The sequence below is a fragment of the Trachemys scripta genome, chromosome 3, assembly GCF_013100865.1.
Source record: "Trachemys scripta elegans isolate TJP31775 chromosome 3, CAS_Tse_1.0, whole genome shotgun sequence".
NCBI lineage: Eukaryota > Metazoa > Chordata > Testudines > Emydidae > Trachemys > Trachemys scripta.
The window spans coordinates 49,590,108-49,662,196 of NC_048300.1; the positions used below are offsets into that span (position 1 = coordinate 49,590,108).

General features: G+C 40.6%; 2 protein-coding genes across 6 annotated transcripts in view; one reads left to right on the top strand and one right to left on the bottom strand.

The window, feature by feature from the left end:
• The window catches only part of CNIH4 (cornichon family AMPA receptor auxiliary protein 4), a gene marked incomplete at its 5' end in the record, with an annotated part of 11,821 nt that extends 8,987 nt beyond the window's left edge, over positions 1–2,834 (top strand). The window contains 2 exon segments of the mRNA XM_034764670.1: positions 1,121–1,261; positions 2,623–2,834. Coding sequence (XP_034620561.1) covers positions 1,121–1,261; positions 2,623–2,650 — 169 coding nt within the window.
• A 6,999-nt stretch (positions 2,835–9,833) lies between these two features.
• On the bottom strand, positions 9,834–54,958 carry WDR26 (WD repeat domain 26). Of its 5 annotated transcripts, none has more exons than XM_034764672.1 (15): positions 54,120–54,957; positions 52,137–52,236; positions 51,968–52,024; positions 42,779–42,915; positions 41,256–41,353; positions 40,129–40,285; positions 38,193–38,312; positions 34,583–34,721; positions 26,341–26,481; positions 22,695–22,814; positions 21,407–21,552; positions 20,990–21,068; positions 20,244–20,373; positions 16,790–16,975; positions 9,834–15,166 (listed from the first exon to the last, which is right to left on the bottom strand). In XM_034764672.1, exons 1-15 carry the CDS (start codon positions 54,482–54,484, stop codon positions 15,141–15,143), a joined length of 2,001 nt encoding a protein of 666 aa, XP_034620563.1. In that variant the 5' UTR covers positions 54,485–54,957; the 3' UTR covers positions 9,834–15,140. The 5 variants fall into 5 exon arrangements, 4 of the variants coding, with proteins under 4 accessions (XP_034620563.1, XP_034620562.1, XP_034620564.1 ...); XM_034764671.1 differs by having other exon boundaries at positions 38,193–38,315; XM_034764673.1 differs by having other exon boundaries at positions 38,193–38,249; positions 54,120–54,956.
• Positions 54,959–72,089: the final 17,131 nt, after the last annotated feature.

Sequence of the window (72,089 nt, forward strand, 5' to 3'; positions counted from 1 at the left end):
GTTCTGAGTGGTAGCATGAACCCAGCTGCTGCATTAGCATTGCAGAAAATGAAGCTGGAATCCATTTTTTTTTTTTTTTTTTAATAAAAAATTTAGTGTATTCCCCTTCAACCCTTTAGACAAATATAGGTGACTTTGTCTTTGAACATTCTGGCATAGCTGGTCGGATGTAATCCATTACCTGTTGCACTGTATCTTTAGAATAGGTGGGACTTTGTCATTATATACACCAAAGCGCTAAATTCTGGGCTCAAATGCTTGTTATTCACTTGCAAAACATCAAATGGCACCTTGTAAGAATCAAGTAGGAGTGTAACAGTCCTTGCTCCAGCATTGTTCTCACTTGCTTCACCTCTGGAACACTGCTACCCTTTTCCTCAGAGAGAATGGATTAAATTATGATTATCTGAGTTTTAGGTTATGTAACAAAGGAATACAAAACCTAGAATTTCTCATCTCATAATAAAAATGAGATCAACAGCACTTCTTCTCATTCCTGCCTGCTCTCTGATTTGGTCTGTTACATAAAGTGTTTTCTTTATTTCTAGACATTTCTATGGCACTACAGTATCAGAGCCTTCAAAATATTAGTAAATGTGTTCCTCACACACTTCTGAGAAGAAGGGAAGTATTATCCTCATTTTACAGATGGGGGAACTGAATTACATAGAGATTGTGTCTTGCCCATGGTCACACAGGATGTTTGTGGCAGATGTGGGACTAGAACCCAGACTTCCTACAGTCCACTAATAGTGCCTTAGCCAGGAGAAGACAGTTCCTCTGTTGACTAGTTGTATCTGGCAGTGGAAGATGCTAATTCTGCTCAGAATCCTAACAAAACCACTAGCATGTTAGATTTCAGCCTCTTCACATTAACGCATCTCACTTTCATTGGGAACTTTCTCCATAAATCTTGGTACCTACATGCAGTAAGAGAACTGGTATAGAATCAGTTATTACCACTGAAACTTTAATATGTGAATGTAGGGGTGTGTGTACTGAATTAGAAAATGACTCTTAAAATGGGGAGCAATGTCTTTGTTTTCCCTCTTTGACCGCTTCAGTAAGATTTGTTTGAATACTGAGACTAAAATTAATTTTTTGTTTTTAAATCTTTCAGGTTCATTATGGTGCCAAGCGGGAACCTGGGGGTGTTTGACCCCACAGAGATCCATAATCGGGGGCAATTGAAATCACACATGAAGGAAGCCATGATTAAGCTAGGCTTTCACCTGCTTTGTTTCTTCATGTACCTTTACAGGTTAGTCTTAAATCTTGTGCAGCATAGGAACAAAGGAATTGTCATACTAGCATTTCATATCCTCTTTATTCTGCCAGTGTAATTGCATATCTGTCCTCCTTCTGCAGCCTATTTAAGCTCTTTGCTCAAGTAATAACTTGTGGCAGTCAGTTCCAGGTTGAACATGCACTCTCAAAATATTGCCCTTAATCATTTTTTAATTTGTTTCCTTTAAATGTAACTGGATATTCCCTTGTTCAGAAATTGAGTGGGCCTGACTAACTTCTAAACTAGGATGATGGTTTAGTTTGGGGGAATCAGCACTTCATGCACCAGCTAACTGTGATGTCACATTCTAGATTATGCAGGGAAGAAGGGATTCAAGACTTCATACTTCTAATGTCAGGGGGTGGGAAAGCTGCACTCTTTTGAAAACAAATGCACACAAACTGTAGCTGACTTAATCCATCATAAGTGAGCAGCAAAGGGTACAAACAATTAATTTGATTTGTAGTTCAAATTTAAAGGAAAGTAAATAATGGCAGAATGAGGGCAAAGGGAATGGTGTTTCACTTCCCTGTTACTGATAGAACTTTTAGATTTTTAAAATTTGTTTTAAAAATCTGACTATTTTAGTCCTATCCAGCCTGTCTACTCTGGGCCTATCACTTCAGCTTGGCTGCAGCTGCACTGGGTAGTTTCATATCTGTCTAGTAAAAGTTTCTCTCTCGTATCTGGTTATAATGAAACCTATTTTTCCTCCCATTGAAACATTTCTATTTAACCAAGTTTTATAGAAAACTTTTCAAAACATAAATTTGAGGCCTAAACTTTTTGAGCATCCCTTTTAAATTATGCTATCCTGCACACAGTGAGAAAGATTGGGAGTAACTACAGGGCATGTGTGGTTTTTTTAAGCCTTGTTCCAGGTACATACGTTAATGTATATTTTTTTGCCCAGATTTCCAAGATATGTAAGGGTTAAGTATCTTAGTATAAAATCTATTGCAAGCAGCATGCAGGGTGCTAAGTGGATTTAACACACAGAATAAAAAGTGATGGTTAATACCTATCCCGTAAGGGAGCTACTTGGGGACCAAATTTGTTTTAATAGACATTCTCATGCAAACCTTCCCATAGGGTTGGCCAAGCTACAACTCAGTGAGTTCTGTGACGTGGCCACCTGCTCATTTCAAGATGGATCATTGCATGCTAAGATTTACAATCTCTGCAAATCTTGCCTTCATAATAAAGGTGAAGGTGGTTGTGATCTCTGTTCTGCTTAAGCAAATGAGGTGCATCCATCTGATTAAAACTGTAGGTGCTCTGAGATTTGCATATGCTTCAGTAATACACCAATCTCCTCTTTTGTCTTGCCACAGTATGATCTTGGCTTTGATAAATGACTGAAGTTGAAAAGGAACTGGTTAGTTGCCAAATTTTGAACCATCCGAATCACTCCAGTGAACAGTTGTGGAGCCAGAGACACTTTCGAACATACCTGGACCGGTGTCATCATGCAGTATATTTTTTCCTCTTTGAACAAGAAATATTTTTGCTGTATTTTTAACATAAAATATTTTAAAAACCATGACATTGAGTTTTTGTAGCAATTGATTAAGTGTGGTATGAAATGAACAAAAACTGTCTATTAGATCTTGTTAGATTTAATTTTTATATGGAACTGATCTTGTAGCACAGCGCCTTGCACTCTAAAGAAAAGATAACAGGAAAAGACAGCCTGGTTTAGCAGGTCTCTGCTCAGATCTATACCAGTGGAAGGTCCAGATGCAAATTTAAGTGCAGGTTTAATACATCTGCTCATTCATAAAGGCCTTTTGTAAGTGCCTCTGGCTGTCGGGTTGTTTGAAGATCTATTTTGGAGTCCTGTAGTGGAGTGCGCACTCAATAGGCTGGAGCTCCAGAGAAGCTTGTACCACATGGATCTTTTATCTGCTTGGAGCTATTCCATGAAACAGCATTATGATGAAAGGAAAAAAACAACCACCACCACCTAGCACTACTTCCATTATCTCATTTTCTGTATGGGATAAGGCAAAAGCGATCCTGGTCTATGCTCTAGTGTAAACTTATCTGTATCAACATAAAAGAAATAAGAGTTATGATTCTTTCCTCTTACACTCTTGCTACACAATACATTGATCTACAGATGGAGATTCACTCGGGAGTAATCAACACATTGCAGCAAAGGACAGGGAGACTGGCAGAAGCTACAGTAAAGCTAAAAAAACAAGGAGTCTGGTGGCACCTTAAAGACTAACAGATTTATTTGGGCATAAGCTTTTGTGGGTAAAAACCTCACTTCTGCATCCGAAGAAGTGAGGTTTTTACCCACGAAAGCTTATGCCCAAGTAAATCTGTTAGTCTTTAAGGTGCCACCAGACTCCTTGGTGTTTTTTGTGGATACAGACTAACATAGCTACCCCCTGATACTTGACAGTAAAGCTAAACGACCTCTCAATCTATTTATCCAAGACCTTGCTGTTCCCATTTTCAAGACAGATGAATCAAAAATAAACACACATGGAAGAATAGTGCTCTGTATCAACAACTTTTGTCAGTTACCTCTGTGATGGCCAGCTGTAACTTTCTTTTCAACTGCTCTCCCCATGCCACATTCACATCATTCATTGTTAGGGATTCTTATTTTCAGGTCAGTGTGTTACTCTTTTTGATGATACAGGCCACTTTTCTAGATCAGTCAGTCTTAGTATTTTAAAAACTAAGTCTTAACAAGACTCACAGGAAGGGCTGAGAGATGCTGTCCAAAAGAGCAATTGTATCCCTTTGATTTTATATGCAAAATTAGTTGAAATTAAACTGTTAAAATAATTGCTGCAGATTCTTATTCTTTGAGGCCAGCACTAAAGACCTTTAGATAGTTGGTGAAATCAAGCTTCAGCATCTTGCCTTTAACTTTCTTGCTAAGCCTTGGCCTTAGATTTGAGGACATTAAACGTGCCATGTTTGGACACCAGTTGTTCCAAAATCAAAACCAATTATGCTTAGCAGACAAAATAGTTTGTATTGCTACCATGTTTACTCAAGTGCCAACAATATGCTCAGCTCTGCACAAGCTCTAAAATAGAGATGGTACCGGCCTTAAAGAGCGTTAACTATCAATAGATCCTGCATAGAGAGGAGGTGCTAGGAAGCCCAGAAAACAGGGGACAGTAAGGTTTTGTTTTTTAATATAAGTGAGTCCTAGTGGTAATCCTGGAAGGAATGGGTAGTGGGGCACCAGTAACAATACTATCTCTCTACTGCTGCCTAGCTTACAACCCGTACTGCAGCATCAGATACTTTGTACACTCACTTGGAGATACAATTTAGTGTTAAGAATGCTGCCATGAGCTACAGTAGCAGTAAAGAAGCTAAGCAGGATGCCCAGCATGCTCTATGCATTGTCAGATCCAGTCTGCAATGCCATCTGCTGTCATGCAAATGTGCACCTAACTAAGGAAAGGATGGGTTGTCAATACCTGTAGAAAAATAGAATGCAGAAAGCTTAACACTGCCACCAGTTCCTGAATTAGTACAAATAGTTCTAACCTCTCCCAGCACTTGTGCCTGGTGATTACCTGCCTGAAAAGCCATGGCTTCTAATTGGCAGACAAAAGGCCAGCTAACATGCTCTTCTGTAACTTTACACCTTCTTACCCACTGTTCATCAGTACAGTCATTGCTGCTCACTAACTTTAGAAGTCTCATGCAGCAGCAGCACTGGTGACCTCTGCTGTTTCACATTAAAGATTCCAGCAGTAGTGTTGTTCACGGCAGAAAGACTAAAATAGTTGTTCAGGGGAATAGAGGTTGAAGGAAAAAAAAAAAAACCCATCTCTCTAAAATGGCATAGTAAAAGCAGCCTCCTGTCCAATGTAGCTTTTTGTTAAAGGAGGCAGGGTCACATTTTCTATTTTATAGTTGAAAAGGGTTACAAACATAGATGAGACAGAGGGGTTCTGTGCAGTTGGAGTGTATTGTGACATAGCCTTGCTCCTAGGAATGTGCTGGAGATGGAAGGCTCCCTCCAGGGCTAGACCAGTGAGTCTACATACTAACATTCATACTTCAACAATCTAGGTAACTAAATCAGGAGCCAAACAGTAGTTTGGGAGCAGAAACAATGCAAAGGGCATCTTTTAAGGTATGCTCTTCCCTGCCCCCAAGAGCTAAGCTGAAAAGAACAAGTGTTTTGAAATTTTATCTGCAGCTCAACTGAAACCCTGTTTTAAAAGATTGGATAAGTAGAGGAAGATGATACAAAGCAAAGTGGAAATGGTAGTGTTAATACCACTATCATCTAATGCTTTTTGTCCACAGGTCTCAAAAGTGCTTTACTAAGCTGTATAAGTACTATCCCTATTTTACAGATGGGAAATGGGAGGTATAGAGAGCATAAGTGAGAGCTGATTACTACTCAGGTTTCTGACTCCATGCTCTAACTACAGGCTCCCTCTGCCTCCTGGATACACAGATTTTTGGGGTGTGGGGGGAGGGTCAAGTGCTCAATGTGGGTTGCATTCAGGACAAAAGTAACTTTATCACCTCTTCTCATGAAGTTCTCTTGGTGCATTCCACTGGCTTCAGGGAACCAAGTAGTATCCATTCACATAAGTTTACATTGCAACATTTGGTGTTTGAGATGTCTCAAAATGATGTATGCTGAGACAACTTAAGTACCCAGGCAGTAACAAGTGTAACATTTGAAATTCATAGCCCATTTCTGTGCTAAATGGATGCTCCCTACTGTATTGTCCTACCTTTCTTCCCATATTTCCCTGAAACAATGACATGTGGGAGACTTCAGAAGCTCACCTCTTCCCCAGTCCCTTTAACTGCCACCATATCCAAGGTGTTTTCTCAATATGACAGTCAACTGTCCAAAGCCATTGTGTTGGAGCTCTTAAAATAACTGCACGATGGTGGAGGGTCCAAATGGTGGTAGAACATGTTGACAGCTGGTCTACAGCAGCACTCTGACTACCGCTAGTACTGACTGATTTGCTTGAACTTGCCAGTAGGCAAATAAAGAGTTGTACTTGAGGGCTACAGGGGGAAGGTGTGGTGCTTACAAAGGAAAGTTTGCTGTAGTCGGACATATGCCTTAATGTATAGTTTTTAAACCATGTATATCAGTTAAATGCCCCTTATAAAGTCATTTAACATAATTCCAGGCAGGAAGCAAGGCAAGGGACAGCCAAGGTGAGGACTAAGAGTGAGAAACCTAACTACATTGCCATCTGGAAAGTTCTGCTAGAAGACTAAAGCTGCCTTCTTTTAAAAAATAAATCCAAATCCCCCATCTTCTAATCATTATGTACACAGTGTCACCACTTATGGAAAGCTGGATCTTGAAAAGGAAGTCATGTCCCCCCAGCAAGGTGAGCAGGGGCTATGTCTACACTACAGCTGGGAGATGCACGCTCATGTGGCTTGAGCTAATGCACTACAAATAGTAGCACAGACACGGGGGCTTGGGCTCTCAAGCTGTAGGCTGAAAGTACCCACAGTAGATCATATTCAGGACTGTAGTAACTTTAATATGGCATCCTCTCAGTAAAGTCCTCATGGCATATTCTGCTATTTTCAGGGAACCAAGCGCTCTCCGTTACTGTGGGTTTGAGAGCCTGAGCTGCAACATCCATGCTATTTTTAGTGCAGTAGTTTGATCTCTGCTAGCATGAGTCTGCAAATAGGAGTGAGCCTCCAGGGGGCGGGAGAAGGGGAGAAGAGAAGAAACAATAGAAACATACCCTTAATTATTTCAGCCCCATGGCCATTCAGTCCTAGAAAAGCCATCTTGAAAAGACAAATACTGAGTGGTTTTCCAGATAGCTGCTGCACTTCTCCCTCACAGACTCACTACTCATAGCAGTGACTGTTGCTCCATATATTCAAATCAGGCTGAAGTAAGTAAATGGTGACAGAGCAACTATGAACATTTCTTCATATTTACAGACTGCTTAAAATTTAGGGGTTTTGCACTTGCTATTTAGCAATACAGATTTCAGACCTTGCTATGAAACTAATGGCTGGTTTAATGCCACGACATCCAGTAGGCTCAGGGTGATTAAAAGGGGCAAGTGCAGAAAGAAAGGAAAAGTCTTGCCTTCTGTCACCTGATAGCTACTAAGTTATTAAATGGTATTTCTATTATGAAATGACACTAGTCTCAATGTATAATTACCCTGCAGAGGCTAAGAAAATTTCAGATAGTGCTACCACATTGAGACAGTAAGAAAAATAATGAGAACCTATCTTAATACATACATAATAGAAACAATTCAAATGGTCTGCTGACTTTTAGGTGGCGATGGTCAGAATTCACTTTGTGAAAAGTAGACAGAGGAGACCCAATTCAGCCTAAGCTTTGATGCTGGTACATGTAAACTAAGAAAGTTCCCTTCCTGATGGCTGTAGAGATCTATTGTTATTGGTAACATCTACCACTGAATGGAAAAACCACTCAAAAGCCATCTGTTCTTCTACAACCACCCCCTGCCCCACAGCAGTACCTTAGTAGGACTTTCCCTCTAATCGCTCCCATGATAAGCAGCTGTTTGGCCAGCTCCCCTACAAGCACTTTAATACGCGATAAATCGATCCTGGAAGTGCTCGCCGTCGACGCCAGTACTCCAGCTCGGCGAGAGGAGTACACGGCCTCAACGGGGGAGCCTCCCTGCCGCGTCTGGACCCGCAGCAAGTTCAGACTAAGGTACTTCGAATTCAGCTACGTTATTAACATAGCTGAATTTGCATACCTTAGTCCAAAGTGCGGGGTTAGTGGGGACTAGGCCTTACTATACAAGTCAGTAGAATGACTCAGATTTTAGAGTTTAGAATTTAGAATCTATCACTAGAATTTACCAGGTGGGAGAAAGATGTATTCTGGATGATCAATAGGAGGGAGTCTACTACTTTGTGAACAAAAGTGTTTCAGCATCACTTTACAAGAGAGGGCTTTAGTGCTTTACAGAAAGCCCTTAAAAGCTTGCTAATAGTATATCTTGGGCTTTAACTTTTTCATGCTGCTTCACAAAGCTTGCTTCTCCAGCCCAAAACAAAGGCCAGCTAGCTTGCTTGCGCTCCAGAAAACTCCAGTTTGCTAAGGCCTCTGTCAGAAGCTTTCCTGTCATTTAAAAAGCACAGCACTGTGATTTTCAGCATGATTGCTATAGGCATATTAAATATTTGGCAAAACTCCTATCCAATCCATGGAGGCAGAGGTGTTTGCTAGGCAGAATAAGGCTATGGTATTTTTTTTTCTCCTCTAAGCAAGCTCATCAGAAGGATTAAAGCCTAATCTTAATAAGGGCCTCCAATTACACTACTCTTACACCCGGTGACTAGTACTCTACTCCAAAAGTAGTTCTATACTACTATAGTAATACACAGGGGGAATAAGGCTACTCCAATTTGCTCCTAAAATAAGTCCCACATACAATAGTGGTAGCATCTAATTAACACTAGCTACCAAAAGGAGATTGTCTTTTCAACACTGGTTCAGTTTTATACTACCACAACGATTAGTGCCTAGGAGCTATTGCGCTAAGCACTGTGTAAACACAAAGAGGTCCCAGCACCCTAAAAAGTTTACAATTTAAAGTATATAACAAGAGGCAACAGGTAGAGACAGTCAGGAAGAACACAAGGAAACACTGTGACAATATTAGTCAGTCTGATAGCCAGTGAATTCAGGACAGCAGCTGCCTCTGTCAAGATTGTTGTAGGTGTTATGGCAAAGAAGAGTTAAGAAAGAACTGAAAGGACAAGGATGTGGCTTTGCAGAGGATTACAAAGCATTTCCTCCAAATTTGTAAGGAGCCCCATAGCAGAAAGCATGGAAGATGCTTATTTGAAAATTTAACCTTTAGATGGTGGAGACTGCTATCAACATCATGGTATCAGGTAAGAGAACAGATATCAGGGGAAGTGAACGCATGCGGTTTATGTTTGATGCAATAAAAGGGAAAGCTAGTAGTAGGAATCTCCTTTAAGTCAACACTGTAGTTTCAGTGCTAGCCTCAAGCAGGACCTGGCTTAAGATGGTTGGAAATACCTCCCCAAAGAAGTAGTTTAATACCACTGCACAGCATTACCTGGAGGTCCAATGTAGCAGCACCCTACTGTACTAGGTGCTGTATAAAAATAAGAATCCCTACCCTATAGCATTTACTATCTATATAATTGCCCTCTCATATGAATGGGAAGGATTAGTCAGTCAGTGCTTATACTGTGTTTTGAAAGCACACACATTCATCGAACGTAGATGAGCACAGACTAAGATGCTAGAAAGTAAAGTGTTGTAAGTGTCAAGTATTATAAAGCAAAGTAGTGTAAGTTAAACCTGAACAAGCAAAGGCTAGGTGTCTACACATGGATATTTTGAACCAAGTTAGAAAGGTGAAGCTTCATTTAAGTTAGACTCAAATACATATTTGGGAAAATATTCACTAAAAATGCTCAAATATAGAAAGTTCTATTTTAATTGTCAAATCTGGAGGTGAAATGGACAGCCAATTGACAGCCATGTAACTGAAGGTTAGAAGGCTAAGAACTATTCAGTCCAGTTATTCATTCTGTTTATTGAACTGAAGAAAGGGAATACAAACATTTCTGTTAAGTGCTGTGCACTGACATGGAAAAAGTGTACTTTTTTTTTTAAAAACCCTAATAAAAACAAAATCAGAAGTTATGTAGTTCCAATTGAACAATTTTCTTTTTAAAGATATGTTTAAAATACTACACATTTATAAAATAAAAAAAGTTAACAAAGGGTGTTCTGTAAATAATTAGTAAAACAAGTGAAAATAAATATGAGACCCAACATTCTTATATTTTAATGTAATAATATAGCAAAGAAATTTAAACTACTTAATATAATCCAAGAGGACAGTAACAAAAATCCGGAAAGTTTAAGAACGCAATCCTTTGAAACATTTAATATCAGTCCATAGCAAATAGTCATTACATACCAAAAGCTCTAAGTGTTAACTAGTTCCACCACAACTCCATATAAATCTTGACAATTTAGAAATCTTGAGATCAACAGTAAAGTTCTTTTCTTGATCTCTACAGCTTGGTTTGTAAGTACATACATGCTTTGATGATCCATTTTATCCCATACATTTTCAAGGAGCCAATAACTTTTTTCCATCTGTGCCTAAAAATGTTAAAGATTCAAATCTAGCACATTACCCTAACAATGAAAAATGTTTAAGTGAAAGATGGGGCACACTGAATTTCAAATTTATAAAAATATACTGATATTAACTGATGCCTGTAGTCAGAGGACACTTCACATACACACAACGTGACAAAGTATGCAATAAAACATGACCAGTACCTAGAACACTTGGTTCCATGTCTATGTAATACACACATACACACACACACACACACACACACACACCCCTCTCTCTCTCATATATACCAAATAGGAGAATGTTCACACTTAGTTGTTTTACTGAACCCAACTGCTTAGCAGACAGGAAATGGGTTTATAGTTTGTGTTTCAGCAACAAGAGGCAGCTACGGCAGCAATTCAACACTGCACAATTCAATGAAGTCCACCCTGTTTTAAAAAGAAAAGTGTACAAGAGTTAATGAAGTTTTGCCAATTGTCTTTAAAATTAGCAGTTCTTCCTAAATCAAGTATGTTAGCTGAAAATGGACACGAATCAATGTGTATTTTTTAAAGCCATATATAGGATTGATGCTCCTCTTTTTAGCAATTGTTTCAAATAAATTAAATTGAGACAACTTACTGTTTTAGGGATATGAACAAGAGTCTACTGAAAGTCTGTCCTCTCTCCTCTCTGGTCGGTCCTCACATTATCAGCCAACAAACCTGGCTGTAAACTAGACTTGTATGTTGATTTCCCCCACCTTTATGCATATAGTCTACTCAACATGGACTGACTGTATCAGCTCTACTTTCCAGGAAGCAATATCCTAATAAAGAAACCTTCAAACTTCTGTTTGGATTGGGAGCATTATTTATTGGTGCAGCGAGATGCCACTAGACACAAATACTGCCAATAGTGAATTGATTGCATTAAACGTTACCTGCTTGAAACCAGGATGACAAGTTATTGGCAAGAGTTGGTTAGTATTCCAGCTTGCATCTTTGCACAAGTTTTAAAATTATTAGGGTTACTTCTTTTACATTTGAAGAACTTGTACTAAGAGTGAGGGAATTGGACATAAAGTTAAGTTTTTCAGAAGAGAGATTTGTAACAGCAGCTTATTTCCCCCTTTTGTGTTCCATCTCCTCTCTCAAAAAACTACTTACCTGAACAGCGCAGGTACATTCAGATAAATGGTTAAGCATAGGAAAGATTTACATTGCTGATAATCTGTAGCTATTGTGACCATTTTAATCAACAGCTACCAAAAAAAAAAAAAAAGGCAAAAAACCCCAAGATTACAGTATGTTCCCTAAGAAGTTTAGCATCAGTTGCTAGAAATAACTGATAGTTGGGGATAAATATGACTCTTATTTGCTCCAATCCTTAGATCCCAGCCTAAGAACATTTTTAAGCACATGGAAATTAACACATTGCAGATGAGTCTACTGCATTTGCTTTTTCCATAGCCAAAGTCTTATTTTTGGTCTATGGGCAAAAAGTATTGGTACTTTTCAAACCACACATTATGACTATGTGGTAGCACGTTAAAAATAGTTTAGGCTGCTCTTTTTAGTCTAGAGCCTAGAACAGTAGCCAGTCTTCATTCACTGCCCATAGGCCTACAGGTAATCTTGCTGTCAGACTAAGTACCATAAAGTTTTGTTTTGCCACAGTTTCACCTTGCTATCAGTTTCTGCATACCACGTGTAAGATGCAGGCACAATGTATATAGCAAACTTGGTAAGACAGACTTCTAGAAATGAATCACACCGCCTAGCTGGTGCAGAAGCCTTCCCATTTATATTGCATAGTTGAGTTACATAACTAAATTTAAGTGGCAATCTCAAAATGTGCTTCTCACTAACCCCATTCCGAAGTGTTCACCATCTATACATTAGGAGTAGACTCTAAAGTCCAGAAGCTCTTGAATTTGGAATTTGCAGGGGTGCAATACATATTTTGGCAAGAGAGAATTAAAGTTTAATATTCTTTGTCACATATCTCAATGAAAGAAGGTACTGACTCAAGTGTGCTCTAATGTAGGCTTGTACTAGATATGGAGTCCCTGCTAATAGTTTTAGCTATAGGCGCTATGCTTAAAATCCTGTGAAGTGACTAAGCACAAATCAATCTTCTGGATTTATATTAGGGGCTTGATCCTGCATTCCTTACACACACAAAGTTCCCAGTGAAGTCAGTGTTATTTTTGGGTGAACAAACAGTGACAGAATGGGCTCCACGTCATCTAAAAGTATAAAGGGTAAAAAACCAAACCAAACCAAACCACAACAAAAACCCCTTCAGTTACAGCATTACATGCTCTTAGTGGAGAAGAGATTTTTATTCAGGTTTAAAGGAGAATGTAATGCTCTAACAATGGTTAAAATGCCAAATTAATAGAATATACGTGAAGCCTTGAAAGTTGTAAATAGCAGCACAGTTGGTGTTAGCAATTGTACGCTACTTTGAAGATGTAAAGCACTGTACAAAATTTAGATATTCAACTTTTATTTAAACCAAAATGGTTAGCCTGCCAAGACTTGAGCTCAGTGTTCTTTGGTTCTCCTGCAACCTGAACTATCACTGACACCACAGAACCAAGACTATCATCTTCATGCTGTGACATGCCATTAACGGTGGCAGAAGAAACAGAATGTTGATCTCCAGAATTAACAGGTCAAGAGAAGAGAACTAATTTTCCATTTTTTGGTTTAAAGTTTGTTTGTAATCCAAGTCTACCCAGATATTGATTTCTAATATTAAATAGTATTTTATATGTTTAAAAAGCATTTCAGTTGAATTGTAAAGTAAAGTAATTTTAGGAAGCTGAATACAAATGAACTAGATTGAAGGTAGTGACATTCAGTTCTTATTTCAGATGGAAAAATATTGAAATATAGGATGAGGTCAAATTAAGGGTTGGTCTCAGCAAAAATTGTGTATACATTTTTAAGTGTTTAAGATAACATGCAAGTGAGTCAAAGAACCTAATGGCCATAATCTGTTAGAATCTCTCTTGTATTATATGCCTTGGGAGCATCCATTTGGGGCCTGCCCTGCCCTTTAAAAAAGGTCCTATTGCTGTGTTATTTCCTCCATTCCCATTACCCAACCACGAGTCTGTTTTTTCTTCCCATGGACAATGGCAAAGTTATCCCTTCACCCAACCAAGGAGGACACTAGAGTACTTACTTAGTCCCTGCAGGAGACTCATCCACCCTTTTGTTCACATCTTTCATGATGGCCTGCCTTTTTCCCCTGTTTCCTCTTTACTTCATGGCAGCCCTGATACTACCTTCATCATCCAGTTGAGAAGAGGGAAACCTACCACCATTCCATAATCAACTGCCAAGTAGTGCAGAAGCACACTAGAGATACCAGGCCACCTGTTTATTTTGAGAAGCATACAGTACTCAAATTGTCTTTTTAATAGGAAATTAAGGAACCATTCCTAAAAATGTCAGGCTATTCACAGCACCAGCACAGAACAAGGTCCAGCAGACACATTTAAACCTGTAAACTTCAAAATATCTCAAAAAACAAAAATCTATGCATCTTTGTTAGTCAAATACTAAGGAAAATTCTGCAGTTGTATTTAAGTTAGGGGAAAAATTATACAAATCGTCAATATGTATTGTAATTTGGATGATAAAGGTACTTTTACAATTACAAAGCAAAACAGCATTATCCTTGTTTCAGATCCTTCCTAAGCTTTTATCAGAATTGTTGCACAAGTTAAGATAAACTTGTTGCACGTATTTATGTAATCTAAAAACTGACCTTTGTCCTGTTTAATAAACTACTAGTTTCATGGTGCATTTTGACAGCTCTCACTTCTAAATAATTCTGTTTCTTCATTAAGATGGGAAATGAGGTTTCTTTTAAAAGAATACTTTACGTAGCCTGTGTAAAACTCCTTCCAGCCACTTCTTTTGACCATGTCTTGCATGACACTCTAAAAGAGCATCAGTTATACTGCATTTCATGACACTGTTTTTAAGCTGGTTTAAATTCCAAATGTATACAAATGAAGTCACTTTAATCCTATAAATAATTTATTTTTTAAAAAAATTGTGCTGTTAACCCCTTTACAGGGCAACGAGCTATGTGAAAAGTACAAAACTTTTTGTCAAGTGTGATATTGAGAGTGCTTTTGACATAGTTCACTGGTTTATCGTCTGGATTTATAGATACTGCGCAACGGGCAAGGCTAGAGTCCATGAACCAAGCTGCAAAGATCTCAAGCTAAATAAGGCGGAGAGAGATTTAGAGAAACAAGAGAAGGAAATACTTTCCTATCCAATGTATACTCTTCAGACTAAAGCACTCTTTCTATCAAGCCTTCTAAACTGTTAAATAAAGTTTTCCAAACAAGCATTTAAACTTCATTACACAGAAGAGCAACAAGAACGGTAGCCCGCCAGACAAAAAGGCAGGGGGAAAAAATATATATACGGAGTTCAATGGTTAGCCTGAATGTAGCACAGTTCTTCACAACCGATGGGGGGGAGGGGGGATAATTCGACACGGCGTCCAACAACGTTCTGACGACGTGCTTCATCTCAACTGGTTACTATGAAGCAAGGTGGTAAATGTTTGGCCCCGATCGGGCTTCAGAAATGGTTCTTTTTTCATGACGAGCATGTCTGTCCAGCTATCAATCATGTTGTTTGCACCAAATCCCAAGCCATTTAAAATACGACTAATTTTAAGTTAAAGAGAAGTCGTCTGCTCCAAATTCGCCATCAACTATCCATGCTACTGCATTCCTCTGAGCAAAAACAAGATGAAATGTAAAAGAAAGATTAAACTTGGATAAGGAATTTTTCAAGATGTAACAACCTCCACTACAAGATATATAAATATAACTTACTTATATACATGTAACACACACACAAATTTAACATGCTTCAGAGTAATTGTGTGCTATGGATTTTATCCTCCTCACTGAAGGGGAGCTACTCTTTTCCATTCTATTAATGTATGTAACCAATAATCTTTTCACTTTAACAAAAAAAAAAAAAAGGAGCTCTCTCTGACTTCCAAATATCCTCTCTCCCCTTTCAGGACATTAATACACAGTATTTGAAGAAGTTTTTTTTGTTATTCCACACACACTATTTAAAAACTTCGTGACACACTGAAAATAAGCAATGGAGTGGACACTGATTAGAATTGACATGATTTTTTTTCCCCCTAGTGGATCTCTTACTTACAATTTTTAGATACAGATCTATACTGGGAAAGGGTCACTACGGAGACAGCCCTGTTGGACTTCAAAAGTTCACAGAGAACATTAAGTGAAAACAATTACAAAAACTGTTTGCTTATTTTAAGATCCCTGAAATATCAGAACACTAATCCAACTATGCCACCTAGGTTATACACAGAGCACTATATACAAGAAATCCACATTGTTTTTACTTTAAGTTTACCCCTCTGCCCCACTTTTCCTGTTATTCATGTTAGACAAGCCTTTGTTTTCTTTTGGGAGGCAAATCTTAAATTTTAGATTAGCGTACAGTGGTGGAAATGGGAAGGGAAAGGAACGAGGAGAACGGGAGCTGGAAAGTATTTTGGGTTCGTCAGGACTGGTAACAGAATATATAGTATTTTACATCTAAGTATAGGGCTGATTTAGTTTAAGCCATTACCACCAGACAGCTGTTCAGTGGCAGGTGTTCACACAAGAGCTACCATCAGCAGCAACCTTGTTAGCAATCTCAGTAGAAGGGCTAGAGACTGAATAGACATGGAAACAAATACCCTCATTGTAATACAGGGAATTTCCTCAATAGAGTTGAGATAGCAGTGGGGCAAAACCTTGCAATTCTACTGCCTGTGCTGTACCAGTTCTCTGGGTAAATGTCTAGTCACCAGGGCTATCTAGTACCTTTCAGGGGCATTACGTTCATTTAAGGCTAAATACCCTCATTCTGTTTCCAGAGTGAGGTTAGTATTTGTTATTTAATATTTGCATAGTTAGTATTTATATAATGTTTTATATATTCAAAGTATTAGAGAAAAATTGTTATTCTACATGCAGTGAACACAGGCAATGTTAAGGCATCTTGAGGTATCTAGGGACATTATAATCCACTCTAGCTCCATGTTGGGTGTTTAAAATGGTTCCTGGATGCCTCCAATAGCATCACTTTCCAACTGTATATGTTTGGAGGAATAAGTAGACAGATTATTTTGCGGTCTGACAATTGAGGCCTTTTTCAGGAAACGTAATTTCGTTTGAGGCTTAAGAGTTGTTTACTATATTATTTATATTCTTATTGCATGTTTTAATTATGGTCAAGAAATCCAAAGCAATTGGATGGATTATTTCAATTACATGAGCTTTCCATTACAGTTTCTTTTTAAATATACATGGAAGTTGCTTTACCTTCAATATCCTGGTTGTCTACGAAAGGTGCTGGTCCCCATATTCTAACAGTGCCATCATCGGAGGCGCTGGCCATCATGGATGGAATCTGCGGGTTCCAGCTCACACAGTTAACTGTACGCGTGTGCCCTGTCAGCTCCGCAATTGGCAGTTCACTACGTTTGTGCCAAATATACACTTTGTGATCTAAATAAAACATCGATTTGAAGCAGCAGCATGAGAAATATTGAATTAAAATGTCTTTACATAAATCTCCTAATTTTTCATATTAAAATTACACTCTTCCAGATACCTAAAAACACAGTATTGCAAAATAAAAAAATTTAAGTGTTGCAAATTCTAAAATTTAACCCCCCTAACGTGCCGCAACACTAGGTTTCACTCTAAAGAGGGGATCTGATCTGATCAAGAGTATGGGCAAAACTCAGACATGTCTTATTAAGACTTACAACTCTAGCGAGCGAATTATCTGAGGGAAAGCATTTGAGATGGCACTGAATCTTATAATTGTCAGCCAATGCATGGCCAGAAACACAAGTCAACCTCCTCCTAGGTTAAGGATATGCTGTTGCAAGCGGATTCAAGGAAAATACTGGTCATCACTGAACAAATGTCTTGATACAATATTTAGAGGACAATACATATGTATTACACAGACCCTGTGTTAAGATCCAGTATTTAGGAGTAATAAATAAGGCCGCATTTAGAATAGTTAAAGCGTAAGTCTTGGTACTGAGGCCTCCAAAAATTCTAACTAACTTTCTCAATGACCTAATGGGGTCATGCACCTTTATAGTTTTGCTCTGCTTCTGTTTCCCCATGTGTAAAGTGGAAACAATTACTGACCCACCTTACAGGGTAAGGATTAATTAAATGTTTGTTTGGCATTTTGAAGTTGTAAAGACCTACATACTACATAGATTTCAAATAGTATTCTAAAAAACCTCCTTTTCTGAACAGTAGGCAACTCCTGTTTATCATGAAATATATTTAAAAAATAGTAACTGGTCAAATAATCCATTGCAAATCTCTCAAAATAAAGAAAAACACACTGCTTCATAATGAACTGCATTTTATTTAAGACTAACTAGTTAAAATATTATTTTCTCCTAATGTAGATTAACAGCTTCTGACAAACCTGTAAATTGACTGGTTACTAAAGGCTGCATCGGGTTCTCTCAAATGGAGCTACGTAGACTGAACTACAACAAACTATGTAATCACATGTATGTACACTACTAGACTAGCTTTTCAGAATTAAAGCTTTGAAGAACAGACTAAGACAACACTTTACACAATCCAATGTGATTCTGAAGGTTAAAACAAACAAACAAACCAAACATGACCTTACCCTGTCCCTTACAAAAGGGGCTCAACTCTCAGACCTACCTGCTAGAATAGGACCTGGGAATCATTTGGTAAAGAAATTGCTTTCTGCTTAATCAGCTCATTTGAATAAAACCCCACCACATTATGGTATTTGCATGAAATACACCTTTTGTGTTTACATTTTTCAATCCCCTGATTTCAGATGATAGTGATAAGTATCCATTCTGGTGTCAAACCAAACTAAACCAGTGCTCTGTCTATTCTGGGCCATAAGGCCAGCATCTGCTGTCTGGAGAATCAAAAAGTGTAAACACAAGCCAGTATTTTGGTGCTTGACAGTCGATGTGTGTGTAAAAGGAAAAGGACACACGAGCTAGATTAAAGCAGAAGTCAATTTTACTTTCAAAAGAGATTTCTTATTTTCTTCCTATAAGTGCAGGTGGTAGAAAAAAGCCTACCTAGCTGACAACATACCTTTAAATTTAAGAGGTTATGACATTCTAATCTGCTACTTTTTTTGTACATAGAGACTTTCACAGCAGCCACATTTGCAACAATTCAGTGCAAAGAGGCAACAGCCTCTGGCAGTCCGAATCTAAATAAGGTGCCATCAGCTTCAACTACAGCTGGGTAGTTTTTAGACACTGAAAATAAAAAAAATAAAAAAGCTGTTCTTAAGATGATGACCTGGATAAATTCATTACCACATTAAATGTCACACACATAGTAGGTCATAAGTGAAGTGTCAATTTAAAAAAAGGACAACTGGTGTACTGTAGCATGTACACTCCCCCACACAAAGCATCAGTATGGCTCAAGCACACAAGCCCTGAACTTTCTGGCACACAAGTACTAAACCCCACACCAGGGCTCTGGCTCAAAGCTGATGAGGATGACACTGCATTAGAGGTGCTACCTTTCAGCTGGTATCTTCCTCTAGATAATGGCAGAGGAGAAACTTGGTTTAAAATTTAAAGACCTTTCTGCACTTTCCAAAAGAGTAAGAAAGTGTGTCCTAGGCTACGTCTTCACTTGGGGGGGGGGGGGTCGTCGATTTAAGATACGCAAATTCAGCTACGCAAACAGCGTAGCTGAATTCGATGTATCCGAGCCGACTTACCCCGCTGTGAGGATGGCGGCAAATCGACCTCCGCGGCTCCCCTGTCAATGGCGCTTACTCCTACCTGCACTGGTGGAGTACAAGCATCAATTCAGGGATCGATTGTCGCATCCCAACAAGACGCGATAATTCGATCCCCGAGAGATCGATTTCTACCTGCTGATTCAGGAGGGTAGTGAAGACGTAGCCCTAGTCAACACTTCCTCTTTCCAAAGAGACTCCACTGTGAGCTACTGAGTACAAACAGTGGTTACTCAGTTTACCTTCGTGCACTACAAATACTGGGCCTGAGCAGGCCTCAGCACCCTAAGTCCCAGTGATTGCAATGGGAGTTGAAGGAGCTAAGCCCCTCACATGCCTGAACTAGTTCACTCGAAAGCAGTTTGGGACAGGCTCAGTAAACTAAATTCTATTCTCACCATAGACTATTTACAATTATGAAAAACACAACTCTTAAGTCACAAAAAAACAACCCATGCTAGAGTTGCCATGTCATCAACTACTGGATCTGAGACTTTGTTTTTCCTCCCATTATAATTAATTCCACTTGAGTTGAGATGACTATTCTCCTGGGATTAAAATTATCTGACCACACCTGCCTTTGAAAAAACTACTAATCAAATGAACATAAGTTACTCACTACAGAACTATTTTGGCCAAAAGCACAACTGCTAATGTCATGCCTCTCAAAAAAACTCACATACCTACACATAGTTAAAGCTTACTCAGTGCTATAAACCCATTATAGGAGAGAGGGATGGAAGAGATTTAGAGCATATAGGCGATCCTTTCTACTAGAGCAGGACTGTTCTTTACAATATATAACTTCAGGAGCACTGAGACACACCTTTGTTTACTCCTGTGGACCATAACTTCCTTTTATAGATTATAATGCTATTACCAGCAACTAACAATTAAAAATACATTGCATCATCCCCTTTTATACACACTGTGTGCTTGAAATGTATATCAACTAACATCTGAAGTCTTTAAAGCCGATGTTACCTTCACTGCCACTAGCGATGAAGTCTTCGTTATGGCCTCCAAAACACGAGTGAATTGTGTAAAACCCTTGTGTAACACCTTGATACTTTCTCACTAAAACTCTGTCTTGCAAGTCCCATAAGTGAACTCCCTGGGGGGGCAAAGAGCATGCCGGAGGTTATTTTTATTGTAAGACAATATCCAGCACCTACACTTGAAGTATTCCACTCTTATCATTTGTTTATTTTTGGCACGTCAACCATCTTAGACAATAAAACTAGACTATAATGCGAAATTGAATGGATCTCATGCACTAGAACAATGGCTTAAACTCTTGTCCTGTCTCCTATTCTAGCACCAATTCTCTACTTTGTGGTTTCCAAAATACTTAAATCCATAAAGAAAAGTTATGTGGAACACCAATACTCCAGGGATGATAACTGTAGAATATTGCTGCAACGTTGGGAAGCCAAACACATAAAATGAAGTGTTTATATCTAGCAGCAGATATTTTGTAATTTACAGTCAAAATATTTCTCTTCATACTACTTTTGTGAAGCCTTTTTTAAAAAATGACATCTTCCCTTTTGGAGAATCCTACATTTGTTTATTTGTGTATCTGTACATACTGTGAACTTCATATGTTATGTGGAATACTGCTTTGTCTACTGTTTAATATCATTACAGATCCCAAATTCCCTCAGATTTTCTAAAAAAATAAAATTAGTAAGAAAAAGTTTTACTTGTATTTTTATCTATCAACTTACCTGAGTTGCTACATTTAACAAAGCTAATCTGCCATTTTTTGAAATAGTAAATGACATAATAGGATGATCTTCTTGTACTCTGAAATCACAAGAAAGACACCATAATGTTAGGAGCACTACTATTTGGACATTAAAAAAAAACAAAAAACAAAACCCACCACCAAGAAAACACAAAAGTTTTCAGTTGCAATACTTCCACTCATACTTATAACTAAGTGGGCCATTAGTACTGTATTTGAAAGGGGATTACAACCAGAACTGAATCATCTGGTTCTATTTCAGTATTTGCTGGGTCCACAGAGAAACTATACGATGTAGCTAGATAGTCTGTGTAATGTATCAGAATTACAGTTTTCTTAACAGGGGAATCAGACTAGATTTATGAGAGTTAAGAATTTGTAAGAAAAAGGTAGTTACATGTTCCTGTCTGTAAGGTCCTCAAAGTTATAACCCCGAATTCGCTGGTGCGTGTCCGATGCCAGAACAGTCTTCCCGTCGCTCAAACACCAGAGGCATTGCACTCTCACCCCTTCCCAGGAGTCAAGGAGATTACCATCTAGATCCTGTTTAGGAAGGCAATATAACCAAGGTGTTCTTTTAAATTAGATTTCTAAGGAATTTTGATGAGAGCTTTTAGTTGTAAAAACTAAAAGAATGAAGCAAGAGAGAAGATTTCTCTTGTCCCGTATCAGATAAAATGTTGGTGCTCATGAGAATTAGTGTATTGTTTAGATCCCCTTCCATCTCCACCCTCAAACCAACACAGAAACAGGAGAATCCCTTGTTTGACATGGTTGAAATCTAAACTCCTGGCTCAAGTCAGCCAGTTATTTGAAGACCTCAACTCTTCCAGCACCATCGCAGTACTCCCAACACAATGATCGAGACGGCAAGAAACCAGACCCCCAAATGGATGGTCCACAACATATCCATAGGACTGATTCCTCCCTCCCTTTTTAAATGTAAATAGTTAAAAAATGATAGCTTTGCATGCTAGAAATTTAAATAGTCAAGATGAACTCTATGGAGAGCTAGTTTCCTTGGCCTAAAGTGTTCACTAGTCAATGATTCCTGTGAACCAAAGTCAGAGAATGCTAAAGAAGTTGTTCATCAACTAAACTGACTCAGCATACTGATGTTTGTTTCAGTAATACACCTGCTTTGGTACCAAAGAATGAAAAAGCCCTGTCAGGGCGTTAGTATACATGCTACTCTACCTCCAAAAGTAGGAGGGCCAAAAGATTCCATGGGCAACTAAGTTTATAACGAGTTAAATTATTTTTCATTACATGTACTCTAGTGACTACCTCAACATATAGAGAAAATAGACCCATTAACCATGTTACACCTGTTTTTACTAGAGCGGTCAAGCCATAAAAAAAATAAATCGTGATTAATCAGTTTTAATTGCACTATTAAACAATAATAGAATACCATTTATTTAAATATTTTAAAATATTTTCTATCTATTCAAATATAGGCTCAGGGTGTCAGCCCCCACTCCACAGAACATGGGGCCACCTCCTCACCCAGAGATATGCAATGAACATGTTAAAAAAAGGTACTAATTTTGTCTTCAGTTAATCGCAGGCATTAACTGCGATTAATTGACAGCCCTAGTTTTTACTCTTAGGTGCATTCTGCCGTTTTCAGCTGCAATGAAGCAAGTGTTCTGAGGGGACATGAACACACAAGTAGAACTTACACACTGATAGAACTGTCCACGCTGCCCTCCTGTTACAAAGCGTTTCCCATCTGGATTCCAAGCCACGCTGGTTAAACTGTCTTCATGAGATTGACTCATCTTTGTCCTCAGCTCCCCAGTCTGGAGAGGAAACAAAGAAAATCAACCACAAAATCCAGTGTTCCCCACCCCTACAGACACATAATTAACAGATGTGCATGAAAACTTAACCTAGTGTTTATAATTATGGACATTTCACTGCATTAATTGAATACAAAGGTAAAAAAAGTTGCACACTATGAAAGCCTTCTAGGGAGCAATGAGGAGGTGGAGCTGGGGTCATTCTAATTTTCTTTCATCATGGGAAACTGTCAGCCATGTTCTCACTTGAGCAGTTGCAATGAGCTCAGTCTCAGAACTTTTTTGCTTCCACTTCAAATCTGAAGCCAGGACAGGCAGTGGGTGTATTTAATGGATTTGGAGGGAAGAAGAAAGGAAAGAAGAGATGTGAAGGAAGGAGAAAGTGAAAGATCAATGAAGGAAGGGAAAAGATAAATGACAGGCACAGAAAAAGAAAAAAAAAAGGACCGAAGAAAAGAGGAAACCAAAAGAATGCAGAGACAGTACTTTAAAAAAAAAAAAAAAAAAAAAAAATACTACAAAGCAGAGTACCAAAAATCTTAAGAACAGAAGAATGGCGATAGTGGGTCAAACCAGTGGTTTATCTAGGCCGGTATCCTGTCTTCCAACAGCAGCCAGGGCCAGATGCTTCAGAGGGAATGAACAGAACAGGGCAATTATTAAGTGATCCATCTCGTTGTCCACTCCCAGCTTCTGGCAGTCAGAGGTGTAGGGACACTCAGAACGTGGGGTTGGATCCCTGACCACCTGGGCTAATAACCATTGATGGACCTATCCAGCATTAACTTCTCTAATTTTTTTTTTTTTTAAACCCAGTTACACTTTTGGCCTTCAACATCCCCTGGCAACTAGTTCCACAGGTTGACCGTGCATAGTGCAAAGAAGTACTTCCTTATATTAGTTTTAAACCCGCTGCCTATTAATTTAACAGAGCGATCCTGGGTTCTTGTGTTATGTGAAGGGGTAAACACATCCTTATTCACTTTCTCCACATTATTCGTTATTTTATAGACCTCTATCATAGACTCACTTTAGTCTCTTTTCAAAGTTGAACAGTCCCAGTCATTTTAGTATCTTGTTGTGTGGAAGCTGTTCTATACCCCTAATCATTTTTGTTGCCCTTCTCTGTATCTTTTCCAATTTTTTTTTTTTTTTTTTTTTCCCCCCCCTTTTGGAGAGGGGGAGACCAGAACTGCAAATAGTATTCAAGGTGTGGGTGTACCATGAATTTATATATTGGCATTATGTTATTTACGGTCTTATTATTTATCCCTTTCCTAATGGTTCCTAAGATTCGATTAAGTTGACTACCGCTGCACATTGAGCGGATGTTATCGGAGAACTATCCACAGTGACTCCAAGATCTTTTTCTTTAATGGTAACAGCTAATTTTGACCCCATCATTTTATATGTATCCATGAGAGGCTCATCTCTTTTCCCATGACTGCTTACTTTGCTTAAGAGTCTTTGGTGTGGGATCTTGTCAAAGGCTTTTTGAAAGTACTCTATATTCACTAGATCACCCTTGTCCACACATTTGTTGACCACCTCAAAGAATTTTTAAAGATTTGTGAGGCATGATTTCTCTTTACAAAAGCTGTGTTGACTCATGCCCAACACATCATGTTAATTGCCGTTTCTGATAATTCTGTTCTTTATTATAGTTTCAACCACCTTATCTGGTACTGAAGTTAGGCTTACTGGCCTGTAGTTGCCAGGATCACCTCTTAAAAATTGGCGTTACATTAGCTATCCTCCAGTCATTTGGTACAGAGGCTGATTTAAGGGACAAGTTACGTACCACAATTAATAGTTCTGCAATTTCATATTTTAGTTCCTTCAGAACTCTTGGGTAAATACCATCTGATCCTGCTGATTCTAATTTATCAACCTGTTCCAAAAATCTCCTCTGACTCCTTAATCTGTGACAATTCCTCAGATTTGTCACCTAAAAATAATGGGTATGGGGTGGGATTCTCTCTCACATCTTCTGCTGTGAAAACCTATGCAAAGAGTTCATTTAGCTTCTCTGCTATGGCCATGTCTTCCTTACAATAGCTTATAGTTAACCATTCTCTGGATATTGTACCTTAAACTCTCCATGCTAGAATTGACTTTTGTCCATGGATTGTAAAGTAGGAGTGTCATACTCATTTGAAAGGGCCAAATGCCATGTTTCATTATAGTCCGATATATAAATTCATAGGGATATAAATTCTGAACTTCATACTCCCTTCAATCCTCATTGATCTCCCACTCGTATCACCGGGAGGTTTGACCAGAGTGAGCTTTTATGTAGGGACGCTGCTCCTACTACTTCTGCCTTTTGTTTCTCTAAGGCTAAGCCTCTCTTCTGTTCTTCCCTATGTACTTCCTTCCCTGGAACAACTCCCTATTATCTCAAGGGCTTCACTCCCATCTCCTAAAATGATCAGCAATGGAATATGTAACCTTGATACTGAAAGATCTTTGTTGGCCTTAAGAGTCGACATTCCAACAGAGATTAATAAGGAACAGAGTTTAGCCTAAAACAGTGATTCAGAAGTGCCTGCAAACTCAGACAATGAGGATTACTGGTTTACACTGTTAACTTTTCAAATGTGATCTCTGCAGCCACAGGTGCTAAAAACCTTTTTATTTTAAATGACACCTTAGATTCTTCACAATCTGAACGTGTCCAGATTCAGTCTGTATGGGCTACATGCGTCTTCTAAAGCCAAAAAGTATATTACTGTCTCACACTGAACAAAGAGACAGGACCAAATGCTCTTAGATCACACCTACAAGCGTTTCAGCACTCTGTGGATGGGTCAGACTCCACCATACTGGCCACTTGGATCACAAAATTAAAGAACACACAGTATTTGGGTTCCTAGCTACTTCCTCACCTTGTAGATAAGCCCCATAAATGTCACTTGAACATTATAAAGATGAGTTGTAATGTTTCTAAAAACCATGGCACTAAAGGAATTCACTCCTTATAAATCCTCAAAGGAGTCATCTTGAAGTGAAAAGAAGAACAGGAGTACTTGTGGCACCTTAGAGACTAACAAATTTATTAATCTCTAAGGTGCCACAAGTACTCCTGTTCTTCTTTTTGCGGATACAGACTAACACGGCTGCTACTCTGAAACCTGTCATCTTGAAGTGAATCATCCAGACTTTTCAAAAAACAGTAATTTCTCTCTGGCATGGATGATCACTTGGAATGGAAACATTACAGCCACCTCTTTGTATTCCAGAGTTGAAAGGACAGAAGATCCATGAAGAGTAGACTCACTGACAAATTAGTTTCAGTTCTGTTCACATCTAGTATACAAATTTTAAATTCTACCTAGATTTGGGAAAGATTTGGGTCTATTAGCAACCTTTTTAATAAAAATGAAAAACTGCAATGTTTCCATGTTCACCTATATAGAAACAAGTTTACTGAAGTGATTTCATCCTTACTGAGCAGTTCCAATGCATAATAAAGCCAACTGCTAGAGTTAAACATGACATTTTATATTAATATAGGATTGCTTACTTGTACATTCCAGAGCCAAAGCTCAGAGCAGTCATCTGGGCCACAGGCAACAAGATAGTTGTCATCTGGACTCCAAGCAATGTAAGAAACACCATATGCATGGCCTTCTAATGTTTTAAGCAATTTTAGCTGGTGCGTATCCTAAGTAAAACAAATACATATATGGTAAAAAGACTAGTCAATATTTGGCATAAATTTGAGCTGTCAAGACAACCTGAACCTAATTTTATAGTCCCGAGTTTTGATAGGATTTTTACCCAATTCAGGCCTTTTTGATTTGGCCATTATCTTTTAAAACAAAACATTCTCTTTAGAGAATCTTAATCTCTATTTGTAAGTGAGCAGTTACTACCCTATAGAGTAGATCCATATACACACAAAAAAGCCTTTCCAAAATTCCCAACATACAGAGAGAAGTACTAGTAGGTATTCTGAGAATGTTATATCCTTTTGTTTTGTTGTGGAACTCATTGACAGTACTGTGCAAAAACAATACTACAATATGGCCCATACTTTAGATTATGCAGGATACCTAGCAATTCTGCAGTATTTAATCTTCAAAGCACTGTAGGAACTTTACACAGTGGAACCAGTCTTTACACCCTTGTGAAGTAGATCAGTATTGTTAACCAAGTTTTACAAGATGATTAAATAAAACCGAAGTTAGGTGATGTGCCTTGGGTCAGGCAGTGAACATGACAGAATTAGGATTAGAATTTCAGAGTTCCTGGCTTCTAGTGCCATAGTCCGCTACTACACTTCCGACTGCTAGTTTAAAAATAAAATATTCAATTGACCGTAATAAGAATATTTTCCTCCAGTTATTTGTAGTTTTAGGAATGCAAAAGCCTCTCTTATTAAAGTGATACAAAATCTTACAGGACTATCAGCCAGTTAGGAAGAAGTGCCTTTGTTTTATTGTTTTTAGTAATTAATATTGACAGTTTAGATTAATGCATGAGGCATTCCTTTCGCCTACTGAATCACTTTAAAATGGTAGTAGATTGTAAAATGCAAGATAGTGCTTAGAAATTTAAATGGCAGGACAGCTCATTAGAGTGAAGTCATAAGGTATTTATCAACTATCTGAAATATTAAGGTGTTTATGCTGTTAAACACCTTATCAGTTGCTGGCTTGAACCAAACCCTAAAATCTTCCAGTTGAGTATAGGCCCAACTGTAGTCACACTGGTGTCAAGCCTCATGAATCTGTCCCCAGTCATATTAAAGATACAGTGTATAGTGATCACAGATTAACAACTGGTCAATCAGGGGAGTATTTATTAGGTATTTTTACTCTCCATTATTTGAAAACATTTCCTACTTGCCCACTATCCTTTGTGGCTTTTGTCTTTTCCCATACTGAAAAGTCTCTTCAGGGATTTAAAAAAATAAAAAAAAAATAAATTAACTCCACTAAATCACCCCTGGCAAGTGAAGAGTGCAGAGTTAGCCTTCTGAACTTTAATCAATGCAGTACTAAGCCTGCACACAGATCCAGTTCCTTTTGTCACTGTTCATTGCTCCTAGCCAAAGCTGAGGAAATGTGATTAGTTTAGTCATTTTCACTGCTCCAGATCGGAACTTTAGGGGCAGAAGAGACCATCCTTGCCGTTTTCACATTTTCCCAAGCACTCAGAATGAAAGCAAGACTATTCTTGTCATTTTTCCTGCTGCCCATAAGGGTCCAAACTGCAGCAGTGAAAATGACTAGACTCATTAATTACCTACCCCTTGGGAAAACAAGGAAGAGTGCAAAGACAGGCACTGGAGGTATTTATGGAACCCGAAAAAAGGCTAGAAAAAGGAGATAGATTAGGGTTATTTATTTGTGCTTACCTGAAAATTTCCTCTCTTAAATAGCAAGCTCCATAGATCCTGAATGGAGAATGCTTACTGCATGAGGCAGACAGATCTCAGACACTGGCAGCAGCCTAAATTCCTTCCTCTGAAGTTGCTCTCCAGTTTAGGTTATCGCCACAGTTAAGATTTTTAGATTATTTAATTTAAAACGTACGCCTACTTCAGAAAATGAGTTTACACAGTTTTTTAAAGTTAAGCATATAAACTCCTTCACATAACCCTTAGTTTGCCCCGATGGGCTAGGTGTACAGGCCTTGCTACTTGACACAAAAAGAGAAAAGCAGCAGCGTTCAGAGATGAGTTTTCCTATTCTTTGATGAAACAAGGTTCACAAATCCTATAACAGAATTTTTGAGCAGTGTAAGATCTTTTATAAAGGGAATGAAGACTTTGAAATACACACAAAAATTTGTCTGCAGTGAAGCGCGCAGCACTCCCTCCTAAGTCTGTACCCACTGAAGTTTAAGAACTATTTTGTAGAATGTAGTCAATGCATTGGTTAACAGACATATGGTCATTGAATGGCTTTTTGCGTAAGGGCATTAAAACAAGGTTATAATTTCCACAGAAATGCCTGGTCAACAAGGCTGTTCTAAGAAATTGCTGGACGTCCAGGTGCACGGAGGTGTTTTTGTTGTTTGGGCAGTTTCTTAACCAAAGGATGCAAAATAATGCAGAAACTTTAGCATCATGATTCCCAAAGCTAAGCCTTCTTGGAGAATTTCTACTACTTGTGGAATTGTAATACCCATCTCCGTTCCAGTCTCTTTGCCAAATTGGAAGGTATTTGAAGCGGACATTCAGGGAAAGATATCCTCAGAGTAACTATGATGGTCAGAACAACCCACAACCAAAAAATCCCCCCAGTTAATTTCTTTTAAATGCCAGGCAACCAGAATCAAGAAGAAGATTAGATCATGGTGAAGCACTGCTACAATACAGTCCTTTTGCAGTGTAGAAAGAGGACAGGTCTCTTCTATCATGCTGTTATTTTACAATAATTCCCCCTTACTCAATAAGAATGTGGCCTCTCATTTTTCACCTCCAGATGGACCTGACTACAGTGAGAACAGTAGGAATGGTTAGAACCGCATGCGGGTTTTCAGTTGAATACCATCTCCATGGCAGCAACCTTCAAGTATCTTCTCCTGGACAAGAACAGGACTTTGCTGTGGCTCCTAGATGTGAAGAAACTCATGATTGGTAGTCCAAAAAGTTGTCACACTCAAACACAGGGTGAAGGCTCCATTCCTGAAATCAGGTCTCAGCTTAATATAGAAGGGACTGGCAAAGTAAGATTTTTCATAGACAAGAGGAGTCTATTGCCCCATAAGAACAAGAGATTTGTTTCCCTCTGAAGGGCTGATAATGAATTGCCAAGAACCAGATCCCAGCTGCATTAGAAACCACATCTCCATCTACAAACTGCCAAGAGATCTGCACTCCTCTGGGATAACGCAGATAACAAAATAGCCGAGTACCACTATCTAAAGTTGAGCTGAGGGGATTCAGCTCAAGTGGAACAAGCTTTCACTAAAGATTAGACTAATAAATTAAACTGAAGTTGGTTAGACTCTCTCTTCAAGACCTCTTTTGAGGTTTTCCTGCTATAACCAGATGGACTTCAACAATTGCATCACTATCAAAACACCCTGCCACACCCTTTGCAATGTCTCAGAAAAAACTTACACCTAGGATGGCAGGGGTGAGTTACATGCGTCTTGGTACTTTTCTTTTTAGCCATCAGGGCCTTGAATCTTACCTTCAACTCCTCTGGCTTCTTTCTGTGATGGTAAGGAGAGGAAATGGAGTACGGCTTGTTGCATCCATTTTTTGCACATCCTCTTGGTAAGGGGACAGACGTCTCCCCTTTTGCTTGGGGCCCTTTGGACTCCTTGGGATAAATATTATATATCTAGGAACTCTGGAATTCATTTTGAGAACTAGTGAGAGTTCTCCAACAATCCCTCCCTCTGTTTTATTTTAGCCTTATTCAAGGCAGCTCTTTTTCACTTGAGATCTTGGAGAGAATTCAATGGTCCCCTGACAGAGAGAGGCAGTACCCCCCGTGAAAGAAGCTGAGGGGTACTTGGGCTGGCACAGGCAGGAAGGTTTCATGAGATCACTTGTCTGGAAGTACCTCCCGGGCTCTCTGAGTATAGATTGCCCTGTCCTTACCTTCAGGAGACGGAGGAACAACATAGGTACTCCTTATGTCCATGGCAGAAGACTCTCCAATTTATTATAGCCAAGTTAGGTTTTTCTATTATTTACTTATTATCAATAGGTTTTAAAATCAACTTAAGTCAACTACTCAGAGTGACAGATACTACCCAACATGAAGATCTGGCTATGGTTCAGGATTTTAAGTTTGCCTTTTGGTCTTCTGTTTTGAAGACTGCCCATGTTTTTGAACCATATTTGAATGGAGTTGTCAAATCCTCATTTATGTAAGGCAAATACTCAGTTAAGATTCCAAACCATGGAAACTGCTGTCTTTAAAGGCTGCTATGGAAAAGTTCCTTCACATCTTCGTTTTTGCCCATGCAAATATGGAGCGTTGGAAGACCTACGTCCTCTTATGGATTGTAGAATTTCCCAGCTTTTGAGTGTGTGTTAGATTTTGCCTTTTGAGATGGTAATAAAGGCTTTTTTACACAAAAGAGGTAATGTTTTTAGTATTTTCTCAATCACCAGTAATAATAAAATCAGTGGCAGTTTTTGCCCTTTACACATTATGTTGAACAAGAGAGATAATAAGTTCTGACTGACATTTTAATACATTATATGGATGTCGCAGTTTTAAACTGAATTTGTTTTTCCTTTTCATATTTGCAAAAGACATACGTCATATGTGATTTAATAAAATTGAATTGACTCAATCCATACCCTGGAGGTGAGCAGTCTCCAACCTTGGAGGATCTGCGATAAGACCTGATGGATAGGTGAGCTGGATTCTTGAGTGGAGATGGGCCCAACCGAAAAATCCTTCAAAGCACACAGAAGAGGGATAGATGAATGGTTGAGGGCAGGTCCTAAGGCCCCCCCTCACTGTTTTCACCTTGCTGTTCCCCATTTGCACCAAACACCACCATCTCTCTGTGGCCACATTGGCCCTCAGTGACTGAGGACGGTTTCTGACAGCATCTTAGAGCCTTCAGCCTGTCTGCCTTTGCCAGCTAGGGGAGGGCATGCCAGTCATCTGCCATTTCTCCTGCACCTCCTTCTGTGTTCACTGGGAGAGGGACGCCTAGACAATCCCTTTGCAGAAGAGGCTGCAAGCACCAAATCCTTCTCTGTCACAGAAAAGACAGAAATCTGTCCATGCACTCACTCGATGACGGGGATAAGAGCAAGAAAAGCAAAGTTCTCCTTTCTTCATATTTCACTGCCATACCACTCGCTGTCCTGTTGCTGCAAGGGAAAATGTGCTGCTGCAGTACCTCAGGCAGGAAAGATTCCCCCATATAGACAGTTATTTGCTCCCGATGCCCTCCAAAATCTTAGGTCTTTTAGCTCTGAAATCCAGTTGCTCCAGATTTTAAAAGTTTGCAATAGACAAGCAGAATTCTCTGTTATTAATCTAAACTTTGCAAGAAGAGGTCTGTTTTTCACCTGACTGTAGTTGTGGAGTCAGAAACTGGTGGACTAGTTAGGAGGTGGAGACTATGTTACTGCCAGAGACCGAAAGGTCTGTTTCTACCAAAATGCTGAAAGTCCAATGGAGGATCGATCTATGGCCCTTGACTTGTTGAAGAATAGCAGTCAACCTTTCTTCCATGAGACAGAACTCACCCCACTCCAGCTGCAAGGAGGCTCTGAGGAAAGGGAAAGATCTAATCTTCCTTCCAACAAGGAAATTACAGTGGAGGTATTACAACAGCTATAAGTTTAACACACACCTCAAGGCCCTGCCCCTGCAGCTCCATTCCCCAAGCTTCTGTATGGCTTCTGGTAAATATTTTTAAGTCTCTTTCTTTGTGCCTGGTGATCAACTGTGGCAGCACAGCTACAAAAATAGTGTTGAACAGGGTCAACATAATTATATTGTTTTTCATAACACTAAGCAGATATATCCCCTTACAAAACAAACAGTTACAACTTGTAAGACAGACAAGACAAGACAAAAGACGTGGAATAATAGTTCAGAAACAGGATAACGTGGCAGGAAAGATACCCAGAATGAGAAAGTTTAAGGATGGATTTTAAAGAGAAGACACATAGTGGACAAGAAGGTAGTTCTTCCAGATATAGTGGGTAGACAAAACAAAGACCAAAGGCCAGATTCTGTCACCTTAAGTAGAGTATCTTTCCCCATAAGTGGCCCCATTTAAGTCAAGGCACTAACTGACATAACAGAACCTGACTAAGTGAGCAATCTAGTAGGACAAAGTAGTGGAAGAAGAGCAAGGGGAAATGAGAGCAAAAATATAGGGGCAGATGAGTTTGTAGAGCCTCTGGGTGAGGAGGCTGAAGCTGATGCAAGAGACCAGATTGAATTCAATGTGCATGGGATAGTCACAGCGACAAGAATGAAAGGATTTCAGCAGCAGCATTTTCAATATACTGGACTTTTGGCGGTGGGGATAAGTTTATTTTCAGGAGAAATATGAGGGTTTGGATACTCTTTGCTGAACTACTGATGGAGCCCAAAAGGATTAAAAATATAGGGAAACATTCTTCAGATTTTCAGTATCAGCACATAGCTAGGGAATAGAATAACTTTGGGACAAAGTTTGACAGTCTCTCTTGAACCAATTATTTTGTTAACTTTCAACAATTACTTGAAACAATGGGAAGAGAAATAAATGAACTCCATATGCCCTGGCAACTAGGAAACCAAATGACTGGTAGAGACTAATGCAATTTAAATCCATCTTCAATATGAACTGTAACAAGAGTGTTCCCTTCAACTTTACTGAGGAATGCATTTCAAATCTACTGACTGTTAGATTTAATACAGTTTCTTGGAATTTCTCCAAATAATAGCCATTAGAAAAGCTGTGTTTCACTAGTTTGTTCTTCTAGTGACCCATGCTTGCTTAACATTTTGGCATAATTTCAAACACCTAAAGTGCATTTATTTTGGTATGATTAAATAGTATATAATTAATGATTCACTATGAAACTATTTGCTACTACTTGAGGTGCCATTTTGTGCCATAGATCTGCCCTTAATCACTTTCCCTAAGTAAGCTAGAACTGCCAATCCATGTTACAAAAAATGAACTCTTTTCTAACCATCTCCTGACATTTATAAACTATAGAGTGGTCTGGCTCCAATTAAAAATCCATCTCCAGCACCAAGCCTTAAGAATCCTTAGCAGTAAGTTTTTCCAAGCTGGATGCACACACACAACTCGTCTTAACTATTTTCAAGATCCCCCACCGTTCCCCAACAGTAAAAAGAGTTCAACTGGTATATTCCCTCCTAGTTTGTTTGTTTTTTTGGGGGGCGGGGGCTGCAGGGAAGGGAGGGCTTCCCTTCAACTCAGATCCTGCTGCAGGAAGAAGGAGCAGCTTGCAAATTTATAACTGGGGGGTTGAGTAACAATAACCCAGTATAATTTTTAAAATCTTCTCAGAAGGTTTGAGTTACAACTCTAAGAAACCAGAATAGTGTGTGCGCACATGCACATTGATATGTATATACATATATCAATCATATAGTATATTATGTATATGGATTTGTGGCACATTTCCCCAATATGTTTTCAATTAGTAACTGAACATAATTACATCCCATTCATAATGTGGTTGAAATACCAACATAATCACTAGGACCTGAATAATCTCAGAGTCACTGCTCAAGCATTTTATTTACAAGAAAATACAATACAGACAGGAAAGATACTGATATCCAATAGCTAGAGTAGGGAGATTTGGGCGTTTTCTTGAAGAAGAAGCAAATGAGCAATATATAGTAACAATTTAAAACGTCAGAACTTAGTCTTGAAGAAAAAAACGAAACAAAACTGTACATCCTTTCTTGATGAGTTTTGCCAGCTTTTCACAGAACATGATTCAAGAAAAGTTCCTCAAGTTGTATGTACAATGGCAATTAGTAGATAGTTGATGAAACTTCTATATGGTCTGTGAACATTTTATCACCCAAAGATCAGGTGGCATGTTTAAACGGTGAACCGGACTTCTATTTAAAATAATTCAAATTATTAAAAGTAAAGAGAGGATTTAAAATAAAGGTTTTCACTGAAATAATACCAAAAGCTTTAGGCAAAAGCACAATGAAAATTTAAGAAAAAGACTGCATGATTTAGAAGAGATGCAGATAGTTTAGGTCTTTTTTATCTTTAAACACACACACACACACACACACACACACACACACACACACACACGTTAAAGTCTGAGCACTTACTGAATCAACCTGCCATATAATAACAGTTGTGTCCTTTGATCCTGTTGCTAGTTTAGTTCCATCATTGGAGAATTTACAGAACCACACTTCATTACAGTGCTCTGTAAGTATTTGCTGTGTGTAACATGGGAACTGTTTCCTGAAACAAAGCAAAAAACAAACCATAGGGTTTGTTAAACACAATCTGATAAGCAATTGGTAAAAACTCATTATAAAAGTAAAAATTTCTGCAGTTAACATGCATTTCAAAAGACAGGATCATCTTCAAAGCTCATTATGAACATTAACTAGACAGTATCAGTCTAGTTTGAGGGCCACTAGGTATTGGTGATTTAAAAAAAAAAAAAAATCATATTAAAGATACCCTCTTAAATGACTCAAAAACATTAAAGATGTGAATATAGCCAATCTACTAAGTCACAAGATCTTACTGTTACTCTCAGACTTCCCGCCCCATTACTTCCTATTGTTTGTTACACTCACTGTGTTTCAGATTAAAATTATGAGATCTTCAGGACACTAACTGGATCTTCCTAAAGTTTTGTAGGATATAGAACAGTGAGGCACCAATCTGATTGGGCCTCTGGACACTAGTGTAATAAAAATTAAGGTTCATAAATTAATAATTTATAGGACTTTCCACTTTAGCTATTTCTGGCAACTCCACAGACATGATTAATTACGTGCTAAAAAGAAGTAATGGAAATACTAACTTTTACAAGATCATTTTCAAGAAATGAAATTCATTAATTTCCTGTAATTTAGATTTTTGTTATAGTGTTTATCACTGTAGTATTTTGTTACTCTGCAAACTACATTCAAACACCGCCCCACTTCTGAGCAAACAAAAACAGAACTGTAAGCTATTTCAACAGCAGCTAATATCCTTTCCCCCCCAATTATGTGCCAAAGAAGATCCTACCATCAAAACGTTAAATTCATGCAGAAAAATGGAGAGCAGTTCAGTTATGTTTGCAGCTCACCAACTGGCACTAAGTAGTTATACAGTGTTTGAAATCATCTGGCTGATTGTGTGTGTTATTTATGTTACAATAGCTTCTAGAGATGCCAATGTGCAAGACATTGTGCAGACGCAAGACAGTCTCTGCCTCACAGAGCTTACAAGTTAACTGGAGCAGGAGACATCTTTTGTGTGTGTATTTGTACAGTGCTTGGCACAAAGGTGTCCTGATCCATAACTGGGGGAGCTACTGTAATAAATTAATACACTTTAGGGTAAAACTGGTTATAAAACAGTTACAAATCTTATCTTACACTCAATACTGACAAATTCATGACACAAGTGACTGTCCTAAAATAAGTTCTCTCTCTTTGTTCAATAATTATTGGTAAGAGTCAGTGAGGTAATTAAGCCAATCCTGCAAAAAAGCACTACAGATGTATTTAGTATGCCAAAGATGTGGAAATCCTTTCAAGATACTCTGTGCTTTCTTTAAGTAGCAAGACACTCTTGCTATTGCACTACTCAGAGCAGCAAGCAATAGCCCCAAAATCAGAAAAACATAAGGCAGGGAAACACCACACCACACCACCTCCCCCCTTACAATTAGTTATAACTGAGAAGAATTGGAGGCATGCCTCCATAGTCATCGTTTTGTGGTTTTTAAGAATGGGTAAATAGAAAAATCAGCCTAATTCCAATATGTTTTGAGGGGTTACAAGTATTTTCAAATGGCATTACTGTAACTGTTTCTAGACAATCAAGAGGTTTGTGATCTTAGGACTGTGTAAACTGAATTTGAGATACAGTGGTTACAGGAAGACTTGTTTTAAGCATAATTTGTTATTAATGTTTACTACCGCTCTGCCAATTCTAATACTGTACTTGTAAATTTGCTGTCCCATTTTTTAAAAAATGGGACACTTAAAAATGCACAAAGCCATTTAGTGTAAGAACATATAAATATCAGTTTAATGAATGAAAGTCATCGTACACAAGCATCATTTATAGCAGCAGACCTGCCTGTCACTGACATGGATTCAAGGAGTCCATGCAAGTAATTTACATTGATGCAAGGAAACAAAAGGAGAGAAAAGAGAGAGACTTTCCTCACTCAACTAATGAAGCAAGTTGCTCAGTAAATCGTACTTCACAGATACAGTGAAGTATGTATTAAACAGGTACTCAACCACTGTTCTTTTCAGAAAATGTGGAACAGAACAGAACTTGATATTTTTGGATGGTCACAAGACAAGATGTTGGTTAAGAAGGACAGTTGTTTGAACAGATTTTGTTTAGTTAACTAAGTACTCATGCTCAACCATACTTCTCTCCATTTCTGCTTACGCAGAAGTCCTTCATTATTTATTTGCTCAGTATAGCGCACTTAAACTTTAGGTCTGGCCCATACTAAAAAGTTAGGTCGATCCAGCTACATTGATTAGGGGTGTGAAAAATCCACAACCTTAAATGATGTAGTTAAGTTTTTTGGCATAGACAAAAGATTTCTTCTGTCAACCTAGCTATTGCCTCTCAGGGAGGTGGACTATCTGTGTCACTGTAGCATTTCAAGTGTAGACAAGCCCTTAATGCAGGGGTACTCTATTTTTTGTCAAGATCCAAATTTCTCGGTCAAGGTATAATCAAGGTCCAGACTCCAGAGAAAAATTATTATTGTTGTGGGGTTTTTTTTTGTTTTTTTAAAATAAAGTAAATAAAAAAATGTCAGGGTCCATTCAAAAGCTTCTGGTGATCTGGATTTGGTCCACGGTCTACCTATTGACTACCTGTGCCTTAGTTTCCTTATGCTTTATTCCACACCATGTCAACAACATGGTTCATCAGTTACTGTGTTTTCACAAGTTTAGAATTCTAAATTTAATCCTTTAAAAACAGACCAAAAGAACTAAATTAAAATTACTGGAATAATAATTTAACAAAAACGTGAAAGTGAATGTTTCCAGCGTTTACAATGAAAACATTGATTAATAAACAGACACCATCAAGACTGACAGTGTTGCTAACCCAATATCTGCAAGAGGCAATGTTCACTTTACTCCCAAAACCTTCAGTGTTTAAATAAAAGTCATCTTCCTATGCATAATCCTACAACCACAAACTGAAGCGGTAGGAGAGGAGAACCAGCTAAGTACGTTGACTCCACTTTCTAGTTCTCAAAAAGAGGTGTGTGTGGGGAGGGGAAAGAGTTAAAATTGGATTGATTATAAAATAAAAGGATACGGTAATAAAAGGATGCGGTAAAGGGTCCCCCACCTGCCCCCAATTAAAGTTCTCCACTATCACAGGGCCAGTAATGTGAAAAAGCTTTAACCTCCACTCTGAGCACCCCTGCCCTCATTCCACCTCCTGAGAAGCAGCAATCCTGTCTGTTTAGCTCAATATTGTATCTGTTCGTGTGATATAAACATGCCTGATTCCAATATTGCCAGAAATCCATACAGATTAACCCCATTTAAAAAAAAAACGAAGTGGAAGTTACCAGTATCCTATCAATTTTAACATTACCCAAGTTTCATTGTCTTTTTAAACTATTAGATTACTGTTACTTTAATTCTATCAATTTGTTTACACAATTAAAAAGGCCTACAAACAAAATCCAGAATCTGGCTTCCACTGTCTTTAACTCACCTCATTATGCCCAAGCATTGCAGCATGTACGGCGCACCACATACTGATCTCAGACCCCTGCAATAGGTAGGTACAATAGGTTGAGTTGAGGACAGAGTGGAAGCCTTTGTTTTGAAGTGTCTTCTTTTGGGGGTGGGGGGGAGGGGAAGGGGAAGAAAGGGGGTACATGAGACTATGGTTTAATTGATATATACATATACACACACACCCAGTATGCAAGTCTGGGTGTGGAGGATACAAAGTTAGAAAGAGATAAAAATTTGACCTACGTGGGCATATATTTACTATGGATGGGATTTAGACAAGCCCAGACTTGTTACATTTGGCCCTCATCAAATATTATTGTATTATTTTATATAACTACATCTTAAAAGGAGTTTCAATTGTATTGATCTCTCTTGTTAGCTGGATGCAAACACAGCATTAACACACTTCTAGACTGGCAGTAAGTATTAAAAATCAATACAGTACACAATTTATTACTGCCCTAATGTTAAGAATCCTTTCTGAAGTACAAGGACCCCAATTCCTACATACACTAAAGAAAACCTTCAAACCACTTGTTATTCCCCAGAATTGAAATGAAGTGAGATGGCCAAAAGTTTACACAAGAAAGGAATTTAAGGTATTGTGGCAGTTAAAAGCACAAGACTACAAAAGTCTAAAGCCAGAACAATTACTTGAACATATGGTTATAAGTATTAGGATAGTCATTCAGATTCTAAATAGAAGTATTGAAAAGACTATTGAAATGGAAATCTTCACTTTAAAAATAGATACCAAATAGTCTAAAGCTAAAAATCCCATGTGGTTGGAGATATTCTCAGTTTTTAGAGACAAACAGAATTACAAGGGAGTCCTGAGAAGTTAGTAGTAGCTCACTATAGTAAGCATTTAATATGAAGAAAATCTTCATTATGAGCCAAAGAATTGAACGGCTACTCCAACCACCAAAAATATAAAACACCATCCCCCCTTTCTCGTGCTACTTCAGTGTCCGGCAACTTGTGGCCATATGCCCTAATTATACCTTAGAAATATCTACAAGCTTTGTCTTTGCATTCATGTCACTTCTGCTAGATCCCTGAGGAACTTTGGTTGTCTGAAGAAAAATACTCAAAAAACACAGCAACTGTTTCTCTGTGTGCATAATATATCAGCATTGAGTTACTTCCTTCCTGGAGCCTGCACAAGTTTCACAACATTTTAAATTTCTAAGCAACACCAATGTTACTCTAGTTTTAAGAAATTCCTTTATTATCTAAACAATCAATGATTTTGTGTACATGTGAAACTTGCACTCTTATCTGTAAGAGTTATGAAATTTGGATGTTTTCTTACAAAACAAACTTTGCCAAATTTAAAGACATGTACTTGTGTGTTCTGTCTTACTCAGTTTGCATTACACATTATTTAGCTATGTCCAAGAATTAGAGTGTAGAATGCATTGTGTGTTCTTATTTAACTTCAACTTCTAAAATGTAACAGCATTAAAGACTAAATCTGGAATATGACCTTGAACAGTAAACGTAGATTTACCTTAGGCATCCAAGAAGTTTGAAGACAAAGAATGGGTAGTAACAATTCGATAGCCATTAGACACTGACAGAATAGCAAGAAGTAGCAAGTTTGTGCACCTAGATTAAGGCTAAAATTCTTGATACATACACCCATCTCATTAAACAGTAAGTTTCATTCCCTCAAGGAGAAGTAGCCAGACATCAAGAAGCATTTTCATACATGTTCTGTAGTTTGTCTGCACAAACAGTTAAAGTTAGTCAACTAAATGGGCCTGGCTTTTCCCAGTCTACTCCAGCATGTTCCAATTTGAAACAACTGTCCTACGATTCAAAGGAACAATATTGTGTAAGTGGACTGTGTTATATATTAAAAAAAAAAAACTGTCAATTTTAAAAGTAGAAAAAGAAATTCTTACCTACTACAAACATGGTCTATAAGCAGTGACACAGAATCTAGACTGTTATCTAGTTTGGTATTATGATATAGGCACCGGTCTCGTTGTAGCTCCACAGCCTGACGTAGTAGATTCTGTAAACGCCTTGGGGGAAGCATCACTGAAGGCGGTAGGTATGCTTTAAAAAAACAAACAAACAAACAAAACACACACCCACAAATATACAAATGCACATTTTATCTTTACTGAATAAAAACCCATAAAGGAGTTATAAATTAAAGAAATCCAACCTACTGCTCAACTTGTTGGTTTATAACTGTAACTGAGGACCCAAAGATGAACTCAGATTCACTGATGTTTTCAAACAGAACTATACTTTTTTAGCTCTGTTGCTTTTGATCAGCACAAGTTCCATTTATACAATGCTGATTTTAACTGTAAAATCCTGAACTGCGAGACTCCACTAGACCACCTTTTGTGCTCACTATGAGGAATTCCCAATTAAAAGGCAACACTATGTTAGTACTGCTATTAATGGAGCAGTAGAGTCCACCACATTATAGCAGTGCTTTCCAACCTCTTTTCATTTGCAGATTCCTCAAAAATTTCAAATGGGAGTGCGACCCTTTGGAAGTCTTTTGGCAGTCTGCGACCCCCCCAGGAGGTCTGTGGACCACAGGTTGAAAACCATTGTATTATAGGATAGGCCTATAGAATTGAAATGAGATACCACATGCCCTAGGATCAGACAGTCCCTGAGTCAATCTCAAGGGCAGCTGCAATACATCCAACATGTTGGCCTATCACAAGTGACATGGAAGAAGCAAACTAACAGTCAGAGCAGACAGCAGTGAAAACAATTCCTATACTTTCTACATATAGCAGAGGCACTGAGAACTGAAAGCTGTTATTACAAACAGCTAGGGGCAGCATAAGATTGAGAGTCACAAGACCTAAGACCCACAAAAATCAATAAATCATTCCCATTAACCAGAATTATCTTCCCCATAAAGCACCAGTCATTGATAGTAAGTGTAATTAAAATCACTTTCCTTGAAAAAGTTACCCTATTAAATGGGATGTACTAGAAAAATATTTGGGGTGTATTTAGAAAAATCTATTTAAATGCTGAACATTAAACATCTTACTCTGGAGTTTATCCAAAAGTTTAGATCTGGAAGCTGTTCCTTTTCCTTCCCATTCTGCTTTTGCACGCAAGTCTTCTGCATGACTACACATCAGATACCTGTAAAAACAAAGTGAATGAACACATCCTATTATGGTCTAAACCTTTTGGAATTCGTTTTCAATTGTAAGAATGATATATATGGAGATGTTCCTGTTTACAATTCATATTTAAGTGGAGTGGGGTAAAAGGGGCTCTAAGAAGAGACCTCTGTTTTGGGACCTCTCTCTCTCTCTCTCTCATCAGCTTATTACAGCCAGAATGTATTGATTTTCAGGACACACAGAACAGTCACTCCTGACCAACTTGTACTCAAGTAAAAGCTTGGGCAAATGCATGAGGAGTCAAAGACTAGATTGGGGCAAATTAAAGGGGACAATGATGCTTTATTTTGTAAGCAATATATTTCATTTCCCCCCCATGCAGATTAACCCAAAGGCTTATGAATTTCAATACAAAAACCCCAACTCAGTGACTCAGAAGTTTACATCAAGTTAGACTAGTCAATGATGGCACAAAGTATACCTGGATGTAAACAAAATTTACTATGCTAACTGATCCCAGTGTGTTTGAGATATACATGTGTGTTTTAAGCTGCATCATACTAAACTTCTAAATTTCTAGCATAATGGCATTGTCAATGATGCCAACACTACCAGGCTCTGCAATTTGTTCCTTGGGATGGTAATGATACAATGCATTAGTAAGATTTATTGTTGGAGTCTGGGTGATGGACAATAGCCATTTGCTCTAGAAGTTCCCTTTTGCTTTGTCACTAACTAGAAAGCTTTAAGGAGAGAGGTACCAATGCAAGGTAATGGATAAGAAACAAAACAGATCTTGTTTAGACTGGTCTTCAGGAGAGAGGAATAAAAAAGGAGACTGTGCACATGCTGCACTCCCCCTCCACCCCCCCCCAAGAAAAAAAAACAAACAAAAAAACCCCAACCCCTACCAACTTGAGAATTACTCAGCTATAGGAAAAGAGACCGAACATGCTTCCTTTAAAGAACTGAAATTATGTCCTTATCAGTTTAGGTTCTGATACCATAAAGGCAGTATATATAAACACTTATTTTGGACGAATGAGGTATGATATGAATCATGATACAACAATACTGTCAGTATAATAAATTTCTTCCCCTTACCATTTTAAATAGTAGTGATCACCAACAGCATAAATCATTCAGATTTTTAAAACAAATTAGTACTAAAGATTGAAGAAGGAGGGGAGAGATAGAAGACCCTGCTTCTGCAATGGAGTTTCCCCCACTGACTTCAATAGGAGTGGGACTGGGTCCAAAAGGGAGAATAGTACTTCATTTTTACCAACACATTATTTTACTTATGCCACATGATTCAAGTACACTTTTAATGTTATGAAGAGAGGGCTCAGGAAATATTGACCAACACTTGTTTCCACTGAAATACACAATTCCTCAGGATATTCTGTAGAACTCGCTGTTCAAGCTTAAACACCCTTACCCACTGAGGACATGAATGCGATCCGTATTGTATTTCAGTGGTGTCAGTTCACAGCGTAGAACTTGAAGTGCCTCCAGGACCTTGCCATCCTCCAGGTATTCCAGGTACTTCTGCTGTAGCAGCAAGAACTTCATCCTCTGACATGACAGAAAGCAGCAGTCAGGGGAAAAAGGTTGACTGAAGTTTCAGAAAATGTTTGAGCCTAAACAGAACAGTAGAAACCATTCTACTATACCCTTCAGAAATACAGCTACATGTAACGTATCATTACTTCTGGCTGGTCTTTCAATACAATTGTGGTAGTTATGTTGGAAGTGACCCAAAAAAATCTTTTCCACCTGCCTACTGGAGCTCTGAATATCCTCTTCCCACTCCTCACACCCCTTCTAATTCTCCCTATTCTGAACCCATATCCCTTTCAGTCACTATCCTTCAAACCAGGATTAGATGGGATTCCCTCAATCTCATGCTCAATCTTAAAACAAACAAAAAAAGTATGCTGCATGCTTGTACAGAGCATGACCAGTAGGTCAGCAAGTCAACCCCCTAACTGGTTTTATACAGATTATCTAGGAGCTCACCAAGGGATTCTCTCTATAGTTGTATAACATGCTGTAGCAACATATTAACACCACAACTAGGCAAAACAAGGCACCATGCAAATTAATTTTTTTTTCCAGAAGTATTAACACTGCCATCTTCTTTTTACAGAAAGCGGAGCGATATAGCTCCCCACATTTAGGGCTCGCTTAGCCTATACTCATTTCTCATAAGCATTCACTTCTATTAGAATTCCAATGTGACCTTCACACATTCTCACATTTCTCGTCAATAGTCATGATTCTAACTTTGTTAACATGTTCATGGACACAAAATGAAGGAAGGCATTCAGTTCCACATTTAAAATCTGGAGCCCCCAAAATTTCTTAACATGCTGATCCTTAAGATGAAAGTGAGACAGTTTAGTTGCTTCTGCTGTACATAAACATAGCCACTTGGTGTATGCATTTTTTGTCTGTCTTCACTACTGCTGCTAGTGGTTATCGCCGTGAGAAAAGACACACCCCAGGCCTTCAACAAGTAGAGGTGTAAGAGGAAAACCTGAGAATATATCTAGAGTGAAACAAAATTAAATTAAAGTGATGTGCTAGGCTTTCCCCCTCTCTATAGAAACTGAATGACGTGCAAGACAGATCATAAATACACTTAAATATTTGATCACCACCTTTCCCCATGTGAGTCCAGCAGATCCCAAAGACCATCAGCTTTTCAACACTATATGTATTTACTCATATTAGTGCATTAAGGGCATTATATAATTTTGACCAAAGTGCTAGCCTCTTCAAATCAAGACACTTAAATATGAAACATGTTATGCCTTAACTTTACATGATTTACTGCATGTTGTTCATTTTTGCACTTCATCTTGGATAGGGTAGCTACACTGTCCTATTTGATCAATTTCAAATAATTCTGTTTTTCCATACAATAACTCAATGTTGAAGTGTTCTGAGCTGCAAAAAATAGAATATTTAAATAACTAGAACTTAATTGAAAAAAGATAGAGTAATTTTTGTAAATTAAGAAAAATCCTAAATTTTAAGACTAAAGAAAGTCTCAAGTAATTTAGCCTGTCTCTTGATTTGAGGTTTACTCAATTTAACATTTGACAGACTATGTCAGACATATTTTAAAAGAGCATTAATTAGCTCTCATTCATGTGGTTTAAGTTATATAGTACTGTCATCACGATGGCATGGAGAAAGATACTCTACGACACTGAGTCTCATAAAAATCTCATTCCTGCTACGCATTTGACTAGATGAGAGATACAGATCTTAAATATTTTATCTAGTAGTGGTTCTATCTGATGTTTTGAGGGAATTTAAAACATTTAGGTAAAATATTTGTTTTCCTTCAAGTGGAATGCATTCCAGATTGATTATGAATACAGCCTCTGAGGACTACACTTCATTAAAACACTGAGTGCAACAGACCTTCTGTAACTCTTGAGAACAAAACGCAGGTATCAAGTTTTCATGTACATGAAAGAAAACTGCTGACTTATTGTATAGCTTTCAGAAGTATACGAAGTTACCTAGATATGCATCACTGTATAGATATTTGTAGCTAATTTCATACTATAGCATCTTAGTTTTCCAGTACTCTGATGTCCTGTAGGGGATAGGTCAGAACCCCCTTTATATTATTCTCCCTCTCACTGCACAGATATTCAGTTTGTTTGTATTCGGCGTGAAAGGTGAAGAGGAGGTCCATTAGAGAAGAGAGCATCTGTACAATTTTTACAGGTATAACGCTGTACATTTTGGGGTGATGAGTCATTAGAAGTAAGCATTCCCCTTTTAATACTTCCCAGCCACTTATTAGCAAAGTGGAGGGGTTGATTCCTCACGGTAGGTGATCACCACATAACCCCAAATTTCAGTGTTTTTTTTTTTTAAACTTTGTTTTCTCAGTTCTCATCCAGAACTTGTGTTGAATATTCTCCAATTTTCCCTGCATATCTCCTAGACAATATTTTGTTTCTTATGTATCCATCCATTCACTTTTTCTTGATTTCCCTTATCTGCATGGTGATAACCACTTCATCCAATTACTACCTCTACCTGGCATAATGGTTCTAAAAGACGAGGTAATGAAAGCCATTTCTGTGGAGGAAGAAAAGAAAAGGGAAAAAAAATAAAATGTTTTTTTTGTTGTTGTGCCAATATCAGCAATTTAATGGAAATCCCTGTAAAAGCAAACCAGAGGCACTGTCTCCATGACTCATTTTATCCACACTAGTACAAGAAGCATGTCAAAATTGACCGACATTCAGCCCTGATATTGTGTATAGCAACCAAGGCAGAGTACTGTTGCCAAGACAGCTGAATATGTACATTCTCAGTTGGTTCAGAGCATATTTTCCTTATGGTCTTTTTTTTTTTTTTTTTTTTTTTTTTTTAAACTTCATGATTCCTAGGCATACTACTGAAAAGGACATTTCTTAGAATGATAGAGCACCAGAGTTTTCATACATGGAGACACAGTACATATACTAATGCTAAAAATATTTTATTCATAACGGAGAGTTGGAACAAAAATGTTGAATGGATTTAATTACAACTAATGTCCCTATCAAGGCCCAGAGAACATTTTGCCTACAGTTTAATCACAACCTTTTTGTTGTTGGTTCATGAATGAATTTTTGTCCAAAAAAACCCTACTAAGTTATTTGATGCGATGTAGAACTAAATTTCAGATTTAAGTGGCAATGTCCCAAATAATGAGCAATTAGCTGTAGAGACCCTTTACACTAAGGATCATGGATCCTATACCCCCGTTATTTTTAAAGGTATTTTCTTACCTTATGTCAGGCAATTCAGCTTTTCCTGTGCCTGAATCAGCTTTTCTGCAACCAGCGCTTCTTGTGACAAGAGGGGCTTTTTCTGGCAAACTAAGTTCTCTCTCTTCCCCCTACCCTTTTCCTAATTTCCCCTTCTGCTGCTACCATCCAATACTAGTAGCGCTGATAATTGCCTCTAGTGTCAGATGCCATCTTCCTCAACTGGACAGCAGGGAGTTTAAAAGGTATAACATTCGTTCAGTGCTGTGTGCTCATAGTTATATTACAGCTTCAAAGAAACCCTGCTGGAAAATATATCTGTTCATCAGATGATGCATCTCATGCCTATGAGGAGGTCTTCAATATACTTTTCTACCTAATACGAACAAAATAAGAGCATTAAATTGTTTGTGGTTAGACGGTACCTACATATCCAGCGCAATACTCAGATTTCCCTTCAAAAATAATTATGGCCTTGCAATGGAAAGTATTAGAAGAGACTTCAGAATCCCTTTCAATCTCTATCCTGTATCAATAAAGCTGAAGAGCCCCGAAACAGTTAACTGCAAACCTAACATCGGCAATATAATTTGAGATGCAGTTAGCCACTTCACTTCCCAACGATCATTGTAAATCCACCAGTTCCAACAGAGAGTGTAGCTACTCTATGTTTCAGTAGCAAAGATTCCTCTGTGTATTATCTGGTGGAGAAACCCTACAGGGAATCATGTTCATCTTCTCAGGCTGAGGACTTTAATTCAGTTAAATGTTACAAAACCTGATGTACAGCACTAAAGATGAATTGAGGTAGAAGTGTCGCATTCTGCTGTTTCTAGATACTGTACGACATAATGAATAGTAAAACTGGTTCAACGTTAAAGTGACCCTACATAAAGAATTGCTAGGGTCTAAGTTTTGAGCAGGGCTGACCAAAAATCAGGATTGAAAAAAGTTGTGGTTTTTAAGTGTTTATATTGTCCGTGCTTAAACTATAAAATGGGACGAAAGTGGATGGTTTGCACTTGTTTCTTTAGTTTCCTAGTTATATAAAAATTCTATGTAAAATATGAACTTTAGAATTTTCTCCTAAAATACTCAAAGCTGAAAAAGCAAAGTCCAGGGCCTCAACAACATCCCTACTGTGAAAACACCGCAAACTCGATAAGCAAATAGCCCATTCTATAAATACAAGCAACACCATCTTTTGATATTCTGAGTGTCCTCAAATTGAATCAAGAAAATTGAAGTGTTTTGATCTGTATTTGTGGTTTGAAGTCAATGGAATGTGTGTTCCTATTTAGGAACTTTAGTTTTTCAAAAATAAAAGCCTAAAGTGACTTGTATACATAAAAAACGAGTTCATAACAATTTTATTAGTATACTGAAAATCTAAATAACTTTTCATTAACAAAACGAAATTGCTTTGAAGTGACAAACATTGTCACTAAGAGAAGTTTAATGAAAATTTTAGCCTCCTAATGCTGCAACTTTCATGTACGTGCTTAGCATAAATAGTCCTGTTGAAGTCAATAAGCATATTTATGTGAGTAAAGTTATGTGTCTGATTTGCAGAATTAGCGCCTTAACGTTCAATATTTTGTTTTTCCACCTATGGCAGTTTTGTAAAAATTGAACAAGATACTCTACTAATAGTCTGCGTCTGACGAAGTGGGCATTCACCCACGAAAGCTTATGCTCCAACACATCTGTTAGTCTTAAAGGTGCCACAGGACTCTTGCTTTTTACAGATCCAGACTAACACGGCTACCCCTCTGATACTCTACTAACAGTGGCATTTAACAATAGCACAATTTTTTCAAGCTAGTTTAATATAAAACCTCAACCCAATTTAAATAACTTAAAAAAAAAAAAAAAGTCACTTGATTTACATCAGCAAAGTGAGTTATTCCAGGCTGGCTTGGATCTCTGCTCTCCTGTCCACAGGGAGGCTGTACTCGCCATTCCTGGGACAGAAACTCTTATTCTGTTGTTGAGTAGCCTCCTCTAGGCAATCCAGCACAGACATTGGCTGAAACTAGAGGAAGCTGCATCTAGCCATTCTCTGGGCTTGTCTTCACTACCCGCCTGGATCGGCGGGTAGAAATTGATCTCTCGGAGATCGAATTATCGCGTCCCGATGAGACACAACAATCCATCCCCGAATTAACGTGCGTACTCCACCAGCGCAGCTATTCGCGTAGCTGAATTCGCGTATCTTAAAATCGATCCCTCCCCCAGTGTAGACCTAGCCTCTTTTAGGTAACCAGGTACAAGGCCCCTGAGCGAGAGCATAAGGAAAAATTGGAGGATCCTGGAGTGTATCCTCTTCCAATAAGGAATCATTACATCTTTTAAGGCTTCTCTACACAGCAAATTACTTCTGATTAACCGCCATGTGTGGACACTAATTCCACAGGAAGTTAGTAAGGAATAGTTAACCTGCTCTTAATTCACACCCTAGTTTATTCCAGATCAATTTTCACGTATAGACAAGCCTTTAGCTGATATCATAGAGTTAGGAAACCTGAGAGCTCCCAGTTGGAATTCAAATGATCATTGAACAAAACTGCATGTAGAAGTGCTATTTCCCTTAAAAGTGTGATGGTCAAGTTCACCTAGCTAGGATGAATACCATTATTTGACAGAACAGCCCCAAATCAAGTGTTGACAAGTGAAATTTCACTTGGAAATCACAAGTGCACTGACAAATGCTGGCCTGGGCCAAAAACCAAAGTGGATATCCTTACGTTTTTTTGAAAACACCACCTAACAGCAGAAGAAAGTTTTGGTTTTCATGTTTGGCACACTACTCTGGATAAGGCTTTCCTCTGACACCTCAGCCAATTGCATCCCCCATACAACGTTACACGAAGTACAGACATGGCTAGCCACATTACTCAACAGTAGTACAGGGCACAATTGCCTTTCAGTGGTGTTTACAAAAGGAACTGAGAGGGGAGACTACTTTTCATTTTCAGCTCAGGCCAGATGCAGCAGCTGTTTAATGAATCCCCAGTTTTAAACTTAGATTAGTAGTTTGTACCTTAATATGCAGTACTTGTAGCACTTTCATCTGTAGATCTCAAAGCACTTTGTGGGCAGCTTATGCTCATTTTCACAGACAGAATTTATAATACAAGTGCAATACAACTTTATGTTTACATAGCTCATTTTGATCAGAAGTTGTGAAAGCAGTTTGATATCCAGATCATCCTTGACCAAGTCACATTAAAAGTAAGATTCCCTAGCCTATTAAAGCTTACAGTAAAATGTCAGTAAGATTGACTTATTACATACACACACCCCCATCCACTCAACTTCAGATACGTGAGGTCAAACTGCCAGGCTGAGATTCAGAAACCCAAACCCATATGATCTTGGTTCATAAAACAAACAGCATTTCTTCCCCTAAAGAATATGGCTAAGTGCTGTTCAACATCAGCTGAATAAATACACTTTTTATCTAAAATTATGATAAAGTTTGACTTTAAAATAGAAACCAGAAGCATAGTGCCTTCTAGAACATCATATAAAGTTGCCAAAAATAAGTGTACATTGAATTGAGTGGTTTTACTTTTTTCACCATAGGGTGGAAATAGATGAAATGTAGGCATTAGTAAGATTACTAGTGATTAAAAAAAATAAAATCTGAATTATTTAACTCCGCACAACCAGTAGGGCCATGAGTGGAGAAAAATAACCCCGCCCCTTAAAATAAATAGAAGTGCCTACATCATCAGTGATGGTGCAAAACCCAGAGATATAATCATCTTTTATTAGATCTGATTATGCTCTATAGATAGTCTGAGCTGTGACAAAAAAATTCTTCTTTATCTAGTGAGCTGTCCTTTTCCAGTTGCTACTAATTGCTCTAAATTGGGCTGAAATCTTGCAATAACCATAAAATAATTCAGACAAATATCTTCCAAATCAGCATTGAAAAAAACCCAAAACAAACACACACACACACAGGTCACCTCTATGAGTTTATTAATAGCTTTTAAAAAAATGCATATACTAAAACATCTGACTCTAAAGATATGGATGATAAAACCGATAAAGTCCTATCTCCTCACCTTACATCTTTAATTTATTTTCTTACTGCTGTACATGTGGCAGACTTGTTTTTAAAATAAAAATCAGTATTTGTTATTTTTTTTAATTCATCAGACTTAGTTTAGATGAACAAAATACACTTTACAGCATCGATCTAGTTTAGATAAGGTGGAGTCTGAAAACAAAATTCACATTTCTATAAGTTTTACTCAGTTGGAGTAAATTTTCCAAGGTTAGGGCTTACGTAGCCATTTATACTATGGATTCGCTAAAAGCAAATCGTCCCCTTGTTTTCCTCTTTTGTCAAATTAACCTATTGTGACAAGTACAAAAAAATCCTTATAGTTCAACAATTTTTTCATAAATTAGAATGGACAGCACCATTTTGAATGGAATAGGGAAAATGCATATCCCCAAAATGTCAGAACTCTGATAACATTTGCTTTAATAGATAATATGCTCTTATGTATGTAACAGGCTACTGAATTCTCATTCCTCACGAGACACTGAAAACGTACACATTATTTTGTTATATTCTGTTTGGATAGTCTTTCCTGACCCAGGTCTTTTTCCCTGCTGTCTTTAAAAAAAAAAAAAAAAAAAAGCTTGCCTTCCAATCTTAGCCTGCCAAGCTAAAAATAGGAACTAGAACTATAGCTTCATAGAAAAGACTTTGGAGGGTTAAACATTCACACAATTACAGAACAAGATGTAACTTCTTTCAGGCAGCCACTGATGTTTTGTTAAACATCTGTTTTTCCTACTTCACTTCCTGTTCTCTCTCTTCCCCTCCCCCACCAGGCAGGAAACTCTCCTCCTGACAACAAAATGAATCAGCTAGAAGTAAAAAGCTAAGCAGCCATCAGCTGATTCCTCATTGTTTACAGCCACAGGCACTTCAAAAAGCAGTGATACTTTTTTCTCCCCCAATGACTACAAAACAACACTGAATAGCTAATGTCCCATTAATTTTAGTAAACATTTAACATAGTAAAATAAGATGTTTGAAGAAAGACAAGGGCTGTACGTAACCATTTTGATCCTGGGTCATAGAAATAAACCCAGAAACACTTTGTATGTCAACAAAGTTACTGAAACTACATATATTAAAACCAAACAAGTTGTAACTCTGTCAAGTCACAGGATCTAAACCCTAGCATGAAACGAGTGAACATAAATTACCAGACTGGTCTGCTTTAAAAAAGGAGGACAAAGCTCTACAAAAATTCCAGAGTGACACACGCACATTTGTTCTTTAAAAGCCATCTAGAAAAGCAACAGTTCTGTTCATTTTCTATATCAGCCACTATATTCCCATGACATTTCTATTGCAGTATGCAAACCCCCCACAGTACCTAGGTATTCTACATTGTACCTAAGCTTGGTTCTTTAAGAAAACATTTAAAAAAAAAAAAATCAGCTATTTCAAACTCAGAAGCACTTTTAGAATTTCTTTAAAGTAACTGAATTAAGTAATTTCAACTGAAGTTATCCAATTATGGATTTTAAATTAGATATACCGATTACACAAGTTGTATTCTAATCCATGAAGACAGACTTTAATAAATTTACACATTCAATGCACTGAGTATTGGTCTTAATATTTTTAGGCTTCCTCTCTCAAATACTACAAAATGATAGACCAAATTAGTATTGTGCTTGGGATAGCAAGCTGCTTACTAAAATAAATACAGAGTTAATGTTGGCATCTGAAGTAGGTACAAAAAAAGTGTATTACTACAATTATTCCCAACTACATCTGAAACAATTCAAAATGTGTCTCTTACCACAATTGCATGAGGAGAATGCACCAAAGGCTTAAGTTCATTCAAGTCGTTCTCAGCCTGCAAAAATTGGTATAAAAAAGAAACATAAGCTTGAAGAACCATGAAATGCATTTCACATACTATAAATTTAACAGCAGTTATGCAGTCCTATATGCCCCACATACATTACCTTATCCCATTCTCCTTCCATGACATGATTGCGGAATTTGGTAGCAGAAGGATGTTCTAAACGACATCCTGACTCTTGCATGAGAAGATCAACAGTCTGGCTGCAGGAGAGATACAGTGTAAAAAAAAAAAAAAACTGACCAATTTTACTCTTAAAATGCACCACCCACTGCAATAAGTCTGCTATAGTTAAAAACTGACTTTTTATGAAGCAAAAGAATTATAACCAGATTCAGAAAAATGTGAAGAGATAAGTATTCCAATCACTCAAGACATTGGATAGACAGTTCCCTATATCCACAAGCGTGGCTGATTGGTTTGAAAACTTGCATGAAGTGCCAAGATGGTCTTCTTTGACTAACCAATCATCTCAGACAGGCATGTCCAGATAGAAATAAACCAGTTTCTAGCAGCAAGTTGTCTGCACGGAGGAAAATATAGGTTATAAACATTAGATGTGCCTCTATAGCCACCAGTAGAGAATGGGTATAAAGGGCTGCCACTGCTCTGTATTAAGATGTCTGCAGAGATAGCCCTAGCTTTTGTTCATGTCAGGACTTTAAAAGGCTGGTTCCTCAAAATAAAAAATAAGCAAACTCACTAGCTTGTAACCCTCCCCCATTTATGCTAAAAATAACATATTTACGGTGGTGTAGCCTATAAACAGGCACAAGCTGTCTCCTGCTGTGGAGAATCTGCCTCCTATGTCAGTGGTGTGTTTTATTTTATGTACTAAGTTCATTAGACTCAATCCAGCCCCACAATAGTTTACCATCTCTACTTTGGTACTTCCCTTGTAGCTTTATTTTCTGGGGCATCAGCTATAGGACCCCTCCCAAAATCTCAGTATCCACCTAGTTGCTGTTACGTTTTATTTAGAAAAGGGAGAGGGTGGTGTCTGTAAAATCCAGATGGTTCATCTCTCTGTATTTTATTTCTATTTTCCCTTCCTCCACTGCATACTCACCCAAAAATACTGCAATGCTGAGCCACAGAAGAATCAACATATTTGTAATTTTATTTTTTTCAGTCTATAGATAGGAGTATTTTCAAAAGCTATTAGACATATGGCCAAACCAAACCTACAAAAGCTTTCATCCAATTACACGAACACAGGCTCTGCAGTCAGAATCGTAAATGCTGATTTAATTCTTTGGTTGGTTTGTTTACAATTAACCAATGAGCTCTTAAGACTTAAACAAAACAAAAAACCTTCAAGTGTCCAGACTCCATTATGTTCACCAGATCACTTCTCCCCCACTATCACATTTTTATTGATCTGACTTAATGGTATGTGATTGGGCTTTCATAATGTCATCTTTGGCAGAGGAAGCTCTACCTGTCCCCCACCATGGTTCAGAGACACAGTCTGTCTCGAATGTACAAAGCTGGTTGGAAGAGCCTTAAAGACAGGTCCCTCACGTCATTATTTTCAACACATCAGGTCTGCCCCACAGCTCCCCTTCATATACACTTATTGATCTCTCTCGATAATGGGATATCAAGCTGTGACAAGGCAGTGTGTGGGAGAAGGCGGCCCCTTTCCTCCCCTCCACCGTCCAAATCTTACGTATGTGGGTCATAAACAGATTTGTTGGTCTGTCTCCCATGGGCACAAATGGTGCCCTAAAATAGAACTAGCCTCCCAGCCCCATTATTTTCCCCGGCCCACTCCTGCACCAAGCCAGCCCCCTCCCCCACTTTTGACTCCTCTCTCCTTATCGATGTGCAATTCAGTTACATCAGTGCGGATCTACAGTAGAGAAGGGGCCCGGGGCCCCCCCATCCCCACCCAGCCTCCCTCCTGGTCTCTATGGAGGGGGAAGCGGGGGTCTCATAGCACCGCTAGAGGGGAAAGGGAGGAAAACGGGCCCTCGCCGTGTGGGGCGCCCTTACCCCAGCGCAGGCCTGCCCCGCCGGGTCCCCCCCCCGCCCTATGGGGGAGGAGGGGGTCGGTCTCCCCTCCGAGGGCGCGGGCACTTACTTGAGGCCCAGCCCGTGGAGGTGCTGCCCGATGAGCCGGATCACGTCCTCGTCGGACTGCGAGAGCCGCTTCTTCTTCTTCAGGGCGCTGCCGCCGCCTCCCCCCAGCTCCGCGGCGGCCGAGCCGGGCCCCCCGGCGGCCGGGACCCCGTTGTTGACGCTCAGGCCGCCGGGGCTGCTGCTGCCGCCGCTACTATTGGCCGCGGAGGCGGAGGGCAGCAGCCCGTTGGCGTGAGCCAGCTGCTCCCCGGCGGCCGAGCCCGACGAGGCCTCGCCGTTCTGGGCGCCCAAGCAGCCCAGCTCCGGGCCCGCCGGCCCCTGCGGCGGCGGCTGCTGCTGGCCTCCTCCTGCCCCGTTGGCCTGCATGGCGCTGCTGCTGCTGCCTCTGAGCGGGGCGGCAGGGGGGGCGAGCCCGGCGGAGAGCGAGGGGGACTGGGACGAGGTGAGGCCTGCTCTGCCCGCGGAAGCCCCGGGCTCGCCTGCTCCCTCCGCCGCCGCCGGGGAGGCCCGGGCTTTCTTCCGCGGGGGCGGGGAGGCTCCGCCGGTGTCCGAGTCGGAGGAGGAGGAAGCGGAGGCCAGAGTTTCCTCGCCGAGAGCGGCCGTGGTGGGAAGCCGGGGGGGGGCGAGGAAGGGAGGCGGGGGGCGAGGGGAGGAGGAGCGGGGCCCTGTCCCCCCCGGGGTCCCGGAGGCAGCGCCGCCCCACTCTGGGCTCCCTCTTGTTATTGCTGCCGCTGCCCGGAGCCCCCGCCTGGCCGCCCCAGGCGCCCGGCCTGCTCCGTGCTGCTGGGTTTGTCACTTCTCTGCCCAGCTGCAGCCTAATGGAGTCCGGGCCGGGACGTCACAGGAAATTCCTATACTGCCCCCTACACCCACTTCCGCCGCCCGGAGCGGGTATGGAGCCTATGGGGCAGGGGGCAGAGAAGAGCGGGGCTTCACCCTGCTTGTGCAGCGCCAGGGGAAGGGGGGGTGGCACAGACCCAGAGGGGGCTCTGCCACACACCTGTCTAGCTGCCTCGCACTCAGCCCTGTGTGCCTATCTAACATGTCTCTGTATACAGACTATGTACATGTGTCCTGATCTGTAATACATATGGATAGACTATATATAGGTGTGTATACATCTGTAGGCAAGTGTGCAAATACACACACACACATAGATTATGATACACACACACACACAGAGATGATATACATACACACACATATAGATATAGATATATAGATGATACACACACACACACACCCCAACATAAAATATGCTAAAAGAACACTATTAAGGTTGCCAGGTGATCACTCAAAAGTTAAATACCAGAGTTAAAGTGAAACCCTAATTTGGCCCCCTTGTGCCTATGCATTAGGAGATAATCTTTAATTGCAGGATCCCATAGTATTTTTTCCACAGAAGCCTACTGCCTATACTGCATGGTATAGATATTGCTCACTTAATGAACAGCTAATCAATATTTTTTCTCCTCATTGTTTAATAACATACTAGTCAAACCTTGCTCTGAATACAGAATTATTATTTTTTCATGGGCTTTATCATAGTGTTCACAAACCTCTATGAATTTATTTTCACAACATCCCTGTGAGGTGAGGATATTATTATCCCCATTTTACAGATGGGCTACCGAGACACAGAGATAAAAGTAAAAAGTTCCCAGCAAGTTTGGATGCCAAACAGATACCTAGGACATAATTTTGCAGAGTACATATCATTACATAGCACTTTATGTGTTCAAAGCACAGGTCCATTAACTTCATTTGTAGCTGTGACTGCTCAGCAATTTTGCAAATCTGGCCCCAGGATCTCAGGTTGAGCACACCCAGAAAATGAGGAATTCAGAGCAGTGACCACATCTGAAAAAAATTAGTTTCAAGTGCCTTGTCTAGCATCACAGAGGAACTCATGGCAGAGGCAGGGATGGATGCCAATTCTCCAGGGTGCATTCTCCAAGAAGCTGCCTTAACCACAATACAGTCCTTTCTCTTTCTACAATCACCTGTCTCATCCACTCCATATCTACCACAGGCACATCTTCATGTGCAGGTGGTGGAATCCTCCTTGGTGTGCCAGAGGATATCCTGGTTGGTACCAGCAGACTTGGAGATCTCCTGGACTACAATCAGAGGACTGGGTAGACCCTGCGGCACTTGGTCAGCACATGAAGCTGCCCATCCTGCATGTCTCCTGTTGTGTGCTCCAGGAGGTGCGGGCAGCCTTACCACCTGCTTCTCCCACTTTCCTTGAGCAGGTACTGCAGGAGGATGTTCCCTGCCCATCCCTCATGCTGGCCCGCTGGATCTTGTCATCAGACCCCTGCCTTGTGAGCCTCCCTGGCTGCCCCGACATACCACCATGCACAACATCCACCTGATCCACCCCTGAACCACACCTGGAAAAGATCTGTATGCACTCACGCTTCATACTATACGCTTCCTCACCCTCATGTTCCACACCGACACCAAGTGGTGGGACCTACCACCATTGGAAGAGGGCTAGGCACCCTGGTGGGCCAGTCTGTGCTCCACTCTGGTTCCACATCCCACTGGGGATATTAGTTGGTGGCTCCTCCACAGAGCCATGAGCACAGGCATGTACCTGACGCAGTTCACGCACTCCTCTGATACATATCCTTTCTGTGACGAGAGGGAGACACTAGTGCACATCTATGTAGGGTATATCAGGTGGCAGCCCTTCTGGCTCCTTCAGAACCTCTTACTAAGGTTATAGCTGCATTTTTCCCTGCACTTCCTGATCTGTGCACACCCCATCTATGGCCCCACAAAGTCATGGGACCTCCTCATCCATCTTCTCCTGGCATTGGCCAAGATGGCTATCCATCACACCAGGAGGAAGTTGGATGGGAGTATTCTGTGACTGTGGAGTCTATTTCCATTCCCTTTTTCAATCATATTTGAGTAGAGTTCCTTCCTGGATGGTGTCTACAGACTCCTCAGACACCTTTGAGGAGTGGTGGGCACTGTCAGGGATTCTCTGCTCTTTGTCCCCCTCTGGCTGCCTCTTTTTTAACCTTTGACTTAACAACTTTAACCTTTAACCTGTTCCTGTTTTCTCTTTCATTGTTCCAAGTACTCAACTGTGACTCGGGCTTAGTGGTTCCCCCCCTTAGTTGAGGGGGCAGGCCTTAAGTTTTGGGCAGGCCTAGATCTGCCTGTCCCAGTACTAATAAATAGTCCACATCTGTCACAGGCACATCTTCATGTGTAGGTGGTGGAGTCCCCCTTGGTGTGCTTGAGGATAGTCCTGGGTGGTACCACCAGAATCAGAGACCTCTGGACTACAATCAGAGGGATTGGGTGGATCCTGTGGTGTTTGGCCAGTGCATGAGATTGACTACCCGATGAAGGTTTTTGTCTTGAAACCACATCTTGAATAGTCCTGCTGTAGGGCACTCCCTGCCAACCACTCAATCTCAGCCCTCCAGCTCTTATCATCAGGCCCCTGCCCTGTGAGTCCGCCTCTCCCCCCCCACCTCCGATACCTCTGAGGCACCACCTGAGCTGGCTGAGCACCATCCAGCAGGCTCTTCTCCAAACCGTGCCCCAAAAACATCTCTACATGCATGTGCTTCATACCATCCACTTCCTTGCCCTCATGTCCCGCCCCAACACTAAGTGGTGGGACCTGCTGTCACTTGCGGAGGGTGGAGAGCCCTGGTGGGCCAGCCTGTACACTATCAGGACCCATGATCCACTGGGGATCTCAGTTGGCAGCTCCTTCATGGACACATGAACATGGGCATATGACTGGCACAGTTTACAGAGTCCCCCAACACCTGCCCTTTATGCGGCAAGAGGGAGTCTCTGACACACATCTACATAGAATGTGTCAGCTGCTGCCCCTCTTTTGGCTACCCCAGAACCTCCAGATGAGACCCACCCATCTCAGTACCTTCAATAGGTTTAAGAGGGAACTGGGTCCATGTGACCTGGTATACCAGATGCTCTGAAAAAAGAAGAACAGGAGTACTTGTGGCACCTTAGAGACTAACAAATTTATTAGAGCATAAGCTTTCGTGGACTACAGCCCACTTCTTCGGATGCATCCGAAGAAGTGGGCTGTAGTCCACAAATTTATTAGAGCATAAGCTTTCGTGGACTACAGCCCACTTCTTCGGATGCATATAGAATGGAACATATATGGAGGTCCATTCCATACGGCTAAATGCAGTGCCTTGCATAATGACAAGTTTCAGAGTAACAGCCGTGTTAGTCTGTATCCGCAAAAAGAAGAACAGGAGTACTTGTGGCACCTTAGAGACTAACAAATTTATTAGAGCATAAGCTTTCGTGGACTACNGTACTGGGCTAGCTTGATTATCACTTCAAAAGTTTTTTTTCTCTTAATTAATTGGCCTCTCAGAGTTGGTAAGACAACTCCCACCTGTTTATGCTCTCTGTATGTGTGTATATATATCTCCTCAATATATGTTCCATTCCGGATGCATCCGAAGAAGTGGGCTGTAGTCCACGAAAGCTTATGCTCTAATAAATTTGTGGACTACAGCCCACTTCTTCGGATGCATCCGAAGAAGTGGGCTGTAGTCCACGAAAGCTTATGCTCTAATAAATTTGTTAGTCTCTAAGGTGCCACAAGTACTCCTGTTCTTCTTTTTGCGGATACAGACTAACACGGCTGCTACTCTGAAACCTATCAGATGCTCTGAGGCCCCCTGCTGGAGATCTTATGGCCCTGCCACACCCCGCCCCCAAAAAGGGCAGTGGAGAGGGTCCTCCAAGCTGCCTAGAGTGACTGTGTGGGCCACAACCAATCAGGCCCAGCAGCCTGATATAACAAAAGCTGCAGGGCCAAAACAGGGAGCTCAATTCCTTGCAGCAGCTGTAGGAGTGTGGGTGGCTGATAGAGCAGAGCAGTCAGAAGCCAGGGAGAGTGAGACGGAGCCCTGAGCTGGTTGCTGGGACTCCATTAGGACAAGGCCCTGAGGTAAGGGTGAAGATGGTGTGGGGCCATGGAGAAGTGGCCCTGGGAATTAGAGAAGCTGTGTGATATAGTTAAAGGGACATAGCAGATGGCTGTGATCTACAGGGTCCCTGGGCTGGGACTTGGATTAGTGGGCTGGCCTGCTGGGCCACCTCTACCCCCCCATTAGATACTGGGGGGAAGTGGCCTGGACATTGAGGCACCCCAAAGGGGGAACTGCACTATAGTGGCCCAGCTGGAGAGCTGTAGCCAGGAAGCCCCAAGAAGGTGAAGACATTGTCCCTGCTCTGGGATAGAGCAGTGCCCCAGGCTCCCTCCCTGGAGACAATCTGAGAGGGTGTATACAAGAAGTGAGTGCACTCTGTTAGTCCAATACATCTGAACTGATTATCTGCTGCTCAGTTGGGCTTAAGGAAAGGTACCTTGGCCTTATAAAGGGGGAGACAGCAGAATTTGGTTGTTGGCAGATGCTGTGTGGAATAAGAAGGTTCCTGCAAGGCTGTAAGTTAGCAGAGAAGACTGAACTCCCGACAAGAAGTGTTGGGAGAGCAGGAAGACAGACCCTCAGGGAGGAGGGTTTCTGCCCAATTTGAGATTATGTAAAGGTAGTGACTGTTAAAAGAGGACAGACCTTTACGGAGGAGGGACTGGGCCCATCTGAAATTTGGATGAAGAGTTTGAAAGTTTGAGTTTTATTTTAAAAATCTTTTTGCAGGACTTAATAAATTGGCTCCCAGAAGGGAAAAGTTTTGAATATCTAGAATGTGGCCTTTTTAAGTGCCCTGGGGGGGTGGGGGTGGAAAGAGGCAGTTTTCAGTAGAGCCATGGACACTGCAGGACAGGTGTGCCCTTTGACATCTTCCTACTTCTGGAACAAATGTAGGGATGCTACAGTTGATGGTCTCCTTTACTACACAGCGCTGATTCAATCCCAGAGCAATTCCTGCCTGTGCACTGAATGAACCAGGTGTTGTGTAGAAAAAATAGTATGTGATCATGTAATTAAAACTGTATCTTAGGCACCAGAGGGCCGAATTAAAGTTGCACGGGCAACCTTAAGTCCTCCATTTAATAACTTTTGAGTGCTTGACTTTGCAGTCTTACTAATGTTCTTAACATCGTTATTTTGTCTGTAACTTTCAAAAAAGAAAACGTAATTAATTAAGAAAATGTTCACTTTTTCACTTGAATAGACGTGCAGTCTGGATGGATTACAGTGCACATTGCCAATAAAGAATAAATCTGAAAGGGTTCCTGTGCAGCCACTTTATGCATGCTTGGGTAGTTCAAGGGAATGTGCTGATGCCATTGCCCCCGGTGAACACCCTGCCACTAGTTCAAACCTTTGTACACATGTGCAATAAAAATTTAATAACTCATGTTGCTTACTACAAGTTGCCTCTGTTATGTTAATGTTTTTTGTTTTTTATTCAGAGGTTCACTGAACACAGCAGAACAGTCAGCAGCTGGTCTAAACAAAATTTTTGTTATATTAGGTGGGAAGGAGCTGGAGCCAGAGGACTTTGTGTGGTGGAAGGGAGGGGAACAGGTAAGAGGGTCAGATAGGGGTTGCAGCTGTGCAGGGGCCAGGAAAGAAGGGTAGGTGGTAGGCAAGCCTTAGATTGGTTATCTGAGGGGGAAATCTGTGTATTTTGCTAGACCCTGGGGAACAGAAGGTGACAAGTGGCTATTTCCTGATCTCCGGGCAGATTAATGTGGTGGTTTCAAAGACTTGTATTGTGGAGGCTTGTAACCTACCACACAGGGAACCCTTTCTACTGAAGGAAAAGACATTGGCAACCCTGGAGTGCACGTGTGTGGATTTTGGGAGATTGCTGGATCACTAGGTTGTAGATGTTTGCAGGAGAGCAAGGAATACACCATGATATGGGGATTGCTGACTACAGGCTCATTTGGGTGGAGAGAGATGGCCTGCCTTGGCATCATGTTTTGCCCATTCTGCAATGTCTAATGTGATCTACTAGACATTGTGGTGATTCACTTGGGGAGAAATGATCTGGGCCTTATTCCTGGTGCAGGGCCATAAGTACAGACTGGTGGGATCAAGTCGTCATGCAGATGTGGGATGAGCAGCAGTGGCTCCAGAACGTTCACAAGAAGAAGCAGATGTTCCTTGAGATTTGTGAGCAGCTTGCCTCAATCCTCTAGCATCAGGATATAATCAGAGGGAGGCCAGGCTGCTACAGAAGCAAGCTGCTAGAGCTATCTAGAAGCTGGCTTATGCCAGACTGTCACATGTCCATGGAGAACCAGTTTGGTGTTGGCAGTCCACTGTTGGGATTGTGGTGGTGGAAGTGTGAGGCAATCAGGACTGACTTACCCAAAGACAGTGGGCATAAACAGTGTCCTGAAATAACATCTGGTTTTGCGAGAATAGTTTCCAAACTGTACTGGGGCCATTGATGGACTCCTTTGCCCAGTTTGTCCACCGCAAGGAGCATGTGAGTACATAAGGAGTAGTATCCTTTTTGGTTTATGCAGGCCCTAGTTGACCCTCATTATGCAGGCCTATCAACCATGAGAAGTAGGGTCATGGACACTAATATGGGATGTAGTGGCAAGGTGCATGATGCCAGGGTTTTCTGGAGGTTGGAACTTTACCTTCAACTGGACAAGCTGGGATGTTATTTTCACCCCGTGACATTGTTATAAATGTAGTCACTGTCCCCACTGTTATTCTGGGGACCCTGCTTATCCCCTTTTGCCATGGCTTATGAAAACCTTATCCTGATTTCAGAGGACCTGTCATAGAACAAGATAATACTCACAACAGACTGGTTCAGCTGCAACAGCAGCACAGCACCTAGTGGGTGAAGAGCCAGGCAGCCAGTGCATTGAGCAGACACTGACTGGCACTCCGAGTTCTTATAGTTGGTCTGTGTGGCCTCTAGTGGGCAATGACCAGTGTGGGTAAGCTATACTAATTCAATTACAAGATGTGGACAGACTGTATGAGTTCCTTACAGGACATGGCAAAAGAAGGTTCAACTACACACTCAGTACCTGTAGTGTGATGGTTGAATGTGCATTTGGCAGACTGAAGTCCTGGTGTGGATGATGACATTGGCATCCAAACAGTTCTATAAGCAATGGCAGTCTGCATTATTGTTGCCTGCTTTGTCCTCACAGATGTTGTGCAGAGCACAAGTGAGCTCTTCTCCCCCCCTGAAATGGGCTCAATACACTGGACTTCTAGACAGGTGCACTTTCTGGCTGGTCATTACAGGGACAGGATCCACCTGTGCAACAGAAATTGGGGATGCTTTGTGCACCATAGAATGGCTTGCCTCCTCCAGTGGGTGAGGGGAATGATGTAATAGGGAATTAAATAGTATCTGTAATGCGTGCCACAGTCAGCTTGTGGGTGTAGGCCAGATCCAAAGGGAGAGTTTTATGAACTTGATGCATTGTGTATAATCCTGTCTATTCCTCATCACGCAGTTTGCTTTACTGTGAGGGTATGTATGAAAAATGTTATCCACTTCATAAAAACTGGCCACATTCTTTAGACCCACAGCTCAACTGTGTGATGCTTTGAAATTAAAGGGATGGTTTATGCATGTTATTTAAACATGTACTTCAAAGCCAGCTTTATAGATTACTGAGAGGAAGTTCCTCTGAAGTAAACATAATACACCATGATAATGACACCTTCCATATGGAACACTTGATTTGTAGACAGTCATGTAATAGAAACTCTCAATGTTAAAAACCTGATGGGCAGACCAGCTGCCAGCAAAACTAACAATAGAACAAACAGTGCAAAACCCAGTGAACATTAGTTGTGAGGAAATGCAATGCACAACAGTGCGAAACACTCATGCTCTATTGAGTGGCACTGAATAGAGCATAACTATAATTATGTCTGGGAGTCCACTATCTCTTGGTTCTTTGGCCATTGTAGTGTGTTTGATGAATGTGGACCACTGCAGGAGGTAGATTTGGTGAGTCCAACTACTTGTGACAAAGACCACCCAGCCCCACTATTGTCCAAAGTGTGCATGAGCTATAGGACATGCTAGGTTTGAGGGGATTCAGGGCATGAGGTGCGGCTGGAGGCTGCAGTCTTGCTGCCATGAGCACAAGCATTCTCTCAAACGTTTTTCTACTGCGTTCTATCATCTTCCCTCAGCCTGCATTCTTGCTCCAAAAACTGTGTTGCCAATCTCATTTTGTCTTTCTTTTTCTGGAATTCCAGCTGAGGGTTGGCCTTCCACAGGATCTTCGCTGTTACTTCATTTTGGACCTACTTCCTCCATGCCCCACTGCACTGAAGTTGGCATCCAAAGGCTCCTAGCTGTCTGTATGTATCATGCAGAAGTTGAAGACCAGCCAAGGCAAGTGAAAACACATTGTCTGAGCATGGGGGGGGAGTACATAGTATCTACTGCACAGGGTGGGGCTGCAGCAGCTCGTGGGCAAAAGATGCTACTTTTGTGTAGAACAAGCATAGAACCCAATGAGAATTTTTCTTTGAAGCTTAGAGGGCTGTCTGAGCAATCAGCAGCAAGACTCTAGACATCATTGGAAGATGCACTTCACAAATTAAATTTCAATTATTTATAAATCTCCACCATTTTATCCTTGGGTTGCATGGGGCATAAGGGTGTGAGTTTCAATATGCTTTACTACCTGTGGTTTTACTATCATTAGCCAGGGCAACAACTGGAGAACATTAGAGTTCTGGAGATTCTTGACTGCTAGCATGACCTGCTCCCAGTTAGCAGAGGCTGGCCATTCATCTATGCTAAAGAGCTTTCTTGGCATTTGGTGACTGACCAACATGCTTCTGAATGGAGAAGGTTTGTGAGCTACAGAGGTGGTCCTAATAAGTATGCCCCATCCTGTGAGAAGTACACAACCATAACCAGCCAAGAATGGGTTATTATCCATGGGCCAATGAACAAAATGCTGCTTTAGGTTGGAGACATAAGGGTGTGAGTTTCACCAGTAACAGAAACGTGCTACAGTCCCTGGATTATAATAATTTCATTGGGTCATAAGCCAGAAATTCCTCCCATTTGTACATTTATAACCAATATGGAGGCAAAACATACCTGCCTCTGATGCTACTTTTGCCTCCTGTGGTTCTGCTGCTGGTTGCACTTGGGGCGGGGGGGGGCAACCCAAACAGCTCCTCCAGGTATGGTCCCAAGATGTGCTGTAGCTGCTCTGGTGGCATAGCCTTCTCAGTGACTGACATGAAAACTAGGCTCACTTCCCAGGCTTCATCCGATGGCTGCTGGCTCTCAGTGGCTCTGCTAACTCAGTGTTATGAGAGTGCCATCCCTGCTTAGCAGACTGTCATATTGGCTCAGTGCCTGCTGAATCTCCCAGAATCTGGTCAAACTGCATGTACAAGTGGGAGGCAGAAGACTCATTTCCAGAGGTGCTATTACTGTCCCTCACATTGCACTAGTCAGTTTTAAACCACTTTACTCATTCCTCACTGATGGCAGTCTGGTGGATCCCTGGTGCTACAAGCGTCTTCAAGATTCCTTTGTGTGCATGATCTCCAACTCCTACTGAAGTTGAAGCTCTTGGTTGCTTTGCACCAGAGACTTACCAGAATTTGACTCTGTTCCTCTGGCCAGCAAGCAGTGCACTTGCTGTGGGGCTTCTTCCTGTCAGTGGCCACAGCTAATAAAGGAGACTGTTAAATGAGTTTCCAGATAAGTGGTCAGCATTGAGGAAGAGCAACTATACTAGAACCAGATGGGGGTTGCTTCCTGTTCCTGGGAATTAAGGGGGATGTTTTAGGTTAGAAGGGATGAGAAACACAGGATTGTAGGAGTAGCACTGGTGGAATCCCCTGACAAGCCTGGGACTCCAAGCTTGAGCTGCGTCCACACTGCAAAATGACAGGGCTTGGACCTGAGTCCCTGAATGTCTTAGGCTCAGACCCACTCCCCCAGGTGGGCCCTGAGGGTTAGCTGACAAATCAGAAAGATTTGTGTGTGTGGCTCAAACCTGAGTCTGTGCCTGGGTTTTACAATGCACAGTCGACATACTCCTAGGAGGCCTTTGCTCCAGGGACTGCATGTGAGTTGGGTTCTAGGAATAGGGGGTGGGTGGGGAAGTATCAACAATAGAAATGCTTGCAGTGGTGGAAGGGCTGGGTACAGTAGTGGGGAGTGGGCCAGGGTGGAAGGGAATCCAGTGAATGCATCAAGGGCATGCCTGAGGAGGTGTGCCTAAGCAGGTGTAAACGGGGGAATGGTCCCGCTATTGTGGGGAACTTTCCTGGCTTCTGCACTACCGCGGTGAAGTGGGCTAGCGAAAGGATCTGAGTCCTCGCTCCCACTCCCTTTACCCAGAGGCCTCCCTGCCCTGGAGGTCTCCCCTTCCACTCTCCTGTCTGGCAGAGTCCTCGTAAACCCCGACAAGGCTGGGCCCAGGATTCCTGGGGGTCTCGACCCCCAACCCTGCTGTGGTCACCCAGAACAGGGGCTAGAGTGTCCCCACTCCAGGGTACTCTTTGCACTGGGCACCTCCCCGACCCACTGATCATTTCATACAATTTAAAGCAAATACAAGTTGTTTAACAATTTAATTTAAAAAAAGAATAGGGAAAAATGGGAAAAGTTAAAGGAAAACACATCACCCTGCTCTGTGGCAGGGAATATCACAAACCGTGTCTCTGGAACATCAGGGCAGTTCACAGTCTGTTCCTTGTAGGTCCCAGGCTCCTTCTCAGGCCCTGGCTGTGCTGCAGAGACGCTGCGGTTCGGACATTTGCTCTGGCAGTAGCCACACGCTCTCAGGCTCTAGGTGGCAGGACCCTTTTTCCCAGCGTCGCCCCCGCCCTGACAGGGTTATGATCCCCCTCCAAGTCTGGCCTGCAGAGTCTCTTGGCTGAGGTGTCTCCCTGCGCTGGGCCTGCTTCCCAGGGTCCCCCTCCTCTCCCCAGCTGCTCCCCGCACCCAGCTCCAGACTGCTCCAGCTCCACTCTGCCTCAGCACGGCTGCTGCTGCTGCTCTGCCTTCAGCTCCCTGGGCTGCTTCTCTGGCCCCTCTGGCTCTGGTTGCTGCAGCTCTGCTCCCAGGACAGGTCTGCTCTGCAGGCTGCTTCTGTGACTCTGCTCCCAGCTCTGACCTGCTTCCTGGCTGCTTGTCTAGCCCCTCTGGCTCTGGTTGCTGCAGATCTGCTCTCTCTGGGCTGTGCTCTGGCTTTGGGGCTGCAGCTCTGCTTCCAGCAACTTAGCTTGGGCCCCTGCTCTCTCCTTAGCTCGGCCCCACTCTGTCTGACTCAGGCCGTTCCAGTTCACCCGGAGGACGGGACCCCCCTGGCCTCCTGACTCCCTTATTAGCCTCCCCACCCTGTCAATCAGGCTGATCTGGAGCATTGGCCTCTCCCCATTGTTCCTGGGGACTGTCAGTCTCAGGGTCATGATTTCCCAAAATACCCCCACTGAATGTTGGTAAGGGGGCAACAGTCCCCTTATACAGGGATGGTGTGGCCCATCTAGTGGCAGTGTGGAAAGGAAACTGCAAGATGTCCTATGTACAACTGCTTAAACAACTTAGACTTGTTAAGGTGATCATCACAGAGAATTGCAGGAGGAATCACAGCCTAAATCCCCAGTCTGGGGGGAGGGAGGGGAGAGCAGAACACAGGTTCCCACCCAAGAAAGGTGATGGCTAGAGGCCTAAGCATCGTGTGGTGCCATCGGGCCGGGGGGAGGGAGGACTCAAAAGTGCAGTTTCCTCAATAAACTGATAAGAACCAGAGGGGAGGGAGGCAGTTGTGGGGTTTTGTTTTTGTTTCAGGAGGCTTGCTCAAGTGATCCCAAATTGGACAACTAATACTATCCTGCACCCCCAAAGAGACATAGCAAATTTCAAGACAATCCCAGTGAGTATGTAGATTTCTGAGCACTTAGAGTAGACCTTTGAACAGAAAGCACTGCTCAACCTTAACTATAGTGGCGCTGGCGCTCTGCTAGAATATAGATACATACACTCAGACTTCATCAAAATATTACTACTGGTTAGGGAACAAATGCACCAGATTTCTGTCCAAAAGATAATTGACAAAGTTATAAGCAATTGAAAATGGAGTTCCAAGGAAAAGTGTTGGGCAACATTAACAGCTGTCACGCCATCTCTAGCTGTGATATATGTACAAACAGAATACATGATGGCGTGGAATAAATATTTTTATTGGCACTGGCGGCAACTCAGTCAGTCGACTATTCTATATAGTCACATAGTTCATAGACAAATATTTTAGAAATGCAAGATGAAACTAATTCCTATGCTCCTCCACTGTTAATGGCAAATGAAGAGCATTAAGGCTTTTCAGACTGAGGAGAGGAGAATTAAAACTGACACGAGTTTAAAAAACCCCCCACCTAAAACAGAATACTTTGGAGTTGTAACATTTTTATGTTTAAAAGAGCTATCTTGAGCACTTGTAGCTAGCCCTGTAGTGTCCCTTGTCCAGCTGGAAAACTGAACCCCTCCCCCCCTTTTTTTTCCTCAAAAGTATACAGCTCTCACTTGTAGGTCTGTAAGGCCAAAAAATATCCACCTTTCTTGCCACCTGTGCAGGGCTGAATATTGCCTGTCTGGGCCTGTAAATCCTTTTGTATATTTTGGTGTGGGGTTCTATATTTGAGGGTGTTTTTTTTGTAAATGGTGACTGACTGAAGCTGCTCAGGGGTTTGGAATAAGTCCTAGGGAGATGGATTAGTGGGCAGAGTGCAAGTGAAGTGGTCAAATATGCATGATAAACTGTGTGTGTGCGTGCTCACTTTTCTTCCCCACCCATAGCTCATAGAAAGCAAACAAAAACCAAGGTGACTGTGAAAAGAAAAAGGAGTATCTCAGAATGATGGCATTTTCCAGATTGCCAAGTAAATGAATGCTTAGATATATTTGTGGTCTCCAAAACATGAAACATGGACTGAGAACAAACACCACTTTTAAGAGGCTTGTCCTTTTCCAAAAAGCAGTTTTCAAGCAGACTACTGTGTTTGTGTGATTCCCAGCCATTGTCACAAGCTAACAGTACTTTAGACTCTCACTACATGCCATGCCTTCATCTGTCATTGGTGCAATGCTTCAGGGTACTCATAGGGGGCATGTCTCACCTTTTGGATAAGACATCAAATTGTGGTCTTGACCACTTCTTTTCAATAAAGATCCTATGATGCTTCTTACAAAAACAGGGGAGTTTGAATTTGGCCAGGACACTAAAATTAATTTTGGGTAATTACATTCCATCTACACCCTATCTAAATAACCTGTAATTTCAATGGGATACAGTATTCTCCTCCACTTCCTGCCATTAACCTTGTGTAATGCTGCCCTGTGGTGATAAACAGCCATCAGATTTCATCCTGCCGATGATTGCACTTGAGTGTGTAGGATGTCATTGAGCGCTATGGTATACCGCTCCCATTTAAGATCTATGAGGATGCTATGCGTATTACAAGTGTAGAGGGAAGCAAGGTAGGCTGTACCAAATGGTAGGACAGCATACAGTCGAGCCCCTGGAGGGTTCTCAGCACTCTCTCACTAAGTAAAAAGCTGTCAGAAAGGAGAAGATACAAATATCCTCAGTACAAAGAATTGGGTGATTAAAGATAAACACAGTACTTCCTAGTTGGGGGTGGGGCGGGAATGGTCAGCTTTGTCCTCTTATTATGCTGCTGCAGCAGATGCCTCACATTTACTACTTGTAGGCAGTAATCCTGGCCTTCCCTTAGCAGCCATCTCCCAGGCTGCTGCTCACAGCTACCAGCCTCTTATGTCTCTCCTTGAGCTTGATTATCACTTCTTTTTCCCTGGCCACTTGGGGTGACTCTGGGCCCTCTGTTGCCCAGAAGTTGAACTGAGTCCCTGCCCCTCCAACAATGACATGAACTTCTTTACCTCCATTTATTCTAGGATTACCAAGACCCTTTGTTTCAGTGACTTTGTAAAACCATGGAATGGTTTTGTAAATAGCTGTTGTTTTACCAATTTTCACCCAAATTTTGGACCACGCAGATGGATGAAAATACTGATTATGTTAAGAAAATCTAATACAGTTAGGCAGGCCATTCTTCTGGTTTTAAAATGGACAGTTCTGCTTTTCTATGGTTTGTCTCCTCTAGTCCTGAGAAAAACTGGACACGTTTTTGTCCAGTATTGCATGGGGGATGCCATTTTGAAGAGCACACCTCTCTGCATCTGCAGCTCATGCAGGCAGGGGCGGGCCCACACTGTTTTCAGAAGTACCGGAATGTCTGGTATTTCAGGGATGCATGAGTGGCCACCCTAAACACGTTACAGTAGGTGTGTTTATGAGCCACGCTGCTTCCCAAATCCTCCGTGTCCCTCTTGGCTGAGCTGCTTTGGAAGGAATATTTTCTAAATTCCACTACATCCAAGATTGCAGGAGAACAAGCTGAGGGAAAGACACTCTGGAGGAAAAAAAACCTGCTGTGAGCCTACACTATGCAGGACTTCAGAAATTTAGACTGAAGCCCCTTGACAGGGCCGGCTTTAGGCCAATTCCCCCGAATCGGGCCCTGCGCTGAGTGGGGGGTAAGTGGCAGAGAATCCCTTCCCTGGCTAGAGGCACCTTTTTAATTTTTATTCACCCAACGGCGCTCTATGTCTTTGGCAGCAGGTCCTTCAGTGCCACCGAAGACCTGTAGCGAGTGAAGGACCCGCCGCCAAAGACTAGGAGTGCGGCCCAGTGAGTACAAGCCCCATGTGTGTTTGTTTGTTTTTTTTTTTTTAAAAAAGCCCAAAAACACATCACAGCCTTAAACTGCTTTTATTTTCACTATTCTTACTTTTCTCACTCTTCTCCCCCGTGTCCCCTCTCCCCCGTATTCCTGCACCCCAATATTTACCTGGAAAATTTTGTACACTGATTTTTACCCATTTTTAAATTTTGTACTAAACACTGAAATTTTAAATACAATAAAAAACATAAGAGGAGGGCCTTAAAGGTTACCCAGCTATGAACTGGCAGGGTAGGGACTGGAGATGGGTGACTTTATGAAAACCTAGATATGTATATTGTAATTAATTTATTAGGGTTTGGTCCAGCAAACACTATTCATGGGGCGAGAAAAGGTCAGTCGCTTATGTGTCACCTTATTACATAGTGTCAGAAGTAAATTAAAATCTCTGCAAAAATGGAGCTGCCTTAATCTGGAAAGGAACCTGGCAGCCAACTAATGAAGGTGGCTGCAGTGCTTTCAAACTTTCCTGGAAGCAAGCGATATTGGAGAAGTTAAAATCCTCCACACTGCTACACGGATGCGTGTGAGCAATCCGAGTACTACAGTTCACTTCAGCAGGAACATGAAGGGGACTATAAAGTACTAAATAAAGTCATTCAAGAATAGTTTAAATCTCTCAAGAATGTCACTTGTAAAAGGCCCCATTGCCTACAAGAAGCCAGCTGCCACGAGAAACCATTGACCATTATGTTATAGATAGATCTACATAATAAAGCTAAATTGTGAGAATGTGAACAGCTAGCAGCTGGACTAAGTAGATACCAAATTATCTGTGATAACTAATACTCAGAATAAAGTTATTGTGAAAAATGCACTGGATGTTGCAAACAATGGGTATTTGCAGAGCTAGTGAGAACTGCGATTCCTAAATAAAAGTATTTAGCAAGAAATGAAAGCAGTCAAGTACATATAATTAAAAATGCTTACGCCAGCATTAAAACAAATTGCAGTAGCAAACAAATGGCAAAGAATAGATTTATTTGTAGTAAAGGTGGAGGCAATCAGAGTATGCTGCAAAGGTGTCAAGCACAAGGATGCAGTGTCATTCATGCAACCATTGTGTGTCCTTAGAAGAAATTGAAAAGAAATACAAAAGCAAACTTTATTCAGATATGTAGCTAAAGGACAAAGGTCTGATGCAGAAACAGTTCTTCAGTGGGGCTCTTGGACCTGGACTAAATAGTTTTTGTACAATTTTAAATTTCAGTTAGCAGGTGATTTGATACCAAAATAGATAAATTGGTACTGGTGTGGTCATGTTAAGGTGCTTATATCAATTTATCTTATTCCCATACATCTATGGGGATAAATTCTGCCAGTACAACCACACTAGGGTGTTTTACTGCTTTAACTATAGCCATACAAAAACTGTGTGTAGACCTAATACATTAGAAAGGTTAAAGAGCAAGGGTTTACAACAGATTTGGTTGGTACGGGAGATAAATGAACAGAATGTCTATTTCAAAATAGATACTGATGAGTGCAACACAACCATACCAACAGTATTCAAAAAGATTAGTGATTGCCCAATTTTTAAAATGTAACAACTATTTTCAATTGGCATACACAATATGAGCCTATGAGCACATACTGGCATGTTGGAATAAGGGCAGGTGAGTTTGAAATAGTGGAACAAGAAATCCTCTTTCTGCTAAAATTGAGAAGTAGTCTCAAAGGCAGATAATCAAATGGGTATATACCCGGTATACTGAACAAAATATATTCTTAAGTAATCTTACCTGTTTAACACAATGGACTGCATTAAGAATATAATACATCACATTAATATAGATCTACTGTGCCAGCACAGTACATGCACCACATAGTCTCATTAGCATTGAGTAATATATTAAAAGATGACTTAGGATGGTAAAATTAGATGTTGCATGAATTCAGACATCAATGTACTGGGTTAATAGTATTGTCACAGTAAATCCCAAACTAGTTAAGAACTTGTATAGGTCCAAAAGATTTGGTTAAGGCTACCAAACAAGAGAGTGTCTCATGAGATCAGTTGAAGTAGTCCTGTCTGGATTTCAATAGGCAAGATTACTTTCAGTTTTGGATGTAAGTCAAGGTTTCTGACAGATCCAAGCTGATAGTGAAAGTGCAAAACTCAGCATATTTGTCTTCTCTTTTAGTAAACATATTTAAGTGACTTTCCTTTCAGAATGCCTTAAGAGTCTGTGGTGTACCAAAGCATCATATCCCAGAACTATAAGGGGATGGATGGTGTGGAT

What these genes read in the sequence shown, in the direction of transcription:
- WDR26 (XM_034764671.1), bottom strand. Translation starts at nt 54,484, where the DNA reads ATGCAGGCCAACGGGGCAGGAGGAGGCCAGCAGCAGCCGCCGCCGCAG. An exon ending in CGCATTCATGTCCTCAGTGG is followed by an intron (nt 41,354 to 42,778) that starts GTAAGGGTGTTT and finishes TTGTTTTTACAG; the next exon opens with GTATCTGATGTGTAGTCATG. An exon ending in TGTTAAATGTAGCAACTCAG is followed by an intron (nt 20,374 to 20,989) that starts GTAAGTTGATAG and finishes TTGCCCCCCCAG; the next exon opens with GGAGTTCACTTATGGGACTT.